This window comes from Ranitomeya variabilis, chromosome 4 (genome assembly GCF_051348905.1).
Source record: "Ranitomeya variabilis isolate aRanVar5 chromosome 4, aRanVar5.hap1, whole genome shotgun sequence".
Taxonomy (NCBI): domain Eukaryota; kingdom Metazoa; phylum Chordata; class Amphibia; order Anura; family Dendrobatidae; genus Ranitomeya; species Ranitomeya variabilis.
In genome coordinates, this window is record NC_135235.1 from 666023592 (window position 1) to 666095680 (window position 72089).

Below are 72089 nucleotides of genomic sequence, written 5' to 3' on the forward strand. Positions count from 1 at the left end.
GTGTAACAAAGTGTGATTTCCATGCAAAACATTTTCCACATTCTGAACATGAATATGGCTTCTCTCCTGTGTGAGTTCTCTGGTGACCAACAAGATGTGCTTTCTGTACAAAACATTTTCCACATTCTGAACATGAAAAAGGCTTCTCCCCTGTGTGAGTTCTCTGGTGACTAACAACAGCCGATTTCCTTGCAAAACATTTTCCACATTCTGAACATAAATATGGTTTCTCCCCTGTGTGAGTTCTCTGGTGATTAAGAAGATCTGGTTTTTGTACAAAACATTTCCCACATTCAGAACATGAAAAAGGCTTCTCCCCAGTATGAATTTTTTCATGCCTAACAAGATCTGATTTCTGGTTAAAGGGAACCTGTCACCACGTTTTTGGAAGATGGGATAAAAATAGCGTTAAATAGGGGCAGAGGTGGGCGTTACATTAGTGTGTGTGTTATGCGTTTATTACCCACCTAAGTTGCCGAAATAACTTTGCAAAGTCTCCGTTTTCGCCTGTCAATCAGGCTGGTCAGGTCACATGGGCGTGGTGTCTTCACCCAGATTTGGCGTAGTTTTCCGTTGGTGGCGTAGTGGTGTGCGCATGCCCAAAGTCCGGAATCCTCTTCCAGGGGATTTAAAATAGCGCGGTGTTCGTTATTGCATTGGTGATCGGTGGGCGCGGCCATCTTCCTTTGGCCGCGCGTGCGCAGAAGCGGCGCTCTGCTGGCCGCGGCTTCAGGAAAATGGCCGCGGGATGCCGCGCGTGCGCAGATGGATATCGCGGCGGCCATTTTCCTGAAGCCGCGGCCAGCAGAGCGCCGCTTCTGCGCACGCGCGGCCAAAGGAAGATGGCCGCGCCCACCGATCACCAATGCAATAACGAACACCGCGCTATTTTAAATCCCCTGGAAGAGGATTCCGGACTTTGGGCATGCGCACACCACTACGCCACCAACGGAAAACTACGCCAAATCTGGGGGAAGACAACGCCCATGCGACCTGACCAGCCTGATTGACAGGCGAAAACGGAGACTTTGCAAAGTTATTTCGGCAACTTAGGTGGGTAATAAACGCATAACACACACACTAATGTAACGCCCACCTCTGCCCCTATTTAACGCTATTTTTATCCCATCTTCCAAAAACGTGGTGACAGGTTCCCTTTAAAATATTTCCCACATTTGGAACAAAAAAAATGTCTTCTCTGTGTGATTTTTTTGATGTTTAACAAAAGATGTTTTGAGGGGACAATTGTTTCCATATTCTGAATGTGCAATTGGCTTCTTTGCTTTAAGAGCAGTTTGTTTTTTAATGCCTCCTTTCTGACTTTTATTTTTCTTAATAGCCTGTAATTTATCAGACGATAGGAACTGTTTTGAAGGATCAGATGATAGGTCTTTGCTGTGAAGGGATGATGGTATATCTGGAGTGATGACATTCATTTCAATTGTATCCTGTGTGATATCAAGGTCTTCCAATTTAAAAACTGAACCTGTCAGTTGTCCCTCAGATCTCCTGGTACAGTCATCTGCCAATAAAAAAAAAAAATTATTTTTTAATAAAATATCCTTGAAATTTATATTTTTGAACATTGGTACTCAAAATATTCATAGAAATGGGAAGTTATGTAGTAAAACTGAATTATTCACTAAGACGATGACAGTTCACAGACTAATTGAAAACTCACCACCAGAAAAGCCACCAGAAAATGTTATGTTGGAAAAAATGATACTAATAAAAACTTCTCATCCTGCAAAACTCATCCTGCAAAACTCAATCCGCCACTCAGGTTTCAAAATAATCACTACTTTTATACATGAATTCAATGATGGTTATAATTTAAAAAATTGAGTCACTTTATGGGATTTTATCTTCTTTAGTTTTCTGCCATTCTGCAACATTGGGGCCCCTTCTAATGGTGTGTCATCTCCTCTGGGATCTGCTCCTGCAATGTCTGCTTCTATCACCAGTCTTCGCCATCATTCATTCTGTAGGAGGTGCTGGTCATGGAGGGGATATTGTAACTTGAAACTCGGGGCAGCACAGGCTCTGTCCAGCCACCGAGAATAGGGTGGCCAGGACCAGCAGGCTGTATGGGAGTGTTATGTCCAGCTGGCGTAATCGGCTCCCTGCTTCAGATAATTGGAAAGCACCACAATCTACTAAAGCTCTAAGAATATTGTCAGACGCTGCCAGATACAGCCTTGTTCTCCTCTGGTTCAGTCCTGTGTGCTCAGCTCCCGAGTTGTGTATTTGATGCTATTGTGAGCCTGGCCCATTTACTGACTACTCTTGTGTCTTCTGATTTTGTATTTTCTCTGCCCTCCTGGTTCTATCTAAATTCTAGACCACTCAAAGTAATTTCAAAAGTGATTTTTTTATCCAAAAATAGGTTTTGCAAATTTAATTGAACATATATAAACGTGTTGCTAAACTTGTAATCCTTCTATCATCAGAAAAAAAAAAAGAATGTTGAAAAAATAAAACAGGAAGTTCACAATTAAAGCACCATGGAATAAATGGTGCTATAAAAATGAATAATAATAAAAATGTTGGAAAAATGCTGCCGACCTAAAGTAGAAATAAGGTAAATGTTATTTATTAACTATTTTGTCTGCTATCACTATTTGATTAACCCCTTGAGCCCCAAGGGTGGTTTGCAGGTTAATGACCGGGCCAATTTTTACAATTCTGACCACTGTCCTTTTATGAGGTTATAACTCTGGAACGCTTCAACGGATCCTGATGACTCTGACAATGTTTTCTCGTGACATATTGTACTTCATGATAGTGGTAAAATTTCTTTGATATTATCTGCGTTTATCTGTGAAAAAAACTGAAATTTGGTGACACTTTTGAAAATTTCACTATTTTCCAACTTTTAATTTTTAGGCCCTTAAATCACAGAGATATGTCACACAAAATACTTAATAAGTAACATTTCCCACATGTCTACTTTACATTAGCACAATTTTGGAAACAATTTTTTTTGTTGTTAGGGAGTTATAAGGGTTAAAAGTTGACCAGCAATTTCTCATTTTTACAACACCATTTTTGTTAAGGGACCACATCTCATTTGAAGTCATTTTGAGGGGTCTATATGATAGAAAATAACCAAGTGTGACACCATTCTAAAAACTGCACCCCTCAAGGTGCTCAAAACCACATTCAAGAAGTTTATTAACCCTTCAGGTGTTTCACAGGAATTTTTGGAATGTTTAAATATAAAAGAACATTTAGCTTTTTTCACACAAAGTTTACTTCAGCTCCAATTTGTATGAGATGGGACGCCATGTTGCTTTTGGAGAGCCCCTGATGTGCCTAAACATTGAAACCCCCCACAAGTGACACCATTTTGAAAAGTAGACCCCCTGAGGAACTTATCTAGATGTGTGGTGAGCACTTTGACCCACCAAGTGCTTCACAGAAGTTTATAATGCAGAGCCGTAAAAATAAAAAATCAGATTTTTTCACAAAAATGATCTTTTCGCCCCCAATGTTTTATTTTCCCAAGGGTAAGAGAAGAAATTGGACCATAAAAATTGTTGTGCAATTTGTCTTGAGTACGCTGATACCCCATATGTGGATGTAAACCACTGTTTGGGAGCATGGCAGAGCTCAGAAGAGAAGTAGCGCCGTTTGACTTTTCAATGCAAAATTGACTGGAATTGAGATGGGACACCATGTTGAGTTTGGAGAGCCACTGATGTGCCTAAACATTGAAACCCCCCAAAAATGACACAATTTTGGAAAGTAGACCACCTAAGGAACTTATCTAGATTTGTTGTGAGAGCTTTGAACCCCCAAGTGTTTCACTACAGTTTATAACGCAGAGCCGTGAAAATAAAAATTATTTTTTTCCCACAAAAATTAATTTTTAGCCCCCAGTTTTGTATTTTCACAAGGTTAACAGGAGAAATTGGACCCCAAAAGTTGTTGTCCAATTTGTCCTGAGTACGCTGATACCCCATATGTTGGGGTAAACCCCTGTTTGCGCGCACGGGAAAGCTTGGAAGGGAAGGAGCACTGTTTTACTTTTTCAACACAGAATTGGCTGGAATTGAGATCGGACGCCATGTCGCATTTGGAGAGCCCCTGATGTGCCTAAGCAGTGGAAACCCCCAATTCTAACTTAAACCCTAACCCTAGCCCCAACCCTAGCCCTAACCCTAGCCCTAACCCTAATGGGAAAATGGAAATAGTCTTAGTTACTCACCGGTTAAAGGTGTTTTTCGGAGTCCATGACAGCACCACAAAGAGAGGGGATCCGCCCTTCAGGAACAGGAAACCTACAAATACATAAGGGCAGCACCTCTCCCACGCATCAATTGGTTTACAGAGCACAAGAGGACCACCAAGGTTAACAGCACAATTTATATACAACGATACTACTGCTAACTATTCAACACGAGTGGACTATAAAAAAAAAAGGGAAGAGGTGTACACCCAGAACTTAAGAAGACGGGAGGGTATGTACGGGTGCTGTCATGGACTCCGAAAAACACCATTAACCGGTGAGTAACTAAGACTTTATCGGTCGTCCATGACAGCACCACAGAGAGAATTACAGAAAGTAAATTGTTTAGGGAGGGACTACGGCTTGCAGCACCCTTACACCTAAAGAGAGGTCCGAGGAAGCACCCAGGTTTAATCTATAATGGTTATAGAATGTGTTTGGAGAAGACCAAGTAGCAGCTTTACATATTTGGTCGATCGACACCTCTAACCTCTCCGCCCACGAGGTAGCAATAGCTCTAGTGGAATGCGCTCTTAGACCTTCAGGCGCCGGCTTGCCCTTTGATATGTATGCCAGCGACATAGCCTCCCTGATCCACCTATCTAGTGTAGATTTTGATGCTCTATGACCTTTCCTACTACCCTGATAGGATACGAATAGGGCGTTATCTATCTTCCAAGGATCAATCACTGCTAGATACTCTAGGATACATCTTCTTACGTCTAAAGTGTGTAGTTTCCTTTCTTTATCATTAGTAGGATTAGGGAGGAAAGATGGAAGAACTATCTCCTGTGTTCTATGGAATCTGGACACTACTTTAGGAAGATATGCTGGATCAGGGGAAAGTACCACTCTTATCATCCCTAAGTTGCATGTAAAGGGGAAGCCTGGATAACGCCTGGATGTCACCTACCCTACGAGCTGATGTTAGGGCCACCAGGAAGGCTACTTTAAGAGACAGGATTTTAATAGAGGCTGAAGAAATTGACTCGAATGGGCCTTCAGTCATGGTCGAGAGGACTAAGTTTAAGTCCCACGGCATGACCCTATTCTTCACCATTGGCCTAGACCGTTTTGTCACCTTGATGAACCTACTGATCCAGTAATTTTCAGAAATGTTGCAGCCAAAGAGGGCCCCTAAAGCTGACACCTGTACTTTAAGAGTATTTGGGGATAACCCCATATCCAACCCCTTTTGCAAGAACTCCAAAATCTGGTCTATTGGAGTAGATTGACCAGCTACTATCCCCGAGTTTTGAAGAAATATTTTCCAGATCCTGACATAAATTTTTGTGGTGATTATTTTTCTGCTCTTCAGCAGAGTGTTAATCAGGCCCAGAGAGAAACCTCTATCTCTTAAAAGTGACCGCTCAAAATCCATGCCGTCAGACAAAGGCCAACCGCCTGAGGATGGTAGACTGGGCCCTGGGATAAGAGATCTGGGATGTCTGGCAAGACCCATGGGTCGGATATTTACATGGTCCTGAGGCATGAAAACCACGTCCTTCTGGGCCAGAAGGGGGCAATTACTATAACTGTGGCCTTGTCCTTCCTGAGTTTCCTCACCACCAGAGAGGAAGTAGGGACAGGGGAGGAAAGGCGTAAGCTAGCCTGATGTTCCAGCCTGTGAGGAGGGCGTCTACTGACAGGATTTTCTCTGGGGTTCAGAGAGCAGAATTGTCTCACTTTTCTGTTTTCCTTTGTGGCGAAAAGATCTACCTTCGGCTGACCCCACCTTTCCAAAATGAGGTCTCACAGTAAAAACACAATAACCAATGGAGTAGAATTCACGTAAACCATTCACAGAGAAAACCCCCAAATCACTAAAAAATCTCTTTATTAATTAATTTATTAAAAACTAGTGTATGCAAAACCATCACCAGAAGAATTGACACTTGAAATAGAAAAAAGAACCTAGGGAGGGGCCTATCCCTAGTAGCCTATCACTTGTAAGCTCCCTACCTGACAGCGGAGGTTGGCACCCTAGACCTGCGCAGTGGCGCCCCCGCTCATTGTCGACTGTCCCTTCTATCCTTTTTTCTTTTTATCGTCCCATCTGCCTTGGTCCCTGGCCGGCCTTCTGTGAAAGAACCTTTTCCCTGTGAAAGGTCTCCTATAAGAAGTGGTTGGTAGACTGGGAAATTTATTTTTCTCGTCTCCGGCCTTCTCCAGCAGTTCATCTAGAACCGGACCGAACAGGTATTCTCCTTCGCAAGGAATAGCTCAAAGATGGGATCTGGCCTGAAGGTCGCCAGGCCAACACTTCAGCCATAGGGCCCTGTGAGCCGCATTTGATAACCCTGCAGCCCTAGCTGCCATCCTTGCAGAATCTGTGGACGCGTCAGCGAGAAAAGCAGCGGCATTCTGGATTGTCGGCAGGGATTTTAATATGGATTCCCTAGAGGCTCCATCTTCTAGCTTAGACTCTAGCGGGTCCAGCCAGACCATCATCGATCTGGCTGCACATGTCGCAGCTACTGCAGGTCTTAGAGCACCCGCCGACATCTCCCAAGTCCCTTTAGGAAACGAATCCGCCTTCTTATCCAGAGGATCTTTTAAGGAAGCCATGTCATCGAAGGGAATAGAGGACTTTTTAGAAGCCTTAGCCACCGCTGCGTCTAATTTTGGTGCCTTATCCCATGTATTCACCAAGGGGTCGTCAAAGGGATATCCCCGTTTAAAGGCCGGTGGTAGGGAGCCCTACATTAGGTCTTGCGCTGAAAGTTCAGTTTTTTCGTCAGCCACCCCCATGGTGGATCTGACTGATTTAATCAGCCTGTCCATCTGGTCTAGCGGGAAGCAAAATCGATTAGAATCCTCTTCTGAAGAGGATGCGGAGGAGACGGAGGCTTCTGAACCACATTCTTTCCTAGGGGCAGTAGACGAATCTGAAACGCTAGGTTCCCTTCTTCTCCTGGAAGGTTCCCCTTGGGACAAGGATTTTAGGGAATCTTTTACTTCTCTCCTGATGATTTCTCTAAGGTTTGAAGTAAAATCGGGTGACTCTTCCGCCACCTATGGGAGCGGAAAGAACCCTATGTAATTTAACTAGTACTACCGCTATAAAATGTATATATATATTTATTTTTCTCCCTACCGTCTGTCGCACACACGACTGACAGTCTTTTAGGGTAGGCGTCTGGCAAGGGGCAACCACATAGTGCACACTCCTTATTCTTTACTTTACCAGCGCATTTTTTCCCCTAGGGAAAAACATAGGAAAAGACTGCATCAGGGCACGTTCACGAAGGTCTCTTATCCAGGCAGCAGCGATAGGTACCGGATTACTGGGGGAGCGAACCGGATCCTTCAGTCTAGATAAACTCCTGCGACTGGACTGATCACTGAGTCCGTGGGTCTTCGGCTGGGGGTTTGCATGGGACTTCTCCAAGGCTCTGTCCTGCTCCAGCTTCTGGCTCATCCATTGCTGCAGATGGGCTCACAAGCAGCCCTGCAGCCTTCTGTGCGGCTATATATAGCCCTTCCCCGGATCCGGATTGTCAGCAGGGGCGTGGCCAGGGGTTCCGCCCCTCCCCGTGCAGATCACCGCCAGTCCCCCCATAGCCTCCGACCGTCCCCCTCCACGCTGCCGCCATCGCTGCACGTGGCTGCAGCGCAGCGGCGTCTGCATCAGAAGCCGGCCGGCATCCGAATTCCGGTCCCTGCCCCGCCCCCTGCCGCGTCACTTCCGGCGCCGGAAAGAGCGCACAGGGATGCACAGGGAGGCCGAGGCACGGCACCGCCAGCCGACCCCGCCACACCAAGCGCCCCGGACAGGACGACCGACAGGACGCAGGGGCTGCAGAGTCACCAGAAAAACTGGACGGACCCGGGGGGGAAATACTCACCTCCGTTGCTGGCACCTGGAGACAGACATCCTCCGGACTCCGCTCCACCTGCTCCGCTTACTGCCATGGAGCCCTACCTGGACCCACCGTGGCGCTTCCAGGGACCTGCACTGACCGAGATAGGAGACCCCCTCGCTACCTGAGTCGGACAGCCGGCCTGGGTATCTCAGATGAAATACGGATATCTGTAGGGCATCCTGTCCTCCAGGAACAGGAAACCAACTGATGCGTGGGAGAGGTGCCGCCCTGTATCTGTAGGTTTCCTGTTCCTGAAGGGTGGATCCCCTCTCTCTGTGGTGCTGTCATGGACAACCAATAAAAATACATTTTTTTAATTGTATTATTTTTCCCTAACTAAGGGGGTGATGAAGGGGGGTTTGATTTACTATTTATAGCTTTTTTTTAGTGGATTTTTATGATTGGAAGCCGTCACACACTAAAAGACGCTTTTTATTGCAAAAAATAGTTTTTTGCATCACCACATTTTGAGAGCTATAATTTTTTCATATTTTGGTCCACAGAGTCATGTGAGGTCTTGTTTTTTGCGGGACGAGTTGATGTTTTTATTGGTAACATTTTCGGGCACGTGAGATTTTTTGATCGCTTTTTATTCCGATTTTTGTGAGGCAGAATGACCCAAAACCAGCTATTCATGAATTTCTTTTTGGGGGGGTGTTTATACCGTTCCACGTTTGATAAAATTGATAAAGCAGTTTCATTCTTCGGGTCAGTACGATTACAGCAATACCTCATTTATATCATTTTTTTATGTTTTGGCGCTTTTATACGATAAAAACTATTTTATAGAAAAAATAATTATTTTTGCATCACTTTATTCTGAGGACTATTATTTTTTTTTTTTATTTCTGATGCTGTATGGTGGCTCGTTTTTTGCGGGACAAGATTACATTTTCAGTGGTACCATGGTTACCACCGTCTTTTTGATCGCGTGTTATTCAACTTTTTGTTCGGCGGTATGATAATAAAGCGTTGTTTTTTGCCTCGTTTTTCTTTTTTTTTACGGCGTTCACTGAAAGGGTTAACTAGCAGGACAGTTTTACAGGTGGGGTCGTTACGGACGCGGCGATACTAAATATGTGTACTTTTATTGTTTTTTTTATTATTTAGATAAAGAAATGTATTTATGGGAACAATATATTTTTTTTTTCTTTATTTTGGAATTTTATTTTTTTTACACATGTGAATATTTTTTTTTTTACTTTATAACATTGCCCCAGGGGGGCATCATGTTATAGGGTCAGATCGCTGATCTGACACTTTGCAGAGCACTGTGTCAGATCAGCGATCTGACGTGCCCTGCTGCAGGCTTACCAGCGCTTGCTCTGAGCAGGCGCTGGTAAGCCACCTCCCTGCAGGACCCGGATGTAGCCCCGCGGCCATTTTGGATCCAGGGCCTGCAGGGAAGAGATGCTCGGTACAAGGTGAGTACATCGCCTTGTACAGAGGGTCTCAGGGAAGCACGCAGGGAGCCCCCTCCCTGCGAGATGCTTCCCTGTACCGCCGGAACGCTGCGATCATGTTTGATCGCAGTGTTCCAGGGGTTAATGTGCCAGGGGCGGTCCGTGACCGCTCCTGGCACATAGTGCCGGATGTCAGCTGCGATAGCTGACAACCGGCCGCGTTCCCCCCGTGAGCGCGGCCGATCCCATATGACGTACTATCCCGTCACTGGGAATTAAGTCCCAGGTCACCTCATCGGGATAGTACGTCCTATGGGATTAAGGGGTTAAGGAGCATACAAATAAAAAAAAAAGTTTGAAAATTACAAATCTTTCTAAATTGTTTGGCAATTTTCAGGTATTTTCACAAATAAATGCAAAATATATTAACCTAAAATGACCAGAACCATAAAGTACAAAGTGTCACAGAAAAAATATTTCAGAATCCCTGTAATCAGAAGAAGCATCCAACGATATCACCACATAAAGTGACACATGCCAGATTTGAAAAATGAGGCCTGGTTAGGAACACAAAACTGGATGCAGAAAGTGAATAAATCAGAGTATTTTGGGCACTAACTACTGTAGTCAAAACTGTGACTATAGACAATAACACATCAACTGAAATGATTAAACTCAGCAGTCTTCATCAGTGAAAAATGAGTAACTAGTGGTGAAACCTCCTGCAAATTTAGATTTCGGGCATTTGGCAAAGACATTGGAGACCTTTTTTTAACACCATTCAACTCCCGGGCCATTTTCCATTTTTGCTCACCTTCTTCCCAGAACCAAAAATTTTAAATTTTGTTATTAATATGGCCATGTGAGGGCTTGTTTTTTGCGGGATGAGTTGTACTTTTGAACGACAGCATTGATTTTACTATATAATTTACTGGAAAATGGGGAAAAAATTCCAAGTGCAGTGAAATTGCAAAAACAAAATTCCACAATTGGTTTTTTTCTACCAAATGCTAAAACTGACCTGCCATTACGATTCTCCAGGTAATTACAAGTTTGTAGATACCAAACATGTATAGGTTCTTTTTTATTTAAGTGGTGAAAAAAAAAAAATCTAAATTTTGTTAAAAAAAAAAAAAAAAATCTTCATTTTTGGAGACCCATAGCATCTCCATTTTTTAGGATCTGGGGCTCGGTGAGTGCTTATTTATTGCATGCAAAGTTGACATTTTTATTAATACCTTTTTGGTGTAGATTTGAAGTTTTGATCACCTGTTATTGCATTTTAATGCAATGTTGTGGCAACCAACAAACCATAATAACAGGGTCTGTACCACAGGGCTGGTGTATAGCAAATGTGGTGCCAATATTCAAAAAGGGGACAAAAACTGAACTCGGAAATTATAGGCCAATAAGCTTAACCTCTACTGTGGGTAAAATCCTGGAGGGCATTCTAAGGGATGCTATACTGGAGTATCTGAAGAGGAATAACCTCATGACCCAATACCAACATGGGCTTACTAGGGACCGTTTCTGTCAGACTAATCTGATCAATTTCTATGAAGAGGTAAGTTCTGGACTGGACCAAGGGAACCCAGTAGATGTAGTGTAAATGGACTTTTCAAAAGCTTTTGATACGGTGCCACACAAAAGGTTGAAACATAAAATGAGAATAATGGGGATAGGGGAAAATATGTGTAAGTGGGTTAAGAGCTGGCTCAGGGATAGGAAACAAAGGGTGGTTATTAATGGAGCACACTCGGACTGGGTCACGGTTAGCAGTGGGGTACCACAGGGGTCGGTATGGGGCCCTCTTCTTTTTAACATATTAATGACCTTGTAGGGGACATACAGAGTAGAATTTCAATATTTGCAGATGACACTAAACTCTGCAGGGTAACCAATACAGAGGAGGACAATTTTATATTCCTGGAGGATTTATGTAAACTAGAAGCTTGGGCTGATAAATGGCAACTGCGCTTTAATGGGGATAAATGTAAGGTCATGCACTTGGGTAGAAGTAATAAGATGTATAACTATGTGCTTAATTCTAAAACTCTGGGCAAAACTGTCAATGAAAAAGACCTGGGTGTAAGGGTGGATGACAAACTCATATTCAGTGGCCAGTGTCAGGCAGCTGCTACAAAGGCAAATAAAATAATGGGATGCATTAAAAGAGGCATAGATTCTCATGAGGAGAACATAATTTTACCTCTATACAAGTCACTAGTTCGATCACACTTAGAATACTGTGCACAGTTCTGGTCTCCGGTGTATAAGAAAGACATAGCTGAACTAGAGCGGGTGCAGAGAAGAGCGACCAAGGTTATTAGAGGACTGGGGGGTCTGCAATACCAAGATAGGTTATTTCACTTGGGGCTATTTAGTTTGGAAAAATGAAGGCCAAGGGGTGATCTTATGTTAATGTATAAATTCAATGAGGGGACAGTATAAAGACCTTTCTGATGATCTTTTTAATCATAGACTTGAGACACAGACAAGGGGGCATCCTCTATGTCTGGAGGAAAGAAGGTTTAAGCACAATAACAGACGCGGATTCTTTACTGTAAGAGCAGTGAGACTATGGAACTCTCTGCCGTATGATGTTGTAATGAGTGATTACTTAAATTTAAGAGGGGACTGGATACCTTTCTGGAAAAGTATAATGTTACAGGGTATATACACTAGATTCCTTGTTAGGGTGTTGATCCAGGGAACTAGTCTGATTGCCGTATGTGGAGTCAGGAAGGAATTTTTTTTCCCCAGTGTGGAGCTTACTCTTACCACATGGGTTTTTTTTGCCTTCCTCTGGATCAACATGTTAGGTTAGGCTATGGGTTGAACTAGATGGACTTAAAGTCTTCCTTCATCCTTAATAACTATGTTACTATAATTCTGGCGTTTTGGTTTTTGTCTCATTATGCTGTTTACCGATCAGATTTATTCATTTTATCTCTTGACAGATCAGGCAATTGTGAATGCAGTGATACCAAAAATGTGCATTATTTCATAATTTTATTTTGAATAGGGCGAATTTAAACTTTTATATTTTTCTTACATTTTTAACCCCTTCACCCCCACCCTGGTTTGCACGTTAATGACCGGGCCAATTTTTACAATTCTGACCACTGTCCCTTTATGAGGCTATAACTCTGGAACGCTTTGACGGATCTTGGCGATTCTGACATTGTTTTCTCGTGACATATTGTACTTCATGTTAAAGGTAAAATTTATTCGATATAACTTGCGTTTATTTGTGAAAAAAATGGAAATTTGGCGAAAATTTTGAAAATTTTGCAATTTTCCAACTTTGAATTTTTGTGCCCTTAAATCACAGACATATGTCACGCAAAATACTTAATAAGTAACATTTCCCACATGTCTACTTTACATCAGTACAATTTTGGAACCAAAATTTTTTTTTGTGACGGAGTTATAAGGGTTAAAAGTTGACCAGCAATTTCTCATTTTTACAACACCATTTTTTTTTAGGGACCACATCTCATTTGAAGTCATTTTGAGGGGTCTATATGATAGAAAATACTCAAGTGTGACACCATTCTAAAAACTGCACCCCTCAAGGTGCTCAAAACCACATTGAAGAAGTTTATTAAGCCTTCAGGTGTTTCACAGGAATTTTTGGAATGTTTAAATAAAAATGAACATTTAACTTTTTTTCACACAAAATTTATTTCAGCTCCAATTTGTTTTATTTTACCAAGGGTAACAGGAGAAAATGGACCCCCAAAGTTGTTGTACAATTTGTCCTGAGTACGATGATACCCCATATGTGGGTGTAAACCATTGTTTAGGCGCATGGCAGAGCTTGGAAGGGAAGGAGCGCCATTTGACTTTTCAATGCAAAATTGACTGGAATTGAGATGGGACGCCATGTTGCGTTTGGAGAGCCCCTGATGTGCCTAAACATTGAAACTCCCTACAAGTGACACCATTTTGGAAAGTAGACCCCCTAAGGAACTTATCTAGATGTGTGGTGAGCACTTTGACCCACCAAGTGCTTCACAGAAGTTTATAATGCAGAGCCGTAAAAATAAAAAATCATATTTTTTCACAAAAATGATCTTTTCGCCCCCAATTTTTTATTTTCCCAAGGGTAAGAGAAGAAATTGGACCCCAAAAAATGTTGTGCAATTTGTCCTGAGTACGCTGATACCCCATATGTGGGTGTAAACCATTGTTTGGGCGCATGGCAGAGCTTGGAAGGGAAGGAGCGCCATTTGACTTTTCAATGCAAAATTGACTGGAATTGAGATGGGACGCCATGTTGCGTTTGGAGAGCCCCTGATGTGCCTAAACATTGAAACTCCCTACAAGTGACACCATTTTGGAAAGTAGACCCCCTAAGGAAATTATCTAGATGTGTGGTGAGCACTTTGACCCACCAAGTGCTTCACAGAAGTTTATAATGCAGAGCCGTAAAAATAAAAAATCATATTTTTTCACAAAAATGATCTTTTCGCCCCCAATTTTTTATTTTCCCAAGGGTAAGAGAAGAAATTGGACCCCAAAAAATGTTGTGCAATTTGTCCTGAGTACGCTGATACCCCATATGTGGGTGTAAACCATTGTTTGGGCGCATGGCAGAGCTTGGAAGGGAAGGAGCGCCATTTGACTTTTCAATGCAAAATTGACTGGAATTGAGATGGGACGCCATGTTGCGTTTGGAGAGCCCCTGATGTGCCTAAACATTGAAACTCCCTACAAGTGACACCATTTTGGAAAGTAGACCCCCTAAGGAACTTATCTAGATGTGTTTTGAGAGCTTTGAACCCCCAAGTGTTTCACTACAGATTATAACGCAGAGCCGTGAAAATAATTTTTTTTTTTTTTCTCAAAAATGATTTTTTAGCCCCCAGCTTTGTATTTTTACAAGGGTAACAGAATAAATTGGACCCCAAAATTTGTTTTCCAATTTGTCCTGAGTACGCTGATACCCCATATGTGGGGGGGAACCACTGTTTGGGCGCATGACAGAGCTCGGAAGGGAAGGAGCGCCATTTGGAATGCAGACTTAAATGGATTGGTCAGCAGCCGTCACGTTGCATTTGCAGAGCCCCTGATGTACCCAAACAGTACAAACCCCCCACAAGTGACCCCATATTGGAAACTAGACCTCCCAAGGAACTTATCTAGATGTGTTTTGAGAACTTTGAACCCCCAAGTGTTTCACTAAAGTTTATAGCGCAAAGCCGTGAAAATAAAAATTCCTTTTTTTTTTTCACAAAAATGATTTTTTAGCCCCCAGTTTTGTATTTTCACAAGGGTAACAGGATAAATTAGACCCCAAAAGTTGTTGTCCAATTTGTCCTGAGTACGCTGATACCCCATATGTCGGGGGGAACCACTGTTTGGGCGCATGACAGAGCTCGGAAGGGAAGGAGCGCCATTTGGAATGCAGCCTTAAATGGATTGGTCTGCAGGCGTCACGTTGCATTTGCAGAGCCCCTGATGTACCCAAACAGTACAAACCCCCCACAAGTGACCCCATATTGGAAACTAGACCTCCCAAGGAACTTATCTAGATGTGTTGTGAGAACTTTGAACCCCCAAGTGTTTCACTACAGTTTATAATGCAGAGCCGTGAAAATAAAACATCTTTTTTTTCCCACAAAAATGATTTTTAGCCCCCCAAATTTTTATTTTCCTAAGCATAACAAGAGAACTTGGACCCCAGAAGTTGTTGTTCAATTTGTCCCGAGTACGCTGATAACACATATGTTGGGGTAAACCCCTTTTTGGGCGCACGGGAGAGCTCGGAAGGGAAGGAGCACTGTTTTACTTTTTCAACGCAGAATTGGCTGGAATTGAGATTGGACGCCATGTCGCGCGTGGAGAGCCCCTGATGTGCCTGGACAGTGGAAACCCCCCAATTCTACCTGAAACCCTAACCCAAACACACCCCTAACCCTAATCCCAACGGTAACCCTAACCACACCCCTAGCCCTGACACACCCATAATTCTAATCCCAACCCTAATCCAAACGTAAATGTAATCCAAACCCTAACCCTAACTTTAGCCCCAACCCTAACTTTAGCCCCAACCCTAACTTTACCTCCAACCCTAGCCCTAACCCTAACCCTACCCCTAACCCTAACCCTAAACGTGACTGAAATACGTGGCACTGAAATACGTGGCACTGAAATACGTGGCACTGAAATACGTGGCACTGAAATATGTGATACGTGGCACTTAAATACGTGGCACTGAAACACGTGGCACTGAAATACGTGGCACTGAAATACGTGGCACTGAAATACGTGGCACTGAAATACGTGGCACTGAAATAAGTGGCACTGAAATATGTGATATGTGGCACTTAAATACGTGGCACTGAAATACGTGGCACTGAAATACGTGGCACTGAAATACGTGGCACTGAAATATGTGATACGTGGCACTTAAATACGTGGCACTGAAACACGTGGCACTGAAATACGTGATACGTGGCACTGAAATACGTGGCACTGAAACACGTGGCACTGAAATACGTGATACGTGGCACTGAAATACATGGCACTGAAATACGTGGCACTGAAATACGTGGCACTGAAATACGTGGCACTGAAATACGTGGCACTATGACTGTCAGAAAATGTTCATTAAACGGTTAGGGGTGAGGTTAGGGGTAGAGTTAGGGTTAGGGTTTGGATCCCTTTATCACCTTGATGGTGGTGGGTGGCTTTTCAGTGTGTTTTCTGTTTTTTTCGATAAAAATGCATGCGTTTTTAACGCAAACAAACGCATGTGCTTAAAAACGCAAGAAAATACTGCAGGTTGTATTTCTGAAAATGAACGCATGCAGAAAAAAAACGCATGCGTTTGAAAACGCGACCAAACGCGTACAAAAAAACCGCATGCGTTTTCAATGTTAAATATAGGGAAAAAACGCATGCGTTTTTTTGTGCAAAAAACGCTGCAGACAAAAACTCAAGTGTGAAACCAGCGACGCTTTTTATAGCAAAAAAGTTTTTGCGTCTCCACATTTTGAGACCTATAATTTTTCCACATTTGCTCCACAGAGTCATGTGAGGTCTTGTTTTTTGCGGGACGAGTTGACGTTTTTATTGGTAACATTTTCGGACACGTGACCGTTTTTGATCGCTTTTTATTCCGATTTTTGTGAGGCAGAATGACCAAAAACCTGCTATTCATGAATTTCTTTTGGGAGAGGCGTTTATACCGTTCCGGGTTTGGTAAAATTGATAAAGCAGTTTTATTCGTCGGGTCAGTACGATTACAGCGATATCTCATTTATATCATTTTTTTATGTTTTGGTGCTTTTATACGATAAAAACTATTTTATAGAAAAAATAATTATTTTGGTATCGCTTTATTCTCAGGACTATAACTTTTTTATTTTTTTGCTGATGATGCTGTATGGCAGCTTGTTTTTTGCGGGACAAGATGACGTTTTCAGCGGTACCATGGATATTTATATCAGTCTTTTTGATCGCGTGTTATTCCACTTTTTGTTCGGCGGTATGGTAATAAAGCGTTGTTTTTTGCCTCGTTTTTTTTTTTTTTTTCTTACGGTGTTTACTGAAGGGGTTAACTAGTGTGGCAGTTTTATAGGTTGGGTCGTTACGGACGTGGCGATACTAAATATGTGTACTTTTATTGTTTTTTTTTTTTTATTTAGATAAAGAAATGTATTTATGGGAATAATATTTTTTTTTTTTTTTCATTATTTTGGAATATTTTTTTTAATTTTTTTTTACACATTTGGAAATTTTTTTTTTTACTTTTTTACTTTGCCCCAGGGGGGGACAATACAGATCGGTGATCTGCCAGTTTGCATAGCACTCTGACAGATCACCGATCTGCGAGAAGTACAGGCTGCTTCACAGTGCCTGCTCTGAGCAGGCTTCTGTGAAGACACCTCCCTCCCTGCAGGACCCGGATCCGCGGCCATCTTGGATCCGGGTCTGGAGCAGGCAGGGAGGGAGGTAAGACCCTCGCAGCAACGCGATCACATCGCGTTGCTGCGGGGGGCTCAGGGAAGCCCGCAGGGAGCCCTCTCCCTGCGCGATGCTTCCCTGCATCGCCGGCACATCGCGATCATGTTTGATCGCGGTGTGCCGGGGGTTAATGTGCCGGGGGCGGTCCGTGACCGCTCCTGGCACATAGTGCCGGATGTCAGCTGCGATATGCAGCCGACACCCGGCCGCGATCGGCCGCGCTCCCCCCGTGAGCGCGGCCGATCGGCTATGACGTACTATCCCGTCGGCGGTCATACGGGCCCACCCCACCTCGACGGGATAGTACGTCAAATGTCGGGAAGGGGTTAAAAACATTTTTTTACTAGCTTTAATAGTCTCCAAGGGAGACTAGAAGCTCCCTTATCCGATCGCCTGTGCTACCCACAGGACTTCAGCCCAGCTGTGTGTAGCTAAAGTGTTCTCTTGCTATGAGAGACAACCGCTGGTTGGTGCTCATAGATATCAAGCTATGACAACCATAGAGATCTCCTGCAGACACCGGGTTGTCATGCCAACCCATCGAGGACCCACAGTCATGAGACATGGGTGTCGATACTTCAAAAATATTGCTTTAGCCCCAAGTTTTGCATTTTTTAAAACTGTAACAGGATAAAATGGATGGTACAAGGTGTTAAAAAGTTTCTCCCAAGTACACGGATATGAGCACCATTCAACTTTTGGAGCTCAAAAATGGCTGGAATAGATAGCGGACGCCATATCGCGTTTGGCACACTCCACCATACGGATCTTCTTCAGATCGTTCAGATTTTGGGGTTGTTTGTTTCAGGTCATTGTCATGCAGGAAGAACCAGCCATGACCCATCTTCAATGCTCTTACTGAGGGATAGAGGTTCTTGGCCAAAATCTTGCAATACATGACTCCATCCATCCTCCCTTCAATATGGTGCAGTCGTCCTGTCTCCGTTGCAAAACAGCATCCCTAAAGTATGAAGCTTCCTCCACCATGCTTCACAGTTGGGACGGTGTTCTTGGGGTTGTACTCATCGTTCTTCTTCCGGAGTTGTATTCCCTTGACAAAATGGTAGGTTCTGTGTGATCCCCAGGCTGTGTATCCTTGACACCCATTATAACAACTTTTTCAACTGACTTTATAACTTGTCAGCACATTCTACGTACGCCGGCATTGGGCTTTGTAATTTACAAATCTGGGCAGTTAAGAGTCACTGTCTTCTAATTACAGGGGGTAGGTGGATCCTCCAAGTTGCAAGCTCTATAAAAGGGTTTTCAATGCCCAAAGTAATAGAAACATTTTGGGTGGGGGAACATGCAGAGGTCTAACGGCAGAATGGTGATCACATGATTATAATAGGTCTGGACTGCACCACAAATAAAGCAGTGAAAGCTGATGGCTGAGAAGAATCTATGACATCTCTGCATTTAGTGGCCACTACTCACGTGGGTTGTTATCTGTAGTAATCTCCACTTTACACCTGTCATCACTCCTCACATATGTCTCAGTAGTATTAAAATGGGTCAGATCTTCACTCTGAAACAAATATTGCAAAATTCACAGAGAGATCAGCTCTAATTCTGCCATCTCCACCGTTCTCATTACTCAAGTATAAAACATATAATACTGAGGGATAAAACAAAACTGAGCACAAGACCTTCACAGCCATCTACATCATAGGGGAGATCTCATGACACCTTCTCTGCATCTACCTGATGATTCTGAGAAATATTGTGATGTTCTTGTTTACAGTCCTGTAGAAGAAGAGGATGGGAACATCTTTCTGGTGTTGGTCTCTCACTGGATAGAACTGAAGGAAACACATATAGTGACTGAATTCATTCTTTACATACAGATAATTATAGGCCGTGTGTATTTAATCCTGTCTAGTGATGAATGAGTATACTCATTGCTCGGGTTTTCCAGAGCACGCTCGGGTGGTCTCCGAGTATTTGTCTGCTCGGAGATTTAGTTTTCCTTGCCTCAGCTGGATGATTTGCGGCTACTAGACAGCTTGATTACATGTGGGGATTCCCTAGCAACCAGGCAACCCCCACATGTACTCAGGTTGGTTAGCAGCCATAAATCATCCAGCTGTGGCAAGAAAAACCAAATCTCTGAGCAGTCATAAATACTCGGAGACTTCCCGAGCCTGCTCGGGAAAACCCGAGCAACAAGTATACTCGCACATCACTAGTCCTGTCTATTACCTGGTGATGTGAGGGGCTGGGAATCCTCCGTCATGATGTCCTTGTACAGATCTTTGTGTTCTTCTAAATACTCCCACTCCTCCATGGAGAAATAGACAGCGACATCCTGACACCTTATAGGAACCTGACACATACAATGATACCATCATCCACCCGATCCTATCCTAGTGTTACATAGTGTATAATGTCCCAGCATTCCCAGCAGTGTCACCTCTCCAAACAGCAGCTCAATCATCTTGTAGGCGAGTTCTAAGATCTTCTGGTCATTGATTTCCTCTTGTATCATGGGGTGAGGTGGAGGCCCCATCATTGGGCTCACGGGTCTTTTCCATCCATAAGAAACAGGGGCCAGACAGCACTCACTAGAGGTCTTCTTTACTACTGTGTAATCCTGGTAATGGAGGGACACATTAATAAATCTCACTACAGACATTTCCAGAGTCCTCACCTCTCCAGTTCTGTCCATCTGTTATTCCTAAAGATAAGAATGATGTAATGTGACGTCATCAGAATCGCTCACCTCTCCAGTAAGCCAGAAGAGGATCTCTAGGGTGAGTTGTAATAGCCTCTCTGCCATTTTGTCCTTGTCCATATCCATCCTTGATGGGTAAATTAGAAAAATTCTCTAAATATAGAAGATTTCCACTAAGAAGATCCGATATTGTAGGGACCTTGATGTGAAAAAGAAGAGACAGATGAAACAAAATAAAGAATCCCATGTAATAATACAATAATAATAATAATCTATTTATACAGCACCAACATATTCCGCAGCGCTTTACAGTTTTTGCACATATCATCGCTGTCCCCTGTGGGGCTCACAATCTAAATTACCTATCAGTATGTCTTTGGAATGTGAGAGAAAACCGGAGTACCCGAAGGAAACCCATGGAAACACGGGGAGAATATACAAACTCCTTGCAGATGTTGTCCTTGGTGGGATTTGAGCCCAGGACTCCAGTGCTGCAATTATTGGAGATAATAAGGGGAAACATATGAGATATAACATATAGATGTTGAATTATCTGATCTCGTACAGAGTGGAATGTGATGACACAGCATTTTATCTCAATTAACCACAGGTCTATTTACAGCAAACCAGGAGAAATAGACATATATGTATGTTGTTTTTTGAATTTATTTATATCTTGTTGGTTAAGAGTCTGAAATGTTGACTCCTCTTGTAGGTTAAATTGATATTTCTAAATGTATGAATGGCTAATGTTTTGCATCTTATATCAGCTCCTACCAATTATCAACTACCTTTACATGACAGAGATACAAGGTCATTGAATAATAATGTTTGCTGATATGTTGATTACACTTTGTCCAGGTCATCCAGTTTGTTGACTTGCAAAACAGAGGAGGAAAAACTATGTAAACAGATTACATAATCAAACAAGGCGAGTTGGTCTCATTACCATTCTTCCCCTTTAACTATGAATGCTGGCTTGAAGGACATCCAAAGAACCAGGGACTCTCTACAGGACAACAGCCAGGACATAATGGCTCCATCACGAGGAACACACATTTGTCATTCTACAGGATACCCGCTTAGGAGACCACGGCCCTGGTTAAAAGAATACAGATCTGCTCCATTGACCATCGCAAAACCATGGATTCGTTTGACAAAGCCAGGTCACAACTGGCCTTGTACCTCAATGGACTGTCATCTTTCCAAGCTTGTTGTTACATCCTCTCGGCCCTGGAAGCTGAAGCCAGGTCGGGACCCTCTGGTCAACTGGCCTTGTACTTAAATGGACTGTCATCTTCCTAAGTTTGTTGTTACCGCCTCTCTGTGTGCGTGCTACAGGTGGGGTAGTCAGGCCTGGAAGCTCTGAAGTAACAGCTGCTCTTAAGGTACCTTCACACGAAGCGACGCTGCAGCGATAGCGACAACGATGTCGATCGCTGCAGCGTCGCTGTTTGGTCGCTGGAGAGCTGTCACACAGACCGCTCTCCAGCGATCAACTATGCCGAGGTCCCCTGGTAACCAGGGTAAACATCGGGTAACTAAGCGCAGGGCCGCGCTTAGTAACCCGATGTTTACCCTGGTTACCAGCGTAAAATCTAAAAAAAACAAACAGCACATACTTACATTCACGTCCCCCTGCGTCCACTTCCTGACTGACTGAGCGCCGTACAGTGAGAGCAGAGCGGTGACGTCACCGCTGTGCTGCTTTCACTTTCACTTTGCGGCGCTGAGTCAGAGGAGGAAGCCGACTGCAGGGGACGCAATGTGAGTATGTGCTGTTTGTTTTTTTTACATTTTACGCTAGTAACCAGGGTAAACATCGGGTTACTAAGCGCGGCCCTGCGCTTAGTAACCCGATGTTTACCCTGGTTACCAGTGTAAAATATCGCTGGTATCGTTGCTTTTGCTTTCAAACACAACGATACACAGCGATCGGACGACCAAATAAAGTTCTGGACTTTATTCAGCGACCAGCGACGTCACAGCAGGATCCTGATCGCTGCTGCGTGTCAAACGAAACGATATCGCTAGCGAGGACGCTGCAACGTCACGGATTGCTAGCGATATCGTTATAATGTCGTTTCGTGTGAAGGTACCTTTACTCTTATCCCAACAAGTTAGCAGAAGGGTGAGATTCTCTAATTGTGCACCATCCTGGGTATTTTGCTGGGACTTTTCTATGTGTTATTTGCCTATTTGTGGTACAATAAAATATTGTCACACTGTTTTACCCTAACCCTGTGTTCCTTGACTATACGAGATATAGAAAAACACACTATGGTGAGGTAATATGTCGGCTAATATCTGTAGACAGTCATTCTATAAAATGGACCATGTTGATGACATCACACACACCCAGAAAGCTAGAGGGCTAATGCAAGTGAGAAAAAGAGTCCAAAATGGTGTATTCGCATGTTCGCCGGCAGCAGGATCTTCCAAAGCGCATGCGCAGGTGTTCCAGACACAGGAGGTCAAGATAGCGATTCGCCCATGTATCCTGGGCTTCAGATCCTGATTCAGTCAGGATGTCTAAAACAGTGCCCCACACTGATGCATGTGCAGTACGAGTCATATTGATGCCGAGCGCACGCCTCCGCTGTCACAGCAACAGTCAGTTGCCTGGAAGAGGCGCTTGCGCGACTTAGGAAAGGATAAAATATTGCTGCAATTTACAAAAATTCCACATTTGGAACCGATAAATGTCACAGCACGTGCGATATTAACACCTATAGGGGAAAGCATATAATGCAAGAGACTCATATAAGATACTGCAGATATTTAATATCTTGTTAAGAGCTAAAATAGATATAATTAGAATCAATATATATAGTTACAATCTCTCTGCAAAAACCCAAAATAGGCAGATTAGTATGATACAAAAAAGATGGAGTAATGTCCACAGCACGTATTTCAGTAAAAATTTATATATTTATTAAATATGACTCAAAGTTACATCAATCAATATTACCAATAAACAACATCAAGCTTTAGAATCAGGTAGACATGTGGCAGCAGTGTCCGCAACAGTTAAATCATCAGTATCGATAGCATATCATCATTTAAATATATGTCAAGAGGGGGAAGAATATCCTATAAACTAATATCACCGCTAAAGTGCGCATAAGAACTCTTCAATCCTCAAACAGACCCCCAAAGCCCATAGCTGTCTAACAAGCACTTACCCATGATAAGTAAAGCAGGATCCGCTCCACGCCGCTGTCGACGCGCGTTTCGCTGACACTTCTTCAGAATGCGGTAATGTTCAATGTGCCAGGCCAAGATATAAATATCCTTATCCACAGGTGTCCATTATCTTGGCGCATGTGTCCGGGAATACGCGCTGGAGGTTGCATCACTTCCGGCAAGGTCTGATGACGCTGCATGCCAGAGACGCTGATGCGACGTCACTGACACGCACACATCATCCCCCACCGCCATCAGCAATGCTCCGGAACGCAGTAAACCGGAGACATGCGCACAAGGACCCCAAAGGGCAATACTAAGTGAGTAAATCACGTGCCACCAACCCATGATAATGTTATACCAAAAACAGTATGTGAACATTAATATTATACAAGAAATCTTACAATATCTATAATTGACTGTTCACAATATAAAATATTTAAATATCAAAATCATTAAATCCGTGACTAATAAATATTGATTATGACACACATTACAATATAAATATCTACATATATCCAATATACATCAATCAGTATATCAAAAACAATTTGTGTCAAAACATGAAATAGCAAGAGACAGATAATAATGAGATAGACACCCATTAAAGAAACAAAAAAAACAAGCAGAAAAGAATGGACATATGACGTAAATATTAATTTCAGGGCGGGCCCAAAAGGTATTTCTTAATTCACCCCTTCAAGTTGAAGTGCACGTTCCTTTTTTGAAACTAAAGATAATACACAATAAAAAATGTATATAAAGACAAACGCATATAAACATTAAAACAAGGAAAATAAGTCTGGAGACAAATCAATCTATAAATTTGAGCTAAAACTCAGTTGCTCATTTAAAGGGAACCTGTCACCTGAATTTGGCGGGACCTTTTTTTGGTCCGATGGGCAGTGTTTTCGGGTGTTTTATTCACCCCTTCCTTTCCCGCTGGCCGCACGCTAGCTGCAATATTACCTTGAAGTTGATTCGCTTTCCTCCGTAGAACACGCCTGCGCAAGGCAATCTTGCCTTGCGCACGCGCAGTATGCTTTGCCCAACTGCGGGCAAAGCCGGAAAGCATTAGTGCGCATGCGCCTGCGCACTATGTCCCGGAAGTATTTCGCTGTGTTCCGGGACATAGTGTGCCGGCGCATGCGCACTAATGCTTTTCGGCTTTGCCCCCAGTTGGGCAAAGCATACTGCGCGTGCGCAAGGCAAGATTGCCTTGCGCAGGCGTGTTCTACAGGGGAAAGTAAATCAACTTCAAGGCAATATTGCAGCTAGCGTGCGGCTGGCAGGAAAGGAAGGGGTGAATAAAACACCTGAAAACACCGCCCATCGGACCGAAAAAAGGTCCCGCCAAATTCAGGTGACAGGTTCCCTTTAAGCCTGCCAGGGTCACGGTATCAAGTACTGCAATCCAATGACATTCCCTTTGGGCTAGTACACGCTTTGTGTCACCTCCGGCGCGAATTCTGTCAATTCTCCAAGCCCGTAAATTATCTGGATTGCAATTATGTTTAAGTCTAAAATGCTTTGGAATCGGCTTAAGGGAACTCACATCCTCCACATCTCGGGCGGCCACAATATCCCTCACGTGTTCACGTATACGAATGTGCAATTCACGTGAGGTTAGGCTGATATAAATCAGACCACAGGAACACACACCATAGTAGACCACGAATGTAGTACTACAAGTGATGTATTCCCTGACCTTACACTCCTTCTGGCCATCCGACGACGTGAAGGACTTGGCCCGCTTCAAATTTTTACAGGCTAAACAATCTCCATATGGATAGAAACCTACCTTAGGTTTCCCAGCTTTGAAGTAATCAGGAGTTTTTGCCACATAATTGCTTTTAACCAAATTGTCTTTTAAATTATTACTTCTTCGCACCGTCATAAGGGGACGTTGTGGAAGGCATCTCTGCAGCACAGAGTCTGTCTTTAGCACAGGCCAATGGCAGTTCAAAATTTGACGAATAGTATCCCATCTATATCTTAACTCAACATCTTTTTTAGCAGTTGATTCCTTCCACCTACTCCCCAGCAAATCACCTCTGGAGGCTTTTTTGTCTCATGTACCCTCCTTTTATGGACCTTCTACTATAGCCCCTTTGTCTAAATCTTTCCCCAAGATCCACAGCCTGCTCTTCAAAAAGTGTATCAGTGGTACATATCCTCCTAGCCCGGAGGAGTTGTCCGGTAGGGATGGCTCTGATCGTGGAACGCAGATGTGAAGATGATGCGTGTAATAGGGCATTAACTGAGGTCTCTTTACGATACAAGTTAGAGCCATCTTCTTGAACTTTAAGTAAGATATCCAGGAACGAGGTCTCTCTCTGATGTTACGTGTACGTGAGATAGATGTTGGAGTCATTGTGATTCAATACTGACATAAAAGTATGTAACTGATATTGGGCCCTGCCAGATGAAAAGAACATCATCGATGTATCTGTACCATCCGAGAATCAGGGGGGGTGGCATGTGCGCCTTCCACGAACATTCCCTCTCCCAAAAACAAATTTGCATATGAAGGCGCACACATGCCGCCCCCATTGCAGTCCCTTGTTTCTGTAAGAAAAAACGATTCTTAAACGTAAAAAAATGAATGAGTCAGGATGAATTCCAGATTAGTATGATGTAGTTACACATATCAGTCAATGTATTCTGCCACTGATGCACATATGTGACATGTGTCTGGGGGATGTGAGCATGGATCTCTGGACAAGCAATGGAAGATAATATTACTCACTAGCATCCCCTCTTAAGCTAGACTGATTGCATGTAATAAATACGGGAAGGACGATGCAGTGATGAATTTTACAGTGTTTACTAAGTACCCTATGTTATTTATATGCACTTTTGCTTTTTACTTATAGTACAGTATATGTTAATTTAGTTTTCATCTTAGGTTTTGTCTGTGTAATGGCCAGTGTGAACATGCTCCTACACGTTCCATATTTACCAACTTATACTCCAGCTCATTTCTTTCAGTTTTGCTCCACTTAGAGGACGACCAATAGTGTCAGGGGTAAATGCTGTTAGTCAGTACACAGGGATATAAATAGACAAGATACTCTGCCCCTTTGTCACTTCAATGCCTTCATATGTCAGGGAAAGTCTTAGTTACTCACCGATTAACGGTGTTTTTCGGAGTCCATGACAGCACTACGGAGAGAGGGGATCCGCCCTTCAGGAACAGGAAAACCTACAGATACATAAGGGCGGCACCTCTCTCACGCATCAGTTGGTTTACAGAGCACAAGAGGACCACCAAGGTTAATAGCATATATAATAAACAAAGATACAATAACTAACTATTCACTACCCGTGAATTATATAAACAAAGGAAGAGGTGTACACCCAGAACTTAAGAAGACGGGAGGGTATGTACAGGTGCTGTCATGGACTCCGAAAAACACCGTTAACCGGTGAGTAACTAAGACTTTATCGGTCGTCCATGACAGCACTACGGAGAGAATTACAGAGAGTAACTAACTAGGGAGGGACTACAGCTTGCAGCACCCTTACACCAAAAGAGAGGTCAGAAGAGGCACCCAAGTTCAATCTATAGTGGTTATAGAATGTGTTTGGAGAAGACCAAGTAGCAGCCTTACAAATTTGGTCGATCGACACCTCCAATCTTTCCGCCCACGAAGCCGCCATAGCTCTAGTGGAATGCGCTTTCAGACCTTCAGGCGCCGGTTGCCCTTTGAGATGTATGCCAGCGAGATAGCCTCCCTGATCCATCTAGCTAAAGTAGATTTCGATACTCTATGACCCTTCCTACTACCCTGATAGGACACGAATAGGGCGTTATCTATCTTCCAGGGATCAGTTCCGGCTAGATATTCCAGGATACATCTTTTTACATCTAAAGTGTGTAGCTTCCTTTCCTGATCGTTAGTAGGATTGGTGTTGTGAATTCTGCTTGTGGGCTCCCTCCGGTGGTTGTAGGTGGTAATGCAGTTGCCCCTGAGTTGCAGTCCTGGTCAGGTGTATCTGCTGATTGCAGTTCTGACTGGGGTATTTAGGCGTGCAGGATTCATTAGTCCTTGCCAGTTGTCAATTGTTGTTGGGAGGTGTTGGACCTCTGCTTGGTTCCTCCTGCCTTTCTGCCAAATCAGCAAAGATAAGTATCTGTTTTTTTTTCCTGTGGCACACATGCTATGTGCTTCACAATTCAGTGCTATTATTTGTGTTTTCTTGTCCAGCTTAGATTGTGTCAGTATTTTCTCAGTCTTGTTGGATTCTCTGGAGTGGCAGATATACATTCCATGTCTTTACCAAACCAACCAAGAAAAAACAGTCAATAGTCCAGGTATATATAATTATACAAAAAAACTTTATTAAAGATAATACCAGGTAAAAACATGACAGAAGGAAGAAATCCCCATGCTACCTTATGGCATGCACCAACAAGTCCTAGCCTTGGTCCCATTATACTGAACTTTATCTATATCCCAATTGGGTTAACAATAATGGTGGTGACCTCTTTGTTCACAATATTGCTTTATCTAACTCTTTTTGCTGTGTTATGCACAGGCTACGTGGATTTCATTATGGACTTCAGAGCCAAGGAACGTGCTTGGCTTGATCAGATGGACCAGGTTTTTAATGACGGTGGGATGGAGGCGCAGCAAGCGGTGGACTCTAAATGGGATGACACACTTCAGTCTATTAAGAATATGATACTAAAGCGCTCACGACTGTGGTGGAACAAGATGTTCTTAGAAAAATATATCAGAAATAAGATGGTCCCCAGGGGACTCAGGGTGAGAATCCTTCCATCTTTTCCAATAGATGATAATGCTTTTATCTCACAATGGGAGGAAGCATGTACTCTTTGTTCCATCACTCTCATACAGCTGCTAATTGATTTGAATACTGGTAGCATCGCTGAATTGGACAAATCAATTGATTTGATGCAGGCTGAGATAAAAACTGGGTGCCCTCCCATAAAATTACAACAATTTGAATGTGATTTGGATAAATCAATGGACTCCATGGTGAAGAAAATCCAGGACTCTCAGTTATCCAAATTTAGTAGGGATAATAAAGATTACCAATCTAAAAGAGTCTACCTATGGAGGACAAAAGTGATCCAACAATCAGACAGAGTTACATCTATTACTTCTCTGTCTTCCCTGAGTGGACGATCGGACATGTCCTCAGCATCAGCACATACGTCTGGAGGCGGAGGGAACAGACTGCGGGATCACACCTATCATCCTTATAGGAGGAATAATAAGGCCTCAAAACCATCTAAGCATGATAATAAGGTGATTAACCTTAGCAGTTTTGTACTTTCTGATACTGATATACAAGTGCTAGAGAAGGGTCTCTCTTTCTCTCCATCGTCCAACTTTGACCTTTTTTCTACTATTAAGGATCTTCATTTGTTTGCACGGTCGTTGCTGTTCAGGAGATACTACTTTAATAATGAGTTACATCTTTTATTCCCCACAGAGGAGGAGCAAAACGCACTGAGAATTCTGGAAGAGCTGACGATTGAACATGAGCATGAAGGAGGTATGATTCCTCCATCTATCCGCCCTCGCTCCAGCAGGTTCCCCCCATTGTCTTCATGTTCTTCCATCGATACGTTTGTTCGGGTGGTGACGGAGGACCTTGGCAATATCCAAAGGTCTTCGATGGATGATAAGCTATCTAGGGCCGAAAGGAATAGATTACAATATCTTCAAAATTTACCTAATGTGGTTATAAAGCCGGCCGACAAAGGTGGTAACGTCGTCCTGTGGCCCGTGGATATGTATGAGAGGGAGGCATTTAGACAGCTAAATAATAAAGTATGTTATAAAAAAACTTACATATAACCCCCTCTCTGCATTCTCCGCACAATTGGACTCTATTATACAGCGGGCGTTACAGGATGACGTTATCACCAAGGACTTGGCAAAGGCGTTAATAATTAAGGAACCAACTATACCAACATTCTATCTACTCCCAAAAATTCATAAGGGCCTCCAGTCCCCACCCGGCAGACCTATAATTTCAGGCAGGGGTAACCTGCTGGAGCATGTAAATAGGTGGATAGATTTCCACCTACAACCGCTAGTTTCCAGTCTTCCATCCTTCCTCAAGGATACTGGGGATCTTCTGCGTAGGGTCGACGGACTGTGTTTAGAGGGTGGTGCTCTATTGGTTTCAGCAGACGTGGAATCTCTTTATACCAATATCAGGCATAGTGATGGCATTCGTGCCGTTAGTTACTTTTTGGAAACTTCATCACTTTCCAATGGTATGAGATCGCTTCTGCTGGAACTACTGGAGTTCACCCTCACACACAATTTTTTTGTCTTCAAAGGGTCCTTCTACCTGCAGCTCCAGGGGACCGCTATGGGAGCGGCATTCGCGCCCGCCTATGCAGGTCTCTTCCTGGGGCTGTGGGAGAGGGACCTTCCCCTGTCAGATGAACAGGGATCGATTGACCGTGTCCCGTTATGGACACGTTACATCGATGATGTCTTCTTCATCTGGCAGGGCACATCCGTCGACCTTACGCAATTCATGTCGCTCCTGAACAGCAACGACCTGAACATTCATCTTACCTTTGTGTCAAGTGTGGAGTCTATTGACTTCTTGGACGTGACGATAAAGAGAGACGTTGGGGGCGTTGTAAATACGGATATTTTCCGTAAAAAAACATCTTCCAACACACTCCTACATGCTGCCTCTGGACACCCAAGGCACATGATAAAATCTATCCCGACAGGGCAGTTCCTCCGTCTGAGACGAATTTGTTCCAGTATGGGGGACTTTGAAAAGAGAGCGGAGGAGCTCCATCTGAGGTTTAGGGAATGGGGATATAGTGGTAGGTCCATAAAAAGAGCCTATCTGAGAGCTTAACATACCTCACGTGACAGCTTGATTTATGGGACCCCCAATCGACCCTCTGATAAGATTGGTGATAAAACAAGATTTATTACCACTTTCAGCCTCCAATCTGATCAAATACGTCAGATATTGGAGAAAGCCTGGTCAATCCTAAGGGTAGACCCAACTATTAGAAAATGTCTTCCCCCCGTCCTTCCCTAACATTCAGACGTGCCAGAAATCTTCGTGATTATCTTGTTCATAGTCATCATGTGAGCCAGCATCCTTCAACTTTCTTGGAGAGATTTCCCCCTAGACCTGGATGTAAACCGTGGCCATTGTGTCGCCTGCCCAAATGTGGATACCTGTGATACTTTTTCTGATTCCAGGGGTGTCAGGGTATATTCTATTAGATCACATATTACGTGTACTACACGATATGTGATCTACTATGCTACCTGTCCCTGCGGACTTATCTATGTGGGGCTGACTACCCGTCAGCTAAAAGTCCGCATCAGGGAGCACGTGTTGGGGATAGAGGCGGCACTTGGCCACACTGATAGTTCTATGCTTAAAACATTGCCCAGGCATTTTAGGGATTTTCATGCCTGTAATGCATCCCTCCTTAGGGTTAGGGGAATCGATACCCTAAGAATTAATATCAGGGGGGTCAACTCTCCAAGAGACTTGGGATGCTGGAGTCAAAGTGGATTTGGCGCCTCCGGACCATTCATCCGGAGGGCCTAAATGAAAATATCTAATTTGCCCCATTTTTGTAGTCCACCGGTTGCTTGTGCTATATCTCTCTATGTACACCTCCGCATGCACATTTATTTTATTTCTGATTTTAATGGGTCATATTTTACCTTTACAGTATTAATGATTATGACATTCGAGGATGGCTGTTTCGTCACTACTTTGGGAGCAGGAAAGTGAATAATGTGGACCATCTATGTTTCTCAGGCTTGATGAAGTAGCGAGTCAATGTGACCAGGTCGGTTGAAGAAATCCACTGGGACTGTACCTAAATATATCTCCCTTATATGTGTGTATACATATATATATGTGTAATGGGATACCATCATGGACTCTGGCCACTTTGGCCCGCCGCTGATAAAGGACTCGTGTTTGTCTATGGTCCATTGTCTATGCTGGAGGAATGTTGCCCCATGTGTATGATCAATCAGGTTGTTCTGATAATTGTGATATTGGCCGTTATGATCATTTGTATTGTTTTTCATGGGTTGGTATTATCAATTTTTCTTTTTCTTTTTATTCTTGAAATTATTTCAATATATCTCTTGTATTCTTTTTTTCTTGTTTGCCTTTGTTTATTTTGTCTTTATTACAAATGTGTATTTTTACTTTATTTTCTTTTTTCTTTTTCTCCATTGTCCTCTTTGTAATTTCTCCTATTTATTGTTTTCCTCTAAGGGGGCGTATATTATTTTTCCAAATTATAAGTTTGTATTTTTTATTTTTTTCTTTCTACTATGGGCGGTGTTTATGGTATATTTATGTTTCTAACACGTTGCTTTACTGGCACGTGGGTGCACGGCCATCAATTATAAATGATACAAATACCCTGTCATACTTATCTTCCTCCTGCAATAGGAATAGCTGCCCGTGTTGCGCTGTCCATCTAGTCTCCTATTTGATCTGGACGTCTCCAATATGGCCGTGCATAATGATTATACTATGGTCTTCAGTTTGATGGCCGCATAGGACTATCTGCGCATGTCAGTTACGATCAAAAATGGCCGCTTGGAGCCTTTATTTGTGATCTTCAACAAGATGGCCGCGGGCTGTTCTATGCGCAGGTGCGGGGATTTTATGACCCTTTGGATACTCCGGAACTTCCTCCTCTGGCCGGCGTAGCATGGTACTGCCCTCCCGGGAGTGCATGGGGCCCATGTTCTTTCTGGTGTGGGGAGTCCAGGTGCACTACGTGAGGGGGATGAGAATGTCCCGGACAATGCCATTGGTTACCCCGCCCATTTGATTTGTTAGTTTACGCCCCCTTTCTGTATTTAATTAACCCGGAACTACACTGGCACACCCCTTGAGAAAGGCAGCAGCCGAAACGCGCGTCGGGGTGGACGGGGGTGAGGTGCCTATCCTTATTAGGTGTACTCCTGTATTAACCGGTATGTACTTCTGTGCATATTTTTTGTGTGGGCTTCTCTGTGATATGTGGACTTGATTGCCCTAAACAAGCAGCTACTGTCTGTTAGCCCGATATGATTACAGTTTTTTCCAATGGTTGATGGGTGGACCTATCTGTGTTAGAGGCACCTGCCCCCTGTCCTTGTTGGTGCATGCCATAAGATAGCATGGGGATTTTTTCCTTCTGTCATGTTTTTACCTGGTATTATCTTTAATAAAGGTTTTTTGTATAATTATATATACCTGGACTATTGACTGTTTTTTCTTGGTTGGTTTGGTGTATTGTTATGGTTCTCAATGGCAAGAGAACATAGCCCAGCATACATAGGAACTAGCTCTTGGAAGGATGGAAACTTAAACTGACCATGAACTAAACCTGCCGCACAACTAACAGTAGCCGGGTAGCGTAGCCTGCGTTTTATCCCTAGACGCCCAGCGCCGGCCGGAGGACTAACTAATCCTGGCAGAGGAAAATATAGTCCTGGCTCACCTCTAGAGAAATTTCCCCGAAAGGCAGACAGAGGCCCCCACATATATTGGCGGTGATTTAAGATGAAAATGACAAACGTAGTATGAAAATAGGTTTAGCAAAATCGAGGTCCGCTTACTAGATAGCAGGAAGACAGAAAGGGTACTTTCATGGTCAGCTGAAAACCCTATCAATACACCATCCTGAAATTACTTTAAGACTCTAGTATTAACTCATAACATCAGAGTGGCAATTTCAGATCACAAGAGCTTTCCAGACACAGAAACAAAACTGCAGCTGTGAACTGGAACAAAATGCAAAAAACAAACAAGGACAAAAGTCCGACTTAGCTGGAAGTTGTCTGGTAGCAGGAACATGCACAGAAAGGCTTCTGATTACAATGTTGACCGGCATGGAAGTGACAGAGGAGCAAGGTTAAATAGCGACTCCCACATCCTGATGGGAACAGGTGAACAGAGGGGATGATGCACACAAGTTCAATTCCACCAGTGGCCACCGGGGGAGCCCAAAATCCAATTTCACAACAGTACCCCCCCCTCAAGGAGGGGGCACCGAACCCTCACCAGAACCACCAGGGCGATCAGGATGAGCCCTATGAAAGGCACGGACCAGATCGGAGGCATGAACATCAGAGGCAGTCACCCAAGAATTATCCTCCTGACCGTATCCCTTCCATTTGACCAGATACTGGAGTTTCCGTCTGGAAACACGGGAGTCCAAGATTTTTTCCACAACGTACTCCAACTCGCCCTCAACCAACACCGGAGCAGGAGGCTCAACGGAAGGCACAACCGGTACCTCATACCTGCGCAACAATGACCGATGAAAAACATTATGAATAGAAAAAGATGCAGGGAGGTCCAAACGGAAGGACACAGGGTTAAGAATCTCCAATATCTTGTACGGGCCGATGAACCGAGGCTTAAACTTAGGAGAAGAAACCCTCATAGGGACAAAACGAGAAGACAACCACACCAAGTCCCCGACACAAAGCCGAGGACCAACCCGACGCCGGCGGTTGGCAAAAAGCTGAGTCTTCTCCTGGGACAACTTCAAATTGTCCACCACCTGCCCCCAAATCTGATGCAACCTCTCCACCACAGCATCCACTCCAGGACAATCCGAAGATTCCACCTGACCGGAGGAAAATCGAGGATGAAACCCCGAATTACAGAAAAAAGGAGACACCAAGGTGGCAGAGCTGGCCCGATTATTGAGGGCAAACTCCGCTAAAGGCAAAAAAGCAACCCAATCATCCTGATCTGCAGACACAAAACACCTCAAATATGTCTCCAAAGTCTGATTCGTCCGCTCGGTCTGGCCATTAGTCTGAGGATGGAAAGCAGACGAGAAAGACAAATCTATGCCCATCCTAGCACAGAATGCCCGCCAAAATCTAGACACGAATTGGGTTCCTCTGTCAGAAACGATATTCTCCGGAATACCATGCAAACGAACCACATTTTGAAAAAACAGAGGAACCAACTCGGAAGAAGAAGGCAACTTAGGCAGGGGAACCAAATGGACCATCTTAGAGAAACGGTCACACACCACCCAGATGACAGACATCTTCTGAGAAACAGGAAGATCCGAAATAAAATCCATCGAGATGTGCGTCCAAGGCCTCTTCGGGATAGGCAAGGGCAACAACAATCCACTAGCCCGAGAACAACAAGGCTTGGCCCGAGCACAAACGTCACAAGACTGCACAAAGCCTCGTACATCTCGTGACAAGGAAGGCCACCAGAAGGACCTTGCCACCAAATCCCTGGTACCAAAGATTCCAGGATGACCTGCCAACGCAGAAGAATGAACCTCAGAAATGACTTTACTGGTCCAATCATCAGGAACAAACAGTCTACCAGGTGGGCAACGATCAGGTCTATCCGCCTGAAAATCCTGCAAGGCCCGCCGCAGGTCTGGAGAAACGGCAGACAATATCACTCCATCCTTAAGGATACCTGTAGGTTCAGAATTACCAGGGGAGTCAGGCTCAAAACTCCTAGAAAGGGCATCCGCCTTAACATTCTTAGAACCCGGTAGGTATGACACCACAAAATTAAACCGAGAGAAAAACAACGACCAGCGCGCCTGTCTAGGATTCAGGCGTCTGGCGGACTCAAGATAAATTAAATTTTTGTGGTCGGTCAATACCACCACCTGATGTCTAGCCCCCTCAAGCCAATGACGCCACTCCTCAAAAGCCCACTTCATGGCCAAAAGCTCCCGATTCCCAATATCATAATTCCGCTCGGCGGGCGAAAATTTACGAGAAAAAAAAGCACAAGGTTTCATCACGGAGCAGTCGGAACTTCTTTGCGACAAAACCGCCCCAGCTCCGATTTCAGAAGCGTCGACCTCAACCTGAAAAGGAAGAGCAACATCAGGCTGACGCAACACAGGGGCGGAAGAAAAGCGGCGCTTAAGCTCCCGAAAGGCCTCCACAGCAGCAGGGGACCAATCAGCAACATCAGCACCCTTCTTAGTCAAATCAGTCAATGGTTTAACAACATCAGAAAAACCAGCAATAAATCGACGATAAAAGTTAGCAAAGCCCAAAAATTTCTGAAGACTCTTAAGAGAAGAGAGTTGCGTCCAATCACAAATAGCCCGAACCTTGACAGGATCCATCTCGATGGAAGAGGGGGAAAAAATGTATCCCAAGAAGGAAATCTTTTGAACCCCAAAAACGCACTTAGAACCCTTCACACACAAGGAATTAGACCGCAAAACCTGAAAAACCCTCCTGACCTGCTGGACATGAGAGTCCCAGTCATCCGAAAAAATCAGAATATCATCCAGATACACGATCATAAATTTATCCAAATAATCACGGAAAATGTCATGCATAAAGGACTGAAAGACTGAAGGGGCATTTGAAAGGCCAAAAGGCATCACCAAATACTCAAAGTGGCCCTCGGGCGTATTAAATGCGGTTTTCCACTCATCCCCCTGCTTAATTCGCACCAAATTATACGCCCCACGGAGATCTATCTTAGAGAACCACTTGGCCCCCTTTATGCGAGCAAACAAATCAGTCAGCAGTGGCAACGGATATTGATATTTAACCGTGATTTTATTCAAAAGACGATAATCAATACACGGCCTCAAAGAGCCATCTTTCTTAGACACAAAGAAAAAACCGGCTCCTAAGGGAGATGACGAAGGACGAATATGTCCCTTTTCCAAGGACTCCTTTATATATTCTCGCATAGCAGCATGTTCAGGCACAGACAGATTAAATAAACGACCCTTAGGGTATTTACTACCCGGAATCAAATCTATGGCACAATCGCACTCCCGGTGCGGAGGTAATGAACCAAGCTTAGGTTCTTCAAAAACGTCACGATAGTCAGACAAGAATTCAGGAATCTCAGAGGGAATAGATGACGAAATGGAAACCAAAGGTACGTCCCCATGCATCCCCTTACATCCCCAGCTTAACACAGACATAGCGTTCCAGTCGAGGACTGGGTTATGAGATTGCAGCCATGGCAATCCAAGCACCAACACATCATGTAGATTATACAGCACAAGAAAGCGAATAATCTCCTGATGATCCGGATTAATTCGCATAGTTACTTGTGTCCAGTATTGTGGTTTATTACTAGCCAATGGGGTGGAGTCAATCCCCTTCAGAGGTATAGGAGTTTCAAGAGGCTCTAAATCATACCCACAGCGTTTGGCAAAGGACCAATCCATAAGACTCAAAGCGGCGCCAGAGTCGACATAGGCATCCGCGGTAATAGATGATAAAGAACAAATCAGGGTCACAGATAGAATAAACTTAGACTGAAAAGTGCCAATTGAAACTGACTTATCAAGCTTCTTAGTACGCTTAGAGCATGCTGATATAACATGAGTTGAATCACCACAATAAAAGCACAACCCATTTTTTCGTCTAAAATTCTGCCGTTCGCTTCTGGACAGAATTCTATCACATTGCATATTCTCTGGCGTCTTCTCAGTAGACACCGCCAAATGGTGCACAGGTTTGCGCTCCCGCAGACGTCTATCGATCTGGATAGCCATTGTCATGGACTCATTCAGACCCGCAGGCACAGGGAACCCCACCATAACATCCTTAACGGCATCAGAGAGACCCTCTCTGAAATTCGCCGCCAGGGCGCACTCATTCCACTGAGTAAGCACAGACCATTTACGGAATTTTTGGCAGTATATTTCAACTTCATCTTGCCCCTGAGATAGGGACATCAAGGCTTTTTCCGCCTGAAGCTCTAAATGAGGTTCCTCATAAAGCAACCCCAAGGCCAGAAAAAACGCATCCACATTGAGCAACGCAGGATCCCCTGGAGCCAATGCAAAAGCCCAATCTTGAGGGTCGCCCCGGAGCAAGGAAATCACAATCCTGACCTGCTGAGCAGGATCTCCAGCAGAGCGAGATTTCAGGGACAAAAACAACTTGCAATTATTTTTGAAATTTTGAAAGCAAGATCTATTCCCCGAGAAAAATTCAGGCAAAGGAATTCTAGGTTCAGATATAGGAACATGAACAACAAAATCTTGTAAATTTTGAACTTTCGTGGTGAGATTATTCAAACCTGCAGCTAAACTCTGAATATCCATTTTAAACAGGTGAACACAGAGCCATTCCAGGATTAGAAGGAGAGAGAGAGAGGAAGGCTGCAATATAGGCAGACTTGCAAGTGATTCAATTGAAAGCACACTCAGAACTGAAGGAGAAAAAAAAAAAAAAATTTTTCAGCAGACTTCTTTTTTCTCTCCTTTCTCTGCCAATTAATTTAACCCTTTGTGGGCCGGTCAAACTGTTATGGTTCTCAATGGCAAGAGAACATAGCCCAGCATACATAGGAACTAGCTCTTGGAAGGATGGAAACTTAAACTGACCATGAACTAAACCTGCCGCACAACTAACAGTAGCCGGGTAGCGTAGCCTGCGTTTTATCCCTAGACGCCCAGCGCCGGCCGGAGGACTAACTAATCCTGGCAGAGGAAAATATAGTCCTGGCTCACCTCTAGAGAAATTTCCCCGAAAGGCAGACAGAGGCCCCCACATATATTGGCGGTGATTTAAGATGAAAATGACAAACGTAGTATGAAAATAGGTTTAGCAAAATCGAGGTCCGCTTACTAGATAGCAGGAAGACAGAAAGGGTACTTTCATGGTCAGCTGAAAACCCTATCAATACACCATCCTGAAATTACTTTAAGACTCTAGTATTAACTCATAACATCAGAGTGGCAATTTCAGATCACAAGAGCTTTCCAGACACAGAAACAAAACTGCAGCTGTGAACTGGAACAAAATGCAAAAAACAAACAAGGACAAAAGTCCGACTTAGCTGGAAGTTGTCTGGTAGCAGGAACATGCACAGAAAGGCTTCTGATTACAATGTTGACCGGCATGGAAGTGACAGAGGAGCAAGGTTAAATAGCGACTCCCACATCCTGATGGGAACAGGTGAACAGAGGGGATGATGCACACAAGTTCAATTCCACCAGTGGCCACCGGGGGAGCCCAAAATCCAATTTCACAACAGTGTATATTCTTGCAGTCTGTCCATTATGGTCCTAGCCTTGGTCCCATTATACTGAACTTTATCTATATCCCAATTGGGTTAACAATAATGGTGGTGACCTCTTTGTTCTCCACAATATTGCTTTATCTAATTCCATGTCTTTAGTTAGATTGTGGAACTTTTTGTATTATCTGCTGTGGATATTTTTGGAAGGGTTTTAATACTGACCGCCTAGTAATCTGTCCTATCCTTTCCTATTTAGCTAGAGTGGCCTCTTTTGCTAAATCCTGTTTTCTACCTGCGTGTGTCTATTCTTCTCCTACTCACAGTCATTATTCGTGGGGGGCTGCCTATCCTTTGGGGTTCTGCTCTGAGGCAAGGTAGCATTCCTATTTCCATTTATAGGGGTATTTAGTCCTCCGGCTGTGTCGAGGTGTCTAGGGTATGTTAGGCACACCCCACAGCTACTTCTAGTTGCGGTGTTAGTTCAGGATTAGCGGTCAGTACAGGTTCCACCGACTCCAGAGAAAGTTTCATGCGGCTCCAAGGTCACCAGATCATAACAGTACAACTGGCCCATAATGAGTTAAATGCATCTCAGAAGAAGGGAAGAAAGGTGTTGAGCCATTTTTTTTCTGTAGTCTGTTTTGTCTTTTCTTCCCTCTTTATTTATGGGTGGCTGAGGAGTCTTGTGCCAGCATGGATGTTCAGGAATTAGCTTCTCGTGTAGACCAGCTTGCTGCTAGGGTACAGGGTATTTCTGATTATATTGTTCAGACTCCTGCTTTAGAGCCGAAGATTCCTACTCCTGATTTGTTTTTTGGTGATAGGTCCAATTTTTGGGGTTTCAAAAACAATTGTAAATTGTTTTTTGCTCTGAGACCGCGATCCTCCGGTGATTCCATTCAGCAGGTTAAAATTGTCATTTCCCTGCTGCGTGGCGATCCACAGGATTGGGCATTTTCCCTGGAATCTGGGAATCCGGCCTTGTTTAATGTAGATTCCTTTTTACAGGCTTTAGGATTATTATATGATGAACCGAATTCTGTGCATCAAGCGGAGAAAACCTTGTTGGCCCTGTCTCAGGGTCAAGAGGCGGCAGAATTGTATTGTCAGAAATTTAGAAAATGGTCTGTGTTGACTAAATGGAATGATGATGCTTTGGCGGCAATTTTCAGAAAGGGTCTTTCTGAATCCGTTAAAGATGTTATGGTGGGGTTTCCCACGCCTTCCGGTCTGAGTGATTCTATGTCTCTGGCCATTCAGATTGAATGGCGCTTGCGGGAGCGTCAAACTGTGCGCGCTGTGGCGTCGTCCTTAGAGCAAATTTATTGTGGCGACGCTTCTCATGTCATTTCAGTCTGCCCTAAGGGGACAAAAAGGATCGTTAGTTCATTTACTATCAGTACTGTACAACCTAAATTTCTGTTATCGGTGTCCTTGATCTGCTCATTGTCATCATTTCCTGTCATGGCATTTGTGGATTCAGGCGCCGCCTTGAACTTAATGGATTTTGAGTTTGCCAGGCGTGGTTATCCCTTGCAGCCTTTGCAGAACCCTATTCCTTTAAGGGGGATTGATGCTACACCTTTGGCTAAAAATAAGCCCCAGTTTTGGACACAGGTGACCATGCACATGGCGCCAGCCCATCAGGAAGATTGTCGATTTCTGGTGTTGCATAATTTGCATGATGTTATCGTGCTGGGTTTCCCGTGGTTGCAGGTACATAATCCTGTGTTGGATTGGAAATCTATGTCTGTGACTAGTTGGGGTTGTCAGGGGGTTCATAATGATGTTCCTTTGATGTCAATCTCCTCTTCTTCCTCTTCTGAAATTCCAGAGTTTTTGTCTGATTTTCAGGATGTATTCGATGAGCCCAAGTCCAGTTCCCTTCCACCGCATAGGGACTGTGATTGTGCGATTGACTTGATTCCAGGCAGTAAGTTTCCTAAGGGCCGACTTTTTAACCTGTCTGTGCCTGAACATACCGCCATGCGGAGTTATGTTAAGGAGTCTTTGGAGAAAGGGCATATTCGGCCATCTTCTTCACCGTTGGGAGCAGGTTTTTTTTTTGTTGCTAAGAAGGATGGCTCCTTGAGACCTTGTATTGATTATCGCCTCTTGAATAAGATCACGGTCAAGTTTCAATACCCTTTACCTTTGCTTTCCGATTTGTTTGCTAGGATTAAGGGGGCTAGTTGGTTTACGAAGATTGACCTTCGGGGGGCATATAATCTTGTTCGTATTAAGCAGGGTGATGAATGGAAAACTGTGTTTAATATGCCCGAAGGCCATTGTGAATACCTTGTGATGCCATTCGGGCTCACTAACGCTCCATCTGTTTTTCAATCCTTCATGCATGATATCTTCCAGACTTATATTGATAAATTCTTGATTGTATATTTGGACGATATTTTGATTTTTTCCGATGATTGGAAGTCTCATGTGGAACAGGTCAGGATGGTATTTCAGATCCTTCGTGACAATGCCTTGTTTGTGAAGGGGTCCAAGTGTCTCTTTGGGGTGCAGAAGGTTTCTTTTTTGGGCTTTATTTTTTCTCCCTCATCTATGGAGATGGATCCGGTTAAGGTTCATGCCATTCACGATTGGATTCAACCCATATCCGTGAAGAGCCTTCAGAATTGTTTGGGTTTTGCAAATTTTTATCGCCGTTTCATTGCTAACTTCTCCAGCGTGGTTAAACCCTTGACTGATTTGACGAAAAAAGGCGCTGATGTGGCAAATTGGTCCTCTGCGGCTGTCTCTGCCTTTCAGGAGCTTAAATGCCGATTTACTTCTGCTCCGGTGTTGCGCCAACCAGATGTTTCTCTTCCATTTCAGGTTGAGATTGATGCTTCTGAGATTGGGGCAGGGGCCGTTTTGTCTCAGAGGGATTCTGTTGGTTCTTTGATGAAACCGTGTGACTTCTCCCGCAAGTTTTCGCCTGCTGAACGCAATTATGATGTCGGCAATCGGGAGTTGTTGGCTATGAAGTGGGCGTTTGAGGAGTGGCGACATTGGCTTGAGGGAGCTAAGCACCGTATTGTGGTCCTGACCGATCATAAGAATTTGATTTACCTCGAGTCTGCCAAACGGCTGAGTCCTAGACAGGCTCGATGGTCCTTGTTTTTTTCCCGTTTTGATTTTGTGGTTTCGTATCTTCCGGGTTCTAAGAATATTAAGGCTGATGCCCTTTCTAGGAGTTTTTTGCCTGATTCTCCCGAGGTCCTTGAACCGGTCGGCATTCTGAAAGAAGGGGTGGTCCTTTCTGCCATTTCCCCTGATTTACGGCGGGTTCTTCAGGAATTTCAGGCTGATGGACCTGACCGCTGTCCTGTGGGGAAATTGTTTGTTCCTGACAGATGGACTAGTAGAGTGATTTCTGAGGTTCACTGTTCTGTGTTGGCTGGCCATCCTGGTATTTTTGGTACCAGAGATTTGGTTGGTAGGTCCTTTTGGTGGCCTTCGTTGTCACGTGATGTGCGTTCTTTTGTGCAGTCCTGTGGGACTTGTGCGCGGGCCAAGCCTTGTTGTTCCCGTGCTAGTGGGTTACTTTTGCCATTGCCGGTCCCTGAGAGGCCCTGGACGCATATTTCTATGGATTTTATTTCTGATCTTCCGGTTTCCCAGAGGATGTCGGTTATCTGGGTGGTTTGTGACCGGTTTTCTAAGATGGTTCATTTGGTGCCTTTGCCTAAATTGCCTTCCTCTTCAGAGTTGGTTCTGTTGTTTTTTCAGTATGTGGTTCGTTTGCATGGTATTCCGGAGAATATTGTGTCCGACAGAGGTTCCCAGTTTGTTTCTAGGTTTTGGCGGGCCTTTTGTGCTAGGCTGGGCATTGATTTGTCTTTTTCTTCTGCATTTCATCCTCAGACAAATGGCCAGACCGAGCGAACTAATCAGACTTTGGAGACTTATTTGAGATGCTTTGTGTCTGCCGATCAGGATGATTGGGTGGCCTTTTTGCCATTGGCCGAGTTTGCCCTTAATAATCGGGCTAGTTCGGCTACTTTGGTTTCGCCTTTTTTTGTAATTTTGGTTTTCATCCTCGTTTTTCTTCTGGGCAGGTTGAGCCTTCTGACTGTCCTGGTGTGGATTCTGTGGTTGACAGGTTACAGCAGATTTGGGCTCATTTGGTGGACAATTTGGTGTTGTCTCAGGAGGAGGCTCAACGTTTTGCTAACCGTCGTCGGTGTGTTGGTTCCCGGCTTCGGGTTGGGGATTTGGTTTGGTTGTCTTCCCGTCATGTTCCTATGAAGGTCTCTTCCCCTAAGTTTAAGCCTCGGTTTATTGGTCCTTATAGGATTTCTGAGATTATTAATCCGGTGTCTTTTCGATTGGCGCTTCCGGCCTCTTTTGCTATCCATAATGTCTTCCATAGATCTTTATTGCAGAAATATGTGGTGCCCGTTGTTCCCTCTGTTGATCCTCCGGCCCCTGTTTTGGTTGATGGGGAGTTGGAGTATGTGGTTGAGAAGATTTTGGATTCTCGTTTTTCGAGGCGGAGGCTTCAGTACCTTGTCAAATGGAAGGGTTATGGCCAGGAGGATAATTCTTGGGTTTTTGCTTCTGATGTCCATGCTGCTGATTTGGTTCATGCTTTTCATCTGGCTCGTCCTGATCGGCCTTGGGGCTCTGGTGAGGGTTCGGTGACCCCTCCTCAAGGGGGGGGTACTGTTGTGAATTCTGCTTTTGGGCTCCCTCCGGTGGTTGTAGGTGGTAATGCAGTTGCCCCTGAGTTGCAGTCCTGGTCAGGTGTATCTGCTGATTGCAGTTCTGACTGGGGTATTTAGGCGTGCAGGATTCATTAGTCCTTGCCAGTTGTCAATTGTTGTTGGGAGGTGTTGGACCTCTGCTTGGTTCCTCCTGCCTTTCTGCCAAATCAGCAAAGATAAGTATCTGGTTTTCTTTTCCTGTGGCACACATGCTATGTGCTTCACAATTCAGTGCTATTCTTTGTGTTTTCTTGTCCAGCTTAGATTGTGTCAGTAATTTTCTCAGTCTTGTTGGATTCTCTGGAGTGGCAGATATACATTCCATGTTTTTAGTTAGATTGTGGAACTTTTTGTATTATCTGCTGTGGATATTTTTGGAAGGGTTTTAATACTGACCGCCTAGTAATCTGTCCTATCCTTTCCTATTTAGCTAGAGTGGCCTCTTTTGTTAAATCCTGTTTTCTACCTGTGTGTGTCTATTCTTCTCCTACTCACAGTCATTATTCGTGGGGGGCTGCCTATCCTTTGGGGGTCTGCTCTGAGGCAAGGTAGCATTCCTATTTCCATTTATAGGGGTATTTAGTCCTCCAGCTGTGTCGAGGTGTCTAGGGTATGTTAGGCACACCCCACGGCTACTTCTAGTTGCGGTGTTAGTTCAGGATTTGCGGTCAGTACAGGTTCCACCGACTCCAGAGAAAGTTTCATGCGGCTCCAAGGTCACCAGATCATAACAGATTGGGGAGGAAGGATGGAAGAACTATTTCCTGTGTTCTGTGGAATCTGGACACTACTTTAGGAAGATATGCTGGATCAGGGGATATTATCACTCTATCATCCCTAAGCTGCATGTAAGGGGGAACCCTGGATAATGCTTGGATGTCGCCTATCCTACGCGCCGATGTTAGGGCTACCAGAAAGGCTACTTTAAGGGATAAATTTTTAATAGAGGCTGATGCAATTGGCTCAAATGGAGCATCTGTCATGGCTGAGAGGACAAGGTTCAGGTCCCATGGCATGACCCTATTCCTCACCACTGGCCTAGATCGTTTTGTCGCCCTGATGAATCTGCTGACCCAGTGATTCTCAGCAATGTTGCAGCCAAAGAGGGCCCCTAAGGCTGATACCTGCACTTTAAGTGTATTTGGGGATAATCCCATATCTAACCCCTTCTGTAAGAATTCCAAAATCTGGTCTATCGGTATTGACTGACCAGCTATTACCCCCGAGTTCTGAAGGAACCTTTTCCAGATACTGACATAAATCTTTGTGGTGATTATTTTTCTGCTCTTCAGCAGAGTGTTAATGAGGCCCGGAGAGAACCCCCTATCCTTTAACAGCGCCCGCTCAAAATCCACGCCGTCAGATGAAGGCCAACCGCCCGAGGATGGTAGACTGGGCCCTGGGATAGGAGATCCGGGATGTCTGGCAAGACCCACGGGTCGGATATCGACATAGCTCTTAGGCATGGAAACCGCGTCCTTCTGGGCCAGAAGGGGGCAATTACTATTACTGTGGCTTTGTTCTTCCTGATTTTCCTCACTACCAGAGGAAGTAGAGACAGGGGAGGAAAGGCGTAGGCTAGCCTGAAGTTCCAGTCTATGAGGAGGGCGTCTACTGACAGGATTTTCTCTGGGGTTCAGAGAGCAGAATTGTGTCACCTTCCTGTTTTCTCTTGTGGCAAAAAGGTCTACATCCGGAAGACCCCACCTTTCCACAATGAGGTTGAAGATGGAGCCGTTCAGGGACCACTCTCCCTGCCTCAATGTGTTGCGGCTTAAGAAATCCGCCATAGTGTTTTCTGCTCCTCGTATGTGTAAAGCTGTCAACGAGAGAAGATGTTGTTCTGCTAGCTGGAACAGACGATCTGCTACGCACATTAGGGATTTGGAACGGGTCCCGCCTTGGTGGTTTATGTATGCCACGGTGACCCGATTGTCCGAGAATACCCGCACATGGTGGCCCTGTAGATAGACAAGGAGTGCTTTAACCGCCTGTTCTACTGCCGTCAACTCCTTCAGGTTGGAGGACATTTCCATCTGACACCGATCCCAAAGCCCCTGGACCAATGTATCCCCCATGTGAGCCCCCCACCCAGAAGGGCTAGCGTCTGAGGTGACTATACGAGTTATATTATATTCCCTGGGGACCCCCGTGGACGGGGACCCCCGTGGACAGGTTTCCTCGGTCTAGCCACCATTCGAGGGATACAATAGCGTCTTGGGATAGAGTCAGCAGGCTCTCCAAACATCCCCCCAACCTTTTTTGTTGTAACAGCACCTCACCCTGAAGTATCCTCGTATGATACTGGGCCCATCGGACCGCTGGAATACAGGACGAGAGAGAACCTAACAGAGACATGGCTCTTCTAAGGGACATGGTGGGGTTTTTAGAGGCATTTAGCACCTGAAGGTGCAGGCGATCAATTTTCTCATGAGGCAAACGGCATTCCTGAACCTGGGAATCGCTGCACCGTCATGGGCTGTAACCGTGATTTTTTTACATTTAACATCCACCCCAGACGCTCCAGGACAGACATTACTTTATGTAACTGCTCCAGACAGTGATCCGCCGTTTTACCTACTATAAGGAGATCGTCCAGGTAGGGGATTATTAGAATGTCAGACTCATGTAGGTGTGCCATAACTTCAGCCATTACTTTGGTAAACACCCGAGGGGCGACCGATATACCAAAGGGGAGGGCCCTATACTGGAAGTGTCTGACTACCCTATCCAACCGTACCGCCACCCTCAGGTATCGTTGGTGTCCTAAAAAAAATAGGGATATGATAGTAGGCGTCCTTTAAATCCAGTACTACCATAAAGCAGTTTTTAAACAGTAGCTTTATTGCGGTGTTAATAGTCTCCATTTTAAATGATTGTACGGTCAGGAAATTGTTAAGAGCCCTAAGGTTAATAATAGTTCTGAAGGAGCCGTCAGGTTTACGTATTAGGAATAGAGGAGAGTAGAATCCTCTACCCTGTTCTCCTTCCGGAACCTCTGATAGGACATTCTTATTGAGCAGGTTGTGAACTTCCGATTCCAGGGCAGCCTGTTCTGCTGGAGAGGACCTGAGTGGGGTAATTCTGAAGAAATTCTGAAGAATAGAGGAGAACTCTAGCCGCAGACCCGTAGCTATTATCCTCAAAATCCAATCGCTACTGGAGATTTTGGATCAGGCCGGGTAGAAGGCAGATAGTCTACCTCCCACCGGGGCGACTAGTCATTGGGGTGGTTTTTTGACCTCACGGGATGGCTCCTGACGTCCCCCTCCAAACATAAATCCAGTACCTTTCTTCTTTTTATCGTCCCATCTGCTCTGGTCTCTAGCTGGCCTCCTACGAAAGAATCTCTTTCCTGTGAAGGGACGCCTGTAAGAAGTGGTCGGTAGACTGGGAAATTTTTTCTTCTCGTTTCCGGCTTTCTCCAGCAGTTCGTCCAGGACTGGACCGAACAGGTATTCCCTTTTGAATGGGATAGAGCACAGACGGGATCTGGATTGAAGGTCACCCGGCCAACATTTCAGCCATAGGGCCCTGCGTGCTGCGTTTGATAATCCTGCCGCTCTAGCCGCCATTCTTGCAGAATCTGCAGATGCGTCCGCGAGAAAGGCAGCGGCATTCTGAATTGTAGGCAGGAATTTTAACATAGAGTCTCTGGAGACTCCCTCTTCCAATTTGGACCCTAGTTGATCCAGCCAGACCATCATTGATCTGGCTGCGCATGTCGCAGCTACTGCGGGCCTCAGGGCACCCGCCGACATTTCCCAGGTCCCTTTAAGAAAAGAGTCAGCCTTCTTATCGAGAGGATCCTTTAGGGAAGCCATGTCATCAAAGGGAATAGACGATTTCTTAGACGCTTTAGCCACCACTGCGCCCAATTTCGGTGCCTTATCCCAAGTGTTCACCAGGGGGTCCTCAAAGGCTTTATCTACGTTTAAAGGCCGGTGGAAAGGAGCCTTTTTCCTCTGGCTTTTTCCATTCCCTTTTGATAAGGTTCTGAACCTTGTCATTAAGCGGAAATGACCTACGCTTTTTAGGGTCTAGACTGCCAAACATTAGGTCCTGCGCTGAAAGTTCTGGCCTTTCGTCAGCCACCCCCATGGTGGATCTAACTGATTTAATCAGTTGTCCATTTGGTCCAACGGAAAACAGAAACGATTAGATTCCTCTTCCGAAGAGGATGCTGAGGAGACAGAGGTGTCTGAATCATTCTCTCTTCTAGGGCCAACGGATGTATCCGACTGAGGCGCTAGGCTCCCTTCTTCTTTTGGAAGGTTCCCCCCGGGATAGGGATTTCAGGGAATCTTTCACCTCCTTCCTGATAATCTCCCTAAGATTTGATTTAAAATCGGGAGACTCTTCCGCCACCTATGGGAGCGGAGAAAAAGGCTATGTAATTTATCTGGTGCTACCGCTATCAGTGTTCCCATCAATTTATTTCCTACCGTCTGCCATACACACGACTGACAAAGTCTCTTAGGGTAGGCGTCTGGCAAAGGGCAAGCGCATAGCGCGCACTCCTTGTTTTTTGCCTTACCAGCGCATTTTTTCCCCTACGGAAATAAACATAGGAAAGGACTGCATCAGGGTACATTCACGAAGATCTCTTACCCAGGCAGTAGCGGTAGATACCGGATTACTGGGGGGTCGGTCCAGATCCTTCTGTCTCGATCTGTGACTGGCCTGATTACTGCATCCGCGGGTCTTCAGCTGGGGGTTCGCATGGGACCTCTCCGAGGATCTGTCCTGCTCCAGCAGACCGACGGCAGCTTCCGGCTCCCATAGCTGCAGATGGGCTCACAAGCAGCCCTGCAGCATTCTGTTTGGCTATAAATAGCCCTTCCCCCGGATCCGGAATCCGTGCAGGTGCGTGGCCAAATCCACCCCCCCACTTGCAGGTCACTGCTCCACCCCCCCCCCCCCGCCCCCAATCGCTCCCCCCGCCCCCGCCGCATGCAGGACAGCGGCGTTTTTTGCAAAAAGCCGGCCGGTGTTTGACTTCAGGTCCTGGCCCCGCCCCCCGTGCGTCACTTCCGGTATCGGGCAGAGCGCTCAGGAACGCGCCCGGAAGCCGGTGCCGCCGGACCACCCAGCCGCCCGCCGCTACACCATCACCGCCTGCGGCCGCAGCACAGCGGCGATTGCGGCAGAAGCCGGCGTCCGACCCCCGGCTCCGAACCGAAAGGAGCGCACAGGACACTGCACCGCACCGACGGGGATCAGAGCGGGGAAGACCGAGGTCCAGGGGGGTGAACGGACCTCGGGGGGGGGGGGGGACATACTTACCTCGTGGGCCACTGGAGACGGACCTCCTCCGGATGCCGCTCCACTCTGCACCGCTCACTGTCGTGGAGTCCTACCCGGACCCACCGTGGCGCTTCCAGGGACCCGCACTGCCCGAGGTAGGAGACCCCCTCGCTACCTGTTCGGACAGCCAGCCAGGGTAATGATAGGTGAAATGAAGACGTATCTGAAGGGAATCCTGTCCTCCAGGAACAGGAAACCAACTGATGCGTGGGAGAGGTGCCGCCCTTATATATCTGTAGGTTTTCCTGTTCCTGAAGGGCGGATCCCCTCTCTCCGTAATGCTGTCATGGACGACCGATAAACAGCAGATCTCTTAGACAATTTAGCTTCCATAGATGTAAATGCACAATATAGCAGTATTGCCCATGAAGCAGGAATCATGGCAGCTAATTATTTCATTAAATCTAGAATCATACAATGTAGGGAACATGCCTAATTTTTTTCCGAATTACTTCAATTTATTCTGACCCATAACAATTTCCTATTTAACGGGAAGATACTCCGTCGTATGTAAATCTACTTCTGGGCTGGTGGAAGGAAATGGTAATCTTCCAGGAGGAGCTTGATGGAACTCCAAGATAATGTTCTAAGAGATATATATATATATATAACACTCACCGGCCACTTTATTAGGTACACCTGTCCAACTTCTTGTTAACACTTAATTTCTAATCAGCCAATCACATGGCGGCAACTCAGTGCATTTAGGCATGTAGACATGGTCAAGACAATCTCCTGCAGTTCAAACCGAGCATCAGTATGGGGAAGAAAGGTGATTTGAGTGCCTTTGAACGTGGCATGGTTGTTGGTGCCAGAAGGGCTGGTCTGAGTATTTCAGAAACTGCTGATCTACTGGGATTTTCACGCACAACCATCTCTAGGGTTTACAGAGAATGGTCCGAAAAAGAAAAAAAAACCAGTGAGCGGCAGTTCTGTGGGCGGAAATGCCTTGTTGATGCCAGAGGTCAGAGGAGAATGGGCAGACTGGTTCGAGCTGATAGAAAGGCAACAGTGACTCAAATCGCCACCCGTTACAACCAAGGTAGGCCTAAGAGCATCTCTGAACGCACAGTGCGTCGAACTTTGAGGCAGATGGGCTACAGCAGCAGAAGACCACACCGGGTACCACTCCTTTCAGCTAAGAACAGGAAACTGAGGCTACAATTTGTACAAGCTCATCGAAATTGGACAGTAGAAGATTGGAAAAACGTTGCTTGGTCTGATGAGTCTCGATTTCTGCTGCGACATTCGGATGGTAGGGTCAGAATTTGGCGTAAACAACATGAAAGCATGGATCCATCCTGCCTTGTATGGAGCATCTTTGGGATGTGCAGCCGACAAATCTGCGGCAACTGTGTGATGCCATCATGTCAATATGGACCAAAATCTCTGAGGAATGCTTCCAGCACCTTGTTGAATCCATGCCACGAAGAATTGAGGCAGTTCTGAAGGCAAAAGGGGGTCCAACCCGTTACTAGCATGGTGTACCTAATAAAGTGGCCGGTGAGTGTATATACCCCGTATTTTCCGGCGTATAAAACGACTTTTTAACCCCTGAAAATCTTCTTAAAAGTCGGGGGTCGTCTTATACGCCGGGTATCGTCTTGTGCGTGGGTGCTGTGCTGTGGGGCGGCGGCTCCTCTTCTGCAGTGTGGGGCCTCTGTGCTGTGGGGCGGCGGCGGCGTATTTTCATGCAGTCAGTCGGGGCTCCTCCGGCATCTCCTTAAAGCCCGGAGGCCCCGCTGGCAGCTCCATTGCTATGATGCGGTGGCCTCCGGGAAAATGGCCGCTGCTCAGATTCAGATCTCGTCTCCCGAGATCTCGTGACGAGATCTGAATCTGAGCATGCGCCGCCCCTAGCGGCCATTTTCCCGGAGGCCACCGCATCGTAGCAATGGAGCTGCTGGCGGGGCCTCCGGGCTTTAAGAAGATGCCGGAGGAGCCCCGACTGACCGCATGAAAATGCGCCGCCGCCGCCCCACAGCACAGAGGCCCCACACTGCAGAAGAGGAGCCGCCGCCCCACAGCACCCACGCGGCACAAAGAGGAGCCGCCGCTCCCAGCAGAGACCCCACGCTTCAGCGCTACGATGAGGTAATGGGGGATAGTCCACTCACACTTTCCTGTGAGACGCCCCCTCGTCGTCATCGGGACCACTCCCACCCAAAAGGCACATTAGTCACCGGCCCTATAAGACGACATACGGCGTATAAGAAGACCCCCGACTTTTAAGAAGACTTTATATTTTAACTGGAAAAGTTGGGGGGTCGTCTTATACGCCGGAAAATACGGTGTATATATATATATATATATATATATATATATATATATATATATACATACACACACATACATAGAGAGAGAGCGAGCATGTGGTCATTCTATGGTCAAGAGCCGATAAACAGTTTATTCAATACATTTGTTGAGTGCCTGAATATCATCATTAGCCTAAAATTCACACCAGAAATGAGAAGAACAGAGTTGCTATTCTGCGACCTCACCATTAGAAGGTATAGGCGAGGAAATCTGATAACTCGCACATACTGTAAACCAACTGCCAGAAACAATTTACTCAAAAGGGAAAGTCATCACCCTGTCCCTCTCAAAAAAGGTTTACCTAAGGGACAAAATCTTCGTATTACAAAACATTGTTCACAAATTTATGATTTTAGGTTACAGACAATGGACTTAAGGAGTAGATTCATCCAGAGACGTTGCCCCAAAACAACTTTGGGTTCTGTTTTTATAATGCTCTTGATCAGGATAGACAAATCACTCCCACACACCATGGAAAGAGGGGACAATAAAAGAATAGTAAGGATTATAGACACGTTTGACAACCAAATCAGGTCTATCAGATAATTAAAAATCATACAGGCACGCAACGAGCAGAAACAATTGTAAGGGATATCTTTCCAACTGATCCAAGTATCATCTACAGAAAAAGGGAGATCTATCAGGGACCGACTAGTCCACAGTTCCTATTACAAAAATGACACAGTAAGGTATCTGCCTTACACAGTAGAACCTGTGGCACATTTATATGTGGTGACTGTGGTTTCTGTAACTGGATTATACAGTGTAGGAGCTTCACTGAGGCGTCTTCAAACAGTTTCCTATCAGACATTTTGCAAACTGGAAAACAACAGGTATTGTATATATGGCCACATGTACAACAAAGCTTGTAAAACACCAGGCAAAGATCATGAGACACATAGTGCACCGTTTATGCCAGATGTTTAAAAAAAATCTCTTTTTTTTTTTTTACACATTATTAATGTATCTTGCAGATATGTTATGGGCACGGCTGTAATGCTAATCCTGTCTCTTTAATTATTTGTCAAAACTACCTATGGCATCTAATAAGGCTGACAGAGTTACAGGGCTGCCTAGTACGGCTCAGTTCCCCTCCTCATCTGCTCAATTGTGGGGGGCTGCCCTCACTAAAGTCTCTAATGACCTACTAACAGCTAAATCTAATGGTCACTACTCCATGCTAATTCTCTTGGATCTCTCTGCAGCATTCGACACTGTGGATCATCAGCTCCTCCTCACTATGCTCCGCTCCATCGGCCTCAAGGACACAGTTCTCTCCTGGTTCTCCTATCTCTCTGACCGATCCTTCACTGTATGTTTTGCTGGTTCCTTTTCCTCTCACCTTCCCCTTACTGTTGGGGTTCCTCAAGGATCAGTCCTAGGCCCCCTCCTCTTCTCTTTGTATACTGCCCCTATTGGACAAACAATCAGTAGATTTGGTTTCCATACCATCTCTATGCTGACGACACCCAATTATACACCTCTTCTCCTGTTATCACGCCGACCTTTTTAGAAAACACCAGTGATTGTCTTACCGCTGTCTCTAACATCATGTCCTCCCTCTATCTGAAACTGAACCTGTCAAAAACTGAACTCCTCGTGTTCTCTCCCTCTACTAACCTACCTTTGCCTGACATTGCCATCTCCGTGTGCGGTTCCACCATTACTCCAAAGCAACAAGCCCGCTGCCTTGGGGTCATCCTTGATTCCGAGCTTTCATTCACCCCCCACATCCGATCACTGGCTCGCTCTTCTTATCTGCATCTCAAAAATATTTCTAGAATTCGCCCTTTTCTTACTTTCGACTCTGCAAAAACTCTTACTGTCTCACTTATTCATTCTCGTCTGGACTATTGTAACTCTCTACTAATCGGCCTCCCTCTTACCAAACTCTCCCCGCTCCAATCTGTCCTGAATGCTGCAGCCAGGATCATATTCCTCACCAACCGTTACAGCGATGCCTCTACCTTGTGCCAGTCATTACACTGGCTACCCATCCACTCCAGAATCCAGTACAAAACTACTACCCTCATCCACAAAGCTCTCCATGGCTCAGCACCACCCTACATCTCCTCTCTGATCTCAGTCTACCACCCTACCCGTGCCCTCCGCTCCGCTAATGACCTCAGGTTAGCATCCTCAATAATCAGAACCTCCCACTCCCGTCTCCAAGACTTTACACGTGCTGCGCCGATTCTTTGGAATGCACTACCTAGGTTAATATGATTAATCCCCAATCCCCACAGTTTTAAGCGTGCCCTAAAAACTCATTTGTTCAGACTGGCCTACCGCCTCAACGCATTAACCTAACTATCCCTGTGTGGCCTATTAAAAAAAAAAAACAAACAAACAAAAAAAACATAATCAGGTTCCTCGCATCATGTTCTCATACACTTTATGCAGTTAATCACACTCTGTGTCTGTACTGCTACATACTTAGGCAGTTAACTGGTTCATGCAGCTTTACATGAACACCCGAGCCTTACACTATGACTTGTCCAAATAACTAAAGCAATTGTTACCATCCACCTCTCGTGTCTCCCCTTTTCCTCATAGTTTGTAAGCTTGCGAGCAGGGCCCTCATTCCTCCTGGTATCTATTTTGAACTGTGATTTCTGTTATGCTCTAATGTCTATTGTCTGTACAAGTCCCCTCTATAAGTTGTAAAGCACTGGGGAATATGTTGGCGCTATAGAAATAAAAATTATTAGTATTATCATTATTATTACCTAAATGCCTAATAATGGGTCTGCAATGTACAAAAGTCTATCAGGCCGATCTAGACCGATCTAGAGGCAGCGGCCAATAAGTTCCCTCTTAAGGCTCCCATACACATTAGACTAAAGGTGGCAGAAGCTGCTGATATCAGGGGAATTGGCCTCCAGCCATATGATAATCCTCTGCTAATGAGTAGAACAGTTGTGTGTGGGGGAGTCGGGAGAAATAGACATCAGCTGAATGATTGTCCGGCCAACAGTGATCTCATGTGTATGGGGCCATTAGTATCACACTGACAGGCAGGGATAATACCCCGCACTACAGTAGTACAGGGCATCACCGGAGCCATCAGAGGCTTGTATGTTGTATGATCGCACTAATGAGGGGTGTGGAGAAAAGCTGAAAGAGAAAAATTAATATCACAGTTTTAGGAAGAGAGAAAGAAGATTCTCCATTCATGATGAGGACAGAGAGAAGACATCTTCTATATATCTGAGGTAACTGAGAGACAACATCCATTATTGTATCTGAGGCAGAGAGAGGCAGAGCCTCCTCCATTATATCTGGGGCACAGAGAACAAGAGTCCTGTGTTCCCCATAGACACATCCCAATATATCGCCATGACAGCCGGGGCCTAACAATTGGGGTCTAGAATGGGGTCATTAAATTATAAAGAGAAAACAACAAGGTAAAATCCAGCTACATTCACTAAAGAGAAAAAGTTCTACTGCTGGGATAATCTGTCCCCAGAATGTCTCTATTACATGTACAGCTCACACCGCTGTACTGGGGAACATTATACTGTGTGTGGGGGGGATGGTGGTACTGTGGGAACATTATACTGTGTGTGGAGGGGGGGGATGTCGGTACTGTGGGAACATTATACAGTGTGGGGGGATGGTGGTAATGTGGGAACATTATACTGTGTGGGGGGGATGGCGGTACTGTGGGAACATTAAACTTTGTGTGGGGGGATGGCGGCACTGTGGGAACATTATACTATGTGTGGGGGGGATGTCGGTACTGTGGGAACATTATACAGTGTGTGGGGGGATGGCGGTACTGTGGGAACATTATACTGTGTGTGGGGGGATGGCGGTACTGTGGGAACATTATACTGTGTGTGGGGGGATGGCAGGTACTGTGGGAACATTGTACAGTGTGAGGGGGATGGTGGTACTGTGGGAACATTATACTGTGTGGGGGGATGGCGGTACTGTGGGAACATTATACTGTGTGGAGGGATGGTGCTACTGTGGGAATATTATACTGTGTGTGTGGGGGGATGGCAGGTACTGTGGGAACATTATACAGTGTGAGGGGGATGTCGGTACTGTGGGAACATTATACTTTGTGTGGTAGGGATGGCGGTACTGTGGGAACATTATACTTTGTGTGAGGAGGATGGCGGTACTGTGGGAACATTATACTATGTGGGGGGTGATGGCGGTACTGGGGGAACATTATACTGTGTGTGGGGGGATGGTGGTACTGGGGGAACATTATAGTGTGTGTGGGGGGGATGGCGGTACTGTGGGGACATTATACTGTGTGTGGTGGGATGGCGGTACTGGGGGAACATTATACTGTGTGTGGGGGGACGGTGGTACTGTGGGGACATTATACTGTGTTGGGGGTAAGAGAACAGCACTGTATTATGTGAGGAATACATGCTTTCTTACGTCTTTCACAGTTGGGTGGTATGCATCTATCAGAGGAAGAGGATTAAAACGTTATGATTCTTATAAAGTGTCAACACAAAATATAGAAATAGTCTCAGCACTGAAGTAATGGGGAATCTCCAGCACCTACCTCCACCTGCAGAGCCGCACACCACATATATGGCTGCTCTGTGCGCACAGGACCTGTGATGAGGTCACAGGAGGGGAGGAGTCAGGGGTCACATGATCAGGGGCCTCAGTGTATGCAGGACTCTGCTGTGCTGGTTGTCATGGTGCTGGATGAGGGGAAGTTTATGTGTGAGGTCAGGAGGGGTTTACAGTGTGGATGTAGCAGAGCCGCGTGTGTACGAGGTGGACGGAGCAGAGCTGTGTGTGTACGAGGTGTACGGAGCGGAGCCGTGTGTGTACGAGGTGTACGGAGCGGAGCCGTGTGTGTACGAGGTGTATGGAGCAGAGCCGTGTGTGTACGAGGTGTACTGAGCGGAGCCGCGTGTGTACGAGGTGTACGGAGCAGAGCTGTGTGTGTACGAGGTGTACGGAGAGGAGCCGTGTGTGTACGAGGTGTACGGAGCGGAGCCGTGTGTGTACGAGGTGTACAGAGCGGAGCCGTGTGTGTACGAGGTGTACGGAGCAGAGCCGTGTGTGTACGAGGTGTACTGAGCGGAGCCGCGTGTGTACGAGGTGTACGGAGCGGAGCCACGTGTGTACGAGGTGTACGGAGCGGAGCCGCACGTATATTATTGTGTTCTTCCCCCCCACACCCAGTTTCCCCTTACAGCCTCATTTACCCAGGGGCCGGCGCTCTCTCTCTTACAGATTTGGGACATTTTGATAGAAGTCTCTCCTGGTCGCTTGCTTACACGGACTCTTGTTCCTGTTTCCAGCATTTGCCCCTCACAACGGGCACAATTACCCCACACCCCTTTTCTACACAGTTTTATGTGTGGAATATAATGTGGGATTTCTCTGCTTGGAGACAAATAGACCCCACACATGAGGGAATTATCACCAGTCACTGTCCCCTTTCTGCCATCATAAGTACTATCCCGTTGAGGTGACCTGGGCCCTAATTCGCATGGACGGGATAGTACGTCATACGCGATCAGCAGTGCTCACAGGGGGAACGTGGGCGAGTGTCAGCTGATTATCACAGCTGACATCCGGCATTATGTGCCAGGAGCGGTCACGGACCACTCCCTGCACATTAACCCCCGGAACACTGCAAGGAAACAAGATTGCTGTGTTCTGGCGGCATAAGGAAGCATCGCGCAAGGAGGGGGCTCCCGGCGTGCTTCCCTGAGACCATCAGAACAGACACATGCACATTTGTGGCCTGCTGGAGGTCATTTTGCAGGGCTCTGGAAGTGCTCTTCCTGTTCCTCCTTACACAAAGGCTGAGGTAGCGGTCCTGCTGCTGGGTTGCTGCTCTCCTATGGCCCCCTCCACGTCTCCTGGTGTTCTGGCCTGTCTCCTGGTAGCGCCTCCAGCCTCTGGACACTACGCTGACAGACACAGCAAACCTTCTTGCCTCAGCTCGCATTGATGTGCCATCCTGGATGAGCTGCACTACCTGAGCCACTTGGGTGGGTTGTAGAGTCCGTCTCATGCTACTACAAGCGTGAAAGCAAAACCAACATTCAAAAGTGACCAAAACATCAGCCAGAAAGCATTGGTACTAACATGTGGTCTGTGGTCCCCACCTGCAGAACCACTCCTTTATTGAGTGTGTCTTGATAATTGTCAATAATTTCCATCTGTTGTCTATTCCATTTGCACAACAGCATGTGAAATTGATTGTCAATCAGTGTTGCTTCCTAAGTGGACAGTTTGATTTCACAGAAGTTTGATTTACTTATATTCTGTTGTTTAAGTGTTCCCTTTATTTTTTTGAGCAGTGTATGTTATTTCACCAGTTAAGACCTCCGGAGACACAACCCACAGGAATTGAAGCAAAGATCCCTAAAAACATTCACATATTCTTAGTTGTAGCCTTACGTGGCTTATTTGGCGAATGGCTTAAACCAAACACCCCATCGATGGTGATGATAATAGCCCAGATGAAAAGTGGCACCCCAGGAGTTCGGGTACCACAGTAGTGCTGCCTTCCTCTTGGGGAGGGTAGTGCTATGCCTGGAGACAAGAGGGATCCCTTTGGCAGGTTATCCCACACACAACACATTCTAAGTCCAGGCCAGGAGGGGGAGCTCAAAACCCTGTTTTAGGGGAGCTTCCCTGAGATATATAGATCCTGGTCTGGAGGAGGAGTCGAGTCAGTCTGAGATAGTCTGAGAGTGAAGAGAGACAGGAAAGGAGCAGAGGAGAGATTGAGGGCTCAAGGAGGCTGCGAGTGGGCCTCCTAGGAGCCAGAGTGCAGAAACCGGGCATCGGGAGCCCGAGGTTGTGGATAACTGCAAGGTCCACAGCAGAACCGGAGGGCATAGGACTATACGTAAACTGCCCATACAACACCTGAGGTACAGCAGCAGTTAGGGCCTGGAGTCACCGTGTCTGAGACCCCAAGAGAATGGCTCAAGCTGCCTACCATGCAGGTACTGTCCCAGGACAGGAGAGAAAGGAGTACCTTGCCAGCAAACTACAGGCAGCAAGGGACCAGAAAAGCAGCGCATAGTGGAAGGTTCCCAGCCTGACCTGCCAAGGGGATTTCCATTTGTTTCTGGGCTGCCTGGACTCCTTCTCTACCTGTTGCGGGTACCCTGGACTGTGGCCTGCTACCACCATTAAACCCTGGGGACTTCGCTTCACCTGTGGGAAGCGTCACCAACCAGCTGCCATACCATCACCCCAGAGGACCCCTTTAAGCGGCGTCGGTCCCTATTGACCGAGAACCACAGGTGGCGTCAGGAACATTGACTTTCACAATCCCCCTTAAAAGACCGGCCCCCCTTTAATTGAGTCCCAGGGCCACGGACCGGGTCGCAGCCACCATGACATCCCCTTTAAGAGCGACCGGACCCGGTACCGAGTATCCCCATTGCCCTGGTGGGCGACACAGAAACACTTACTGGGAATTGAATTAAAGGGAACCTGTCACCTGAATTTGGCGGGACCGGTTTTGGGTCATATGGGCGGGGTTTTCGGGTGTTTGATTCACCCTTTCCTTACCCGCTGGCTGCATGCTGGCCGCAATATTGGATTGAAGTTCATTCTCTGTCCTCCGGAGTACACGCCTGTGCAATTTTACTATTTTAAAAGTTATACAGATAATCAATGCAGGCTCCTGGATCTTGTGTTTACACTCCAACTCACATTACTCCTGCTTTCGGGCTCTATTGCTTCTTGTCTTTGCTGTGCTTGGCGAGCAGCCTCACAATCAGATCAGCTGATTGTGAGAACACTGCAGTGTAGGTGATCGCTGGAGAGTTAACGCCGGTCGTCACCTACAAGCTCTGCTATGTCTGGATGTCAGGCATCCAGATGCAGCAGAGCTGGACTCGTCGTGGTACACTCATTATTAAATGGACTACGTCGGACACAGGGAGTGTACTGTTGGCTTATTATTTTTATTTTTTTCCAGGAGAGCGAGGGCGTCGCAGGAATGAGCGTTTAATAAAAATATGGTCAAAACTGTGTGGTGTTCTATTTCATTAAAATACTTTATTCTGCATGTGTGTGTGTGTGTGTGTGTTTTATTAACCCTTTACCAACTATAGGATTAGTAATGGTAGGTATCTTATTGACGCCTCTCCATTACTAAGCCGGCTTAATGCCACCTTACAAAGGTGACATTAACCCCTTATTACTCCATATCCCACCTGTACAGGGGAGTGGGAAACGAGAGCCTAGGTGCCGGAATTGGCACATCTTACAAATGCGCCATTTCTGGGGTGGCTGGGGGCTGGTATTTGTAGCCAGGGGGTGGCCAATATCCATGGCCCCTCTCTAGGCTATGAATATCAGCTCGCAGCTGTCTGCGTAGCCTTTCTGTTTATAAATTATAGGGAGACCCCATGTCAATTTTTTTGGGGGGTCCTCCTATTTTTATAGCCAGTAAAGGCTAAATACACAGCTGCAGGCTGATATTCATAGCCTGGGAAGCTCAATGGGTATTATCCCCTTCCCAGGCTACAAACCGGTCCCCCAGTCGCTGGCTTTCCCTCTGTGGCGCAGGAAATTGTGCGGGAGCCCACGCCATTTTTTTTCAATTTTTTAAAAAAAATTAAACAGACAATGCGTTTAAGTCGAGGATCTCACTTGCGAGAAACTCACACGAGTCTCTCGCCCAGGGCCGGACTGGCCATAGGGCACTTCTGGCAAATGCCAGAAGGGCCGGTGCCAGTGGTGGGCCGCTCAATCCGCCGCCTCCGCCGTCGCATTCAACTATACCGGCGTATAGACGCCGGTACAGTTGAATGCAATGATGGAGGAGAGAGCGTCTACAGACGCTCCTCTCCCATCATTCCCCGCTCTGCCTCTGACACTGCGGGTGCGCGATGATGTCATATCATCGCGCACCTGCTGTGTCCCGGGCAGACTGCAGCTGCTGAGACAGGAGCAGGAACCAGGAAGCAACGCTGGGCACGAGGAGAGGTGAGGAGAGTTGTTTTTTTTCTGGACTGTGGGGCCATTCTCGGAGGAGGTGAGGGGAGGAAGAGAAGAGATGTGGGCTGTATATAGTTCTCTGTGGGCTGTGCTCTGTGCTGTATACTGCTGTGGGCTGTATATAGCTCTCTGTGGGCTGTGCTCTGTGCTGTATACTGCTGTGGGCTGTATATAGTTCTCTGTGGGCTGTGCTCTGTGCTGTATACTACTGTGGGCTGTATATAGTTCTCTGTGGGCTGTGCTCTGTGCTGTATACTGCTGTGGGCTGTATATAGTTCTCTGTGGGCTGTGCTCTGTGCTGTATACTGCTGTGGGCTGTATATAGTTCTCTGTGGGCTGTGCTCTGTGCTGTATACTGCTGTGGGCTGTATATAGCTCTCTGTGGGCTGTGCTCTGTGCTGTATACTACTGTGTGCTCTGTGCTATATATAGTTCTCTGTGGGCTGTGCTCTGTGCTGTATACTGCTGTGGGCTGTATATAGTTCTCTGTGGGCTGTGCTCTGTGCTGTATACTGCTGTGGGCTGTATATAGTTCTCTGTGGGCTGTGCTCTGTGCTGTATACTACTGTGGGCTGTGCTCTGTGCTGTATACTGCTGTGGGCTGTATATAGCTCTCTGTGGGCTGTGCTCTGTGCTGTATACTACTGTGTGCTCTGTGCTATATATAGTTCTCTGTGGGCTGTGCTCTGTGCTGTATACTACTGTGGGCTGTATATAGTTCTCTGTGGGCTGTGCTCTGTGCTGTATACTGCTGTGGGCTGTATATAGTTCTCTGTGGGCTGTGCTCTGTGCTGTATACTACTGTGGGCTGTATATAGTTATCTGTGGGCTGTGCTCTGTGCTGTATGCTACTGTGGGCTGTATATAGTTCTCTGTGGGCTGTGCTCTGTGCTGTGTATATAGTTCTCTGTGGGCTGTGCTCTGTGCTGTGTACTACTGTGGGCTGTATATAGTTATCTGTGGGCTGTGCTCTGTGCTGTATGCTACTGTGGGCTGTATATAGTTCTCTGTGGGCTGTGCTCTGTGCTGTATATAGTTCTCTGTGGGCTGTGCTCTGTGCTGTATACTACTGTGTGCTGTATATAGTTCTCTGGGCTGTGCTGTATATAGTACTCTGTGGGCTGTGCTGTATATAGTACTCTGTGGGCTGTGCTGTGTATAGTACTCTGTGGGCTGTGCTGTATATAGTACTCTGTGGGCTGTGCTGTGTATAGTACTCTGTGGGCTGTGCTGTATATAGTACTCTGTGGGCTGTGCTGTGTATAGTACTCTGTGGGCTGTGCTGTATATAGTACTCTGTGGGCTGTGCTGTGTATAGTACTCTGTGGGCTGTGCTGTATATAGTACTCTGGGCTGTGCTGTATATAGTACTCTGTGGGCTGTGCTGTATATAGTACTCTCTGGGCTGTGCTGTATATAGTACTCTCTGGGCTGTGCTGTATATAGTACTCTCTGGGCTGTGCTTTATATAGTACTCTGGGCTGTGCTTTATATAGTACTCTGGGCTGTGCTGTATATAGTACTCTGGGCTGTGCTTTTATATAGTTCTCTGTGGGCTGTGCTGTATATAGTTCTCTGTGGGCTGTGCTGTATATAGTTCTCTGTGGGCTGTGCTGTATATATTACTTTGTGGGCTGTGCTGTATATATTACTTTGTGGGCTGTGCTGTATATATTACTCTGTGGGCTGTGCTGTATACTACTGTGTGGACTGTGCTGTATACTTCTACGTGGGCTGTGCTGTATACTACTGTGTGTTCTGTGCTGTATACTACTGTGTGGTCTGTGCTGAATACTGCTGTGTGGGCTGTGTTATCTACTACGCGAGCTGTGCTATAGTATGCAGGCTGTGCTGTATACTATGCGGTTTGTGCTATATAATATGCGGGCTTTGCTATATACTATGGGGAGTATATTATATTCTATGGGGGAGGCCATGTTATGTACTATGTGGCTGTGTTATATACTATTGTGGGGGTATATTATATTCTATGGGGGAGGCTGCGTTATATACTATGGGGGGCTGCATTATATTCTATGGGGGGCTACATTATATATTATGGGGAGGTGGGCTGTATTATATTCTATGGGGGTTACATACTCTGGGGTGGCTGCATTATACTCTGTGGGGTGGCTGCATTATACTCTGGGGTGGCTGCATTATACTCTGGGGTGGCTGCATTATACTCTGGGGTGGCTGCATTATACTATATGTGGGCTGCATTATACTGTATCGAGGACTATGGGGAATACGTTATACTATATGAAGAACTATGGGGTGCATTATACTATGGGAAGTGAATTGTACTACATGGATGACTGTGGCGGTGCATTATACTATATGGAGCACTATGAGGATTGTATTATGCTATATGGAGGACTATGAGGATTGTATTATGCTATATGGAGGACTATGAGGAGTGTATTATACTATGTGGAGGACTGAGCAGTGTATTTTAATATATGGAGGACTATAGGGAGTGTATTATACTATATGGAGGACTATGGAGCACATTATAATATATGGAGGACTATGGGGTGTATTTTACTAAACAAGTAAAATGCTGCATATTCGGATTGTTTTTGCTGGAACAAAAAGCCTTGTTGTCAGCAGCACATTGCCAGTGTAAACTGTAGATGTGCTGCTGAAAACATGATACTGTATGGTGATCTATTAGTGATCGTTCTGTCTCATCATTATTCCTCAGCTGGTGGAAAGAGGCCGGGAAACAAGCGAACAACTTCAGTATTGTCGATCAAACTCGTTTAGCGGCCTGAACTCAGCGCACGTAAATACAACAGAAAGGCTTCTGTGTGATGTGCAATATGTTGGCATTTGGGGACCCATTTTAAACTTTGCCTAGGGCCCCACTTTGCCTAAAACCGGCCCTGCCTACAGGTGTACAAAGATATTATACAGTCACCATGTGACAAGTGGGCCTGTGTAACTTCAAATGCCAGGGCTGAATTTTAGTCCCAGTCCGGCCCTGCTCTCGCCTCAATACTCGGCACTGCCGCCAGCACTCGTGACCGGAGAATTCAGCTACATAGAAATACATGCAGCCGCACACTCCGGTCCCGAGTGCTGGCATCAGTCAGTGCCGGGTATTGAGGTGCGAGAGACTCGTGTGAGTTTCTTGCAATTGTGAACCCGGCCCAACGCAGATTTCGTGTGTGTCTTTATTTAAGGCCGGGATCACACATGCGAGAAACGCATCTTAATACCTGGCACTGCCGCCAGCACTCGGGAGCAGAGCATGCGGCTGCATAGAAATACATGTAGCTGAACGCTCCGCTCCAGCAGTGCTGGGTATTGATGCGAGACTCGTCGGAGTTTCTCGCTTGTGTGATCTAACTCTTTATTAACATTTTATTATGTTTATTACTAAACATCGGGCTTGGTATTATCTATCTATCATATCTATCTATTACCTATCTATCGATATATCTATCTAGCTATCTATAGATATATCTATCTATAGATAGATATATTTATAGATAGATATATAGGTAGATAGATGATAGATATGATAGATATATAGATAATAGATACAATAGATATATAGATACAATAGATAGATACGATAGATAGATAATAGATGGATAGATAGATAGATAGATAGATAGATAGATAGATAGATAGATAGATAGATAGATAGACAGATACGATAGATAGATAGATCTATCTATCTATTATGTATCTATCTATCTATGGCTCCATCTATCTATTATCCATCTATCTATCTATCTATTATCCATCTATCTATCCATCTATCTATCTATCTGTGTGACTAAACATTATTCTTCAATGGAATATGTAAATGAAAAGGTTGGACAAGAAATGACATCACAATTCTTTTTTTTGTTTATATCTTTATTTAGCTTACAAAAACACACACAAATTCGCATGAAAAAAAGTGCATCAAAAACGCAGGTGACCTGCCAGTGACTTCAGGTGCAGATTTTACCTGCGTCAAATCCTGAGGAAATCCTGATGCAATCCTGACCGTGGAAACATACCCTTAGACATCTGGGAGGAGGTGGTTTGGCTAGAACCCACCAGTAGATCAATTAAGGCCTCTTTAGTCAGTCCCTGGTAGTTCATAGCCAAGATCTCTGGCTCTCTCCTGTAGACTGGATACGGTCCAGATTCTGTGGGTAGTTCCCCATTGGGTTGTGCTCTGTTGATCCCACCCACCAGTTGTCACAGGCTCCTTCTCCGATATCACACGCCCAACAGAGCGAGAGATGAGTGAACAGTCCCAATAACCTTTATTACATGGAAAACAAAAGATCCATAAAACAATCCACCACACAGAAGATAAAATAATCCAGGAGAACAGATACAGTCCAGCAAGGCTGCCATCAGGGCATTACTCCCCTTACTGGTCTATGGGGCCTGTGAGCTGGGGGATGCAGTGTCAGGGTTTTCTTAAACAGGAGCAGTGTGTGGAGGGAGCAGTAAGGAAAATCTGCATTGTGAGAGTCAGCCAGTGCTGAGCCACAGGAGGGTGGGACTCCAACATCCAATCCCCGCTGAGCCCGCGTGCCTGCATTATTATCCACAGTCAGTCATCACAGAGCAACAGGAGCAGCACAGCGCCGGATGAGACTGAATGAGCCTATGCTAGTGAAATGTATGGATGGTGTCTAGTGATGAGCAAATATACTCTGTACTCTAGATTTTCCAGAGCACGCTCGGGTGATCTCCAAGTATTTGTTAGTGTTCGGAGATTTAGTTTTTATCAGCAGCTAAATGATTTACAGCTATTAGCCAGCTTGATTACATGTGGGGATTTCCTAGCAACTAGGCAACCCCCACATGTACTTATGCTGGTGGAGCGCCCCCACGTAAGGGCAATGGGGTACTCGGTACCGGGTCCCTCGGTTTGGGGAATGTCACAGTGGCCCGACTCGGTCCATGGCCCTTTGAGGGGTGTCCAATAAAAGGAAGAGTTTTTATGGGATAATGTTCGTGACGCCACCGGTGGTATTCGGTCAGGGTGACCGACGCTGCTTAGGGGTCCGCTGGGGATGATGTGATGGCAGCTAGATGGTGTACCTTCCCACAGGCAAAGTGTATCCCCAGGACTTCCCAGAGTGTAGATGGTGGATGATGTAAGGCACAGTGAATAACGAGGACACAAGGTTGCAGTCTCTTTACCTTTACTGAAGGCTTCAGGCCACAGTCCAGGGTACAGACCACAGGGTAGGCAGAGTCCGGCCGGTCTGAAGGCAAATCCAGAGTCCCCTTATCCAGGTCAAAATCAGTAGTCTTCCTCTAGCACCTAAGTGTTGTAGTACATCCCTGCTGAGCTTCTCGGTAAGGTCCTCATAACTGATGTTAGTGTTCTAGATGTTATTTCTCTTTCTCTCTATGACTGATGGCCTGAGGCTTTTTACAGGGACTCTATCACGCCCCAGCCCCCACAAGTTGCCACCGTGCCTCCTGGGTATAAGGTTGGGCAGCCAATGTGGAATTAACTGTCCTGCCGGTCTCTGAAGCAAGGCTTGGAGACGATTGCTCCCTCGGTGTTCCGGCTACCGGATTCTGCGCCTCAGAAGGAGGCAGCCTTTTACAGGGCAGAACTCCCTCTGGATTCCTCTCCTCGTGCTATGACTTCGTTTCTCACCTGCTACAATACAATTCTCTTTCGTGTCCTTCCTTAGGATGCAGCCGCACGTGGGGCAGGCACAGCTCCGTGGCCCTCTGTCTAAGCCTCTGACAGGATCCCACCCCTGTCAGGGACCCCTCTGTCTGCAGCTTGTAGATGTTTCTCCTTCCCCTCTGGCTGCCCGACAGGGTGCTGCCTGGGTGAAGTCCAGTCAGCTTCTGCCTCACAGCATGCTGCCTGGGTGAAGCCCAGTCAGCTTCTGTCTAACTTTCTATCCAAACTACCAGTTTTACCTAATTGTGAGGAGTGCCCTAATAGATAGGAGCATAGCTCCTCCTGGTGGACTGGAGTGTGAAGTGTGGTGTATGGTTTGTGATACCTGGTAAAGAGATCTCCTTTATTGCCTTCAGACGTAACATCACCCCCCCCTGGTGGAAGAACGACATTACTGCAACGACCAGGACTCTGGGGCGCTGCACTGGCTACTAGCTGTAAATCATTCAGCTGAAAACTTATTCTCCGAGTACTTACAAATACTCGGAGGACACCCAAGCGTGCTCGGGAAATCTCGAGTACCGAGTATATTCGCTCATCACTAATGATGTCCTGACAGACATGTACAGCAGACCAGTGAGTCAGCTGGTGTACTCAGCAACTGCACCAGCCATACTAGCAGCACAGCAGCTGGCTGACTAAGGATTCTGTTGTGGTTGTGTCCCGACCCCAATTCACCTTACAAAAATGTCATATAAACATAAACACACTGTATATATATTATACACACTTATACAAACACAGTATATGTAGAAGTATCCAGAAACTCCACAGTATTACAACAAAAAAGTAATTGAGGCCAGACTCCAGCATGAGAGGCTAATTTGAGAAGATCTGCAGGTAGAATAAAGACTCTTAGGTCTCACTTACACGAGCGTATAACACGGCCGAGTGTTGATGTTTTATCAGATAGCACTCGGCACAATGTGATACTATGGGGCAGTGCAGATCTGTGATTTTTTCTTCAGACCTAATTGGTCTGTGTAAAAATAATCTGTAATATGCAGTGACTCTGGAATTCGAATCACATCCACTGAAGTCTATGTGTGCATGTGAAACATCGGCCTGCACTCAGCTGTCATCTAAGTGCAGTCTGACATCCACAGCCTCAGACAATGGAGAAGATGGAGAAATTCAGTTCTCCGTCTTTTCAATGTGCTCCGATTTTCCCATCATCCAAGAGAATCGGATCACACTAAGATGACACCCAGATCAAACTCGGATGATAGTTGGAGCCCAATGTCAGTAGCAAAATTGAGCCTATTCTCTCGCATGAGAGAATCGTCACTCACGTGACCCTGGGCTATTTTTCTCTGGACAATTCTTTTATATACCTTAATTAGCCCTTATATTACTGAAAACTTTACAATATAAGTATCCTTCTTCCTAAGCCCACTCACCTGAGCATCCATCATATGTAAATGTCAGGTACATACAACCTCGAAAGAGAATACAAAGTCTAAGGAATGAACTCACCGACATCACATGTAGTATATGTAGTGTCACCTCACATGTAGGACACTGACATCACATGTAGTATAGTGTCACCTCTCAGGACTCTGACATCACATGTAGTATAGTGTCACCTCACAGGCAGGACACCGACATCACATGTAGTATAGTGTCACCTCTCAGGTAGGACACTAACATCACATGTAGTATAGTGTCACCTCACATGTAGGACACTGACACCACATGTAGTATAGTGTCACCTCTCAGGACTCTGACATCACATGTAGTATAGTGTCACCTCACAGGCAGGACACCGACATCACATGTAGTATAGTGTCACCTCTCAGGTAGGACACTGACATCACATGTAGTATAGTGTCACCTTACAGGCAGGACACTGACATCACATGTAGTATAGTGTCACCTCTCAGGCAGGACACTGACATCACATGTAGTATAGTGTCACCTCTCAGGTAGGACACCGACATCACATGTAGTATAGTGTCACCTCACAGGTAGGACACTGACACCACATGTAGTATAGTGTCACCTCTCAGGACTCTGACATCACATGTAGTATAGTGTCACCTCACAGGCAGGACACCGACATCACATGTAGTATAGTGTCACCTCTCAGGTAGGACACCGACATCACATGTAGTATAGTGTCACCTCTCAGGTAGGACACTGACACCACATGTAGTATAGTGTCACCTCTCAGGACTCTGACATCACATGTAGTATAGTGTCACCTCACAGGCAGGACACCGACATCACATGTAGTATAGTGTCACCTCTCAGGTAGGACACCGACATCACATGTAGTATAGTGTCACCTCTCAGGTAGGACACTGACATCACATGTAGTATAGTGTCACCTCACAGGTAGGACACTGACATCACATGTAGTACAGTGTCATCTCGCAGGCAGGACACCGACATCACATGAAGTATAGTGTCATCTCACAGGCAGGACACCGACACCACATGTAGTATAGTGTCACCTCACAGGCAGGACACCGACATCACATGTAGTATAGTGTCACCTCACAGGTAGGACACTGACATCACATGTAGTATAGTGTCACCTCTCAGGTAGGAAACTGACATCACATGTAGTATAGTGTCACCTCACAGGTAGGACACTGACATCACATGTAGTATAGTGTCACCTCTCAGGTAGGACACCGACATCACATGTAGTATAGTGTCACCTCTCAGGTAGGACACCGACATCACATGTAGTATAGTGTCACCTCACAGGTAGGACACTGACATCACATGTAGTACAGTGTCATCTCGCAGGCAGGACACTGACATCACATGAAGTATAGTGTCATCTCACAGGCAGGACACCGACACCACATGTAGTATAGTGTCACCTCACAGGCAGGACACCGACATCACATGTAGTATAGTGTCACCTCACAGGCAGGACACCGACACCACATGTAGTATAGTGTCACCTCTCAGGTAGGACACTGACATCACATGTAGTATAGTGTCACCTCTCAGGTAGGACACTGACATCCCATGTAGTATAGTGTCACCTCACAGGCAGGACACCAACATCACATGTAGTACAGTGTCATCTCGCAGGCAGGACACCGACATCACATGAAGCATAGTGTCATCTCACAAGCAGGACACCCACATCACATGTAGTATAGTGTCACCTCACAGGCAGGACACCGACATCACATGTAGTATAGTGTCACCTTACAGGCAGGACACCGACATCACATGTAGTATAGTGTCACCTTACAGGCAGGACACCGACATCACATGTAGTATAGTGTCATCTCACAGGCAGGACACCCACATCACATGTAGAATAGTGTCACCTCACAGGCAGGACACCGACATCACATGTAGAATAGTGTCACCTCACAGGCAGGACACCGACATCACATGTAGTATAGTGTCACCTCACAGGTAGGACACCGACATCACATGTAGTATAGTGTCACCTCTCAGGTAGGACACTGACATCACATGTAGTATAGTGTCACCTCTCAGGTAGGACACTGACATCCCATGTAGTATAGTGTCACCTCACAGGCAGGACACCGACATCACATGAAGCATAGCGTCATCTCACAGGCAGGACACCCACATCACATGTAGTATAGTGTCACCTCACAGGCAGGACACCGAAATCACATGTAGCATAGTGTCACCTTACAGGCAGGACACCGACATCACATGTAGTATAGTGTCACCTTACAGGCAGGACACCGACATCACATGTAGTATAGTGTCATCTCACAGGCAGGACACCGACATCAAATGTAGAATAGTGTCACCTCACAGGCAGGACACCGACATCACATGTAGTATAGTGTCACCTCACAGGCAGGACACCGACATCACATGTAGTATAGTGTCACCTCACAGGTAGGACACCGACATCACATGTAGTATAGTGTCACCTCACAGGCAGGACACACACATCACATGTAGTATAGTGTCACCTCACAGGTAGGACACCGACATCACATGTAGTATAGTGTCACCTCACAGGCAGGACACCGACATCACATGTAGTACAGTGTCATCTCGCAGGCAGGACACCGACATCACATGAAGCATAGCGTCATCTCACAGGCAGGACACCCACATCACATGTAGTATAGTGTCACCTCACAGGCAGGACACCGACATCACATGTAGTATAGTGTCACCTTACAGGCAGGACACCGACATCACATGTAGTATAGTGTCACCTTACAGGCAGGACACCGACATCATATGTAGTATAGTGTCATCTCACAGGCAGGACACCCACATCACATGTAGAATAGTGTCACCTCACAGGCAGGACACCGACATCACATGTAGTATAGTGTCACCTCACAGGCAGGACACCGACATCACATGTAGTATAGTGTCACCTCACAGGTAGGACACCGACATCACATGTAGTATAGTGTCACCTCACAGGCAGGACACCGACATCACATGTAGTATAGTGTCACCTCACAGGTAGGACAGCGAGATCACATGTAGTATAATATCACCTCACAGGCAGGACACCGACATCACATGTAGTATAGTGTCATCTCACAGGCAGGACACCCACATCACATGTAGAATAGTGTCACCTCACAGGTAGGACACTGACATCACATGTAGTATAGTGTCACCTCACAGGCAGGACACCGACATCACATGTAGTATAGGACAGGCCGGAACGAGCCGCCCCCCTCCCCCCGCGGCCTAAGTGAAGGCCATCATGACATGGATTAGGAGAGGAGGAGGTGGGCGTTTTGTAGGGAAATTAATGGGGGGTGGCCTGACTCAAGGGGGGGTAGTGTAGAGGGCAGGGGGTGGGGGCTGGCAGTTTCCCGCTCACCTCTCCTTGAAGCGACATGGCCAGCGTGGACGCCGTGTTAGAGAGCCTGAGGGCGGCTGCAGCTTCGCGCCCTGCTGGGTGGCTGGAAGCGCAGGTGGCTCACCTTGTCGACGGCGGCGGTGGAGGATCTTTATCTGCAGTCCCTCCTTTGGTTCGACGAGCTCGGCGGTCGCGGCCCCCCGAGCGGCTGTCACCAGATTCCGGGCCTTGTGCCCCCCGCAGGCGAAGGAGCCCCTCACGGGACCCTCCAGGCCGGGCGCCGGTAAGTGCAGCGGTTGTCCGGCTCCGGCCTGGGAGGAATCCGAACGCTAGACGGGGCACAGCGGCGGTAGCAAGGCCCTCACCTCGTGGCATGGTGGGGGCGGAGCCAAGACGCGCCGGGCAGCGTCTGGGGCCTGCAGCATCGGGAGGCCGCGGCGGTGATGTGCCTGCCGCGCGGCCTGCCTCGGCTAGATCAACCAGGTCCGGAGGTTCGTTGGTGGTGATGAGCGCGGGCGGCCTGAGGCAGGACGACGCCGGGCTGGCCTCTGCAGCGGCGGCGGGGGGTTCCCCTGTTCCTGGGCCACGATCACGCCGGCTTGCGGCTGCTGCGACGAGCGCGGCGGACATCGGGCGGCGCATGTCAAGCTCCTCCACGCAGACGGCAGGATCTCCAGGCGGGGGGAGTCCCATCCATAGGCACCCTGCATCAGCTGCGTTCCAGAGTGCCTCAGATGGTCAGCGCCGAGGACACACGGTGGACGGGCCGGTGGCGGATTGGCCAGCTCAAGGACGTCTGGAGGCCAGCACTCCGGCTGGAGGGACCACAGATTCCTCGCAGCCCGGTGAGTATGCGTCTGTGTCTGTGCCTCGTTCTTGTCCGTCAGATGCGTGGTCACCTGCAGTGAGTGGGGGTCAGGGGGTGCCTGGCGTTGCTGTGGGGTCCGGTTTGGCAGGTGGCGGAGAAGCGGCAGGGGTTAGGGAGCTTTTGGCTAATGTCCAGAGCCTGCTAGCGAGGTTGGATCGGGGGGTGGGTCCGCAGAGTCATTTGGGAGCCTGGTCAGGGGGGCTACCGGGACAGGGTAGTGCGGCGGTGGCGCAGGCCTTGGTTGCGGAGCCGGTGTCCGTTTCGGTGCAGACGGAAAAGGAGAAGGAGTGTAGGATCCATTTGGACGATCGGGCCCATGGGGAGGTATACGTGTGTTTTGAGGGCCCGTTGGGTGCCCATCTTAAGAAAGAGGTAAGGGAAAAGATAAGTAAAGACGAATACGTGGAAATTTTTTCTTTGCTTCCTCTTGAGAAATTTAATCTTGATAAGGCAAAGAAAGAGGATACCAAAAAAGAGGAGGAAGAAAAACGGCGGTGGCGTTTGATTCCTCAGACGTTTACTAATTGGCTTCAGGCTTTCGCCATCCTGGGCAGTGTGATAGGCGAGAAGGCTCCCGAGAATTGCTCGGGGTTATTTTGTTACATGGATTCTATCAGCGAAGCACATAGGGTGTATGGCGGTCAAGCATGGCTCAGGTACGATGAGCAGTTTAGACAGCGAAAAGCGGTTCGGCCGGCTATTAGGTGGGACCAAAAAGACATCGGTCTCTGGTTAAGGGTTATGGCGCAATACAGGTTTGGCCATCCCTTTCCCGGGGGGGCCGGAGGTTCCGGCCATGGTTCCCAGTCAGGTGCTGGAGGGTCCTCAGGCAACGCCAGTCAGACAGGCGGACAGAAGCTGGGAGTGTGTTGGCAATTCAACGAAGGGCAGTGTAAATTTGGAGTCAATTGTAAGTTTAAACATTTGTGCTCGCACTGTAGCGGCTCCTCTCATGGTGCCGCAAAGTGTTTCAAAAAGAGTAAAGGAAAGGCCGGTTCCGGTAATTCCCATGGGGGAGACTCCAGTGATAGTGGAAAGGATGGCCCCTTATCTAAATAGATATCCGGATAGGGAAAAGGCGTCCTTGTTGTTGTCAGGTTTTACGGAAGGTTTTGTTATTCCGGCTCCGTCTTTTGCGAT

General features: G+C 46.0%; 1 protein-coding gene across 1 annotated transcript; it reads right to left on the reverse strand.

The window, feature by feature from the left end:
• Positions 1-1157: 1157 nt before the first annotated feature.
• LOC143768188 (uncharacterized) lies at positions 1158-55257 on the reverse strand. The gene is made up of 7 exons (XM_077256878.1): positions 55198-55257; positions 20200-20350; positions 19891-20070; positions 19680-19803; positions 19182-19279; positions 18915-19005; positions 1158-1522 (listed from the first exon to the last, which is right to left on the reverse strand). The coding sequence occupies exons 2-7, from the start codon at positions 20275-20277 to the stop codon at positions 1158-1160; spliced, it is 936 nt and encodes a 311-aa protein (XP_077112993.1). The 5' UTR covers positions 20278-20350; positions 55198-55257.
• Positions 55258-72089: the final 16832 nt, after the last annotated feature.

What these genes read in the sequence shown, in the direction of transcription:
- LOC143768188 (XM_077256878.1), bottom strand. Translation starts at nt 20,277, where the DNA reads ATGGATATGGACAAGGACAAAATGGCAGAGAGGCTATTACAACTCACC. An exon ending in TCTTCTGGCTTACTGGAGAG is followed by an intron (nt 20,071 to 20,199) that starts GTGAGCGATTCT and finishes CTCCATTACCAG; the next exon opens with GATTACACAGTAGTAAAGAA. An exon ending in CCAGCCCCTCACATCACCAG is followed by an intron (nt 19,280 to 19,679) that starts GTAATAGACAGG and finishes TGTTTCCTTCAG; the next exon opens with TTCTATCCAGTGAGAGACCA.